At 38.1% G+C, this 72,089-nt stretch overlaps 1 protein-coding gene across 6 annotated transcripts; it reads right to left on the bottom strand.

Moving 5' to 3' along the window:
* Positions 1-22,385: 22,385 nt before the first annotated feature.
* Positions 22,386-66,478, bottom strand: ZFX (zinc finger protein X-linked). Of its 6 annotated transcripts, XM_074324329.2 has the most exons (9): positions 65,830-66,334; positions 61,168-61,270; positions 48,573-48,661; positions 45,082-45,642; positions 30,302-30,451; positions 29,957-30,100; positions 29,439-29,591; positions 28,761-28,901; positions 22,386-27,972 (listed from the first exon to the last, which is right to left on the bottom strand). In XM_074324329.2, exons 3-9 carry the CDS (start codon positions 48,631-48,633, stop codon positions 26,789-26,791), a joined length of 2,394 nt encoding a protein of 797 aa, XP_074180430.2. In that variant the 5' UTR covers positions 48,634-48,661; positions 61,168-61,270; positions 65,830-66,334; the 3' UTR covers positions 22,386-26,788. The 6 variants fall into 6 exon arrangements, with proteins under 6 accessions (XP_074180430.2, XP_019569364.3, XP_074180429.2 ...); XM_019713805.3 differs by lacking the exons at positions 61,168-61,270; positions 65,830-66,334 and adding an exon at positions 66,349-66,478; XM_074324328.2 differs by lacking the exon at positions 61,168-61,270.
* Between the last annotated feature and the right edge of the window lie 5,611 nt (positions 66,479-72,089).

The following is a 72,089-nucleotide window of genomic DNA, read 5'->3' as shown; positions in this document are numbered from 1 at the left end:
TCAATGAAACCGGTGGCTCTTCCTCATCCGAAAGGGGGAGACTGCACATGACCTCAGTTTCTCACAGGCTGTCCTGGTGTTCTCAGCCATAGGCAGCTGATGTTCTCAGAACTGGTACGCAACTCCGCTGGATAGCTGGCATCCACGCTCAGATCCACACTCCGCCCCCACCACACACACACAACTGCTCTCATAGGAGCCCTGTATAAAAGGAGAAAACCTGCCAATAAATATATGAAAAGATTTTCAACTTCACTAATAACCAGGGGAATACAAACTAAAACAACGAGAAATCATTTTTCACCCACCAGACTGGAAAATATGACATTTTGGCAAGACTTAGGGCAAATACGCACTTTCCTTACTGCAGGAAATCTAAAGAGGCACAGCCATTTCGTCAAGCAATTTGGCAGTGTCACTAAGACGAAAAAACGGGCATATTATATGACCCCCGCATCTCCCTTCTGAGGTGTCTGCCCTAGAAAACACATTCTAACATAGACAGGTAGGAGATGTTCACTGCAGCATGGTGTATAATAGTGAAAATCTGGAAACCACCTAAAGGTCATTGTACGAGATAGATAAGTAAAATGTGGGGTTTTCATTTCATAGCCAAGAACGAACTAGATCCACATGTATCAACAGGGATTTCAAAACTGGATGAGATGGCTGAGTGAAAAAAAAAGCAAGGAGGAGTAAAAAAAGTCAGTGATATTGCAAGAGAGTATTATTTTTGTAAAAACAAGCACATGCATGTTAATATAAATGTTTTAAGTTCTGGAAAGATTTACTCCAAACTCATAACAAAGAGTGGAGAGATGGGGAGGAGAGGGGCCTAGATCAGGTTACTATCGAAGAGGACTTTATAATGTGCTCATTTTCACCAGGAGGAGAGTGTGTTTATGTTTTTATTCTTACAAGTGTAAATTAATAATAAAAATAATGCATGTTATTCTGGAAAGTTATGCTTACCTGAAAATGCTCACTCGCCTGGTGTATGATGAAGACCTGCTTTTTGTGGCATCCTCTTCATAGGACTATAGACTGAGTGGCCCCAGAAGCTTCCAGGAGGACTCCCCTGGTGATGCAAGGTCTAACAGGCTAAGCAGGCAAGCAGAATAGAACGTCTTTATGAGGTTTATTAAGCCAGATTCGAACAGGAAACTTCTGAAGCTTTTGAAATCCATCAAAATAGTGAGCCAGCATTGGCTCTTGAATTAGTTACCTACCACTGCCTAGCAAATTATCCCAAAATGTAATGGCTCAAAACAACAACATTTATTTTCTCACAGTTTCTATGGGTCAGAAACTCTTGCAGTGCTGTCATCAAGGTGTCAACTGAGGCTGCAGTTTCATCTGAAGGCTCCACAGGGGAAGGACCCGCTTCCAAGCTTGCTCATGAGGTTGTTGACAGGACTGGGTCTCTCACAAGGTGTTGGACTGAGGGTCTCAGTTTCAACGCAGGTCTTGGTTTCTCGCTGGTCATTGGCCAGAGGCTGCCCTCAGTTCCTTGCCATGTGGACCTGTCCATGGTGTAGCTCACAGCAGGGCAGCTGGCTTCAACAGAACAAGCAAGCAAGAGGCATCAGAGAGAGACAGTTTGTGACCAAAACAGAGGTACCGTCTTTTGTAACCTAATCTCAGAAGAGACGTCCCATCACTTTTCTCATATTCTCTTCACTAGAAGCAAGTGACTACTGCGGCACACACTCAAGGAGAGACGAGCATCATGGGGGTCCAGTTTAGAAGCTGCTACCACAGCCCTGTGGGGATTCTGTGCTCTATTTATGCTGTGTTTAAATGGGGCCAGTTAAGTGGGGGGAGAGAGGGAGCGACCCAGGAATGGTAGAAATAGTGTCCAAGAGTCCCGAAAGAGAATTCTTGGTGTTGTTAGAGAGAACATTAGTAAATCCAGTGGATGGCACCCTTCCCTATGAGCCGGTACCCATTCCCTTGAGAACAGTACCTTCTGACACAGACTACCCTGAGAATAAAGAGATTTCAGCAGCCAAAGAAATATTCTTATTAATAGGGAACTTTCAGATGTGCCATTTCCAAAGAAAAAGAATATAATTCTGCTACAATTCTAAGTGATTTCTGTGATTTTCTTTTTAAAATTTTGTTGCAAATTTTGACATGTGTGGTGGCAAATTATGTCGTAGCAAAGTGTAAAGTTTTTACATATAAGCCAGGATCTGAGTATTTATTACTAAGAGAGCAGTCATTTTAAACTAAGAGCACCTCAAGTTAGCCATCACAACTGACAAATTCAACAGCTCGAGGCTATTTGTGCCTAACAAAATATTATTGCACTTCCAGAAAAATGGCTGTACCATCGACTTTTAAACCTTACTTTACATGGTTAAAATCTCTGGGTTATTATAAATATTAAGGGTCATCTCGCAGTGTTTTTTAACCTATAGCATGTGACTTATTAGTGGATCAGAAGGGACATTCCCATGGGGCTGAACAATCTTCTGGGTGGTTAATTTGAAGACTACATTTGGAATGTTCTCTCTCTCTCTCTCTCTCTCTCTCTCTCTCTCTCTCTCTCTCTCTCTCTCTCTCTCTCGCTCTCTCTCTCCTCCCCTCTCCTTCATTCCATCCCGAATGTTCTCCAGGGGCTTGTGCTAAGCAGTGGACAGCGGCAACATGTACTCTCTGCCTAAAACTGCCCCAGGAAACTCGCAATCCCCAACAGAGATAGAGGCAGCCAAACATCCCCCACTCCATTCCAAGCCCCATAATCCTCAAAACAAGCTCCATAATCAGAGCCAGCATCACAGCCGTACAAGCAGGAAGTCTCAATCACAAACATGAGCACGCAAAAATCAGACTCTCTGAGGAAATCCGTTGCCATGAAAGACAGGCACCAAGCTCAACCAATACAAGGAATACCAGGGTTGGTATTTATGGAGGGATAGGTGCGTGTGTGTGTGTGTGTGTGTGTGTGTGTGTGTGTGTGTGTGCATGCGCGCGCGCGCTTCCTTTCTACCCCATCTGAAGGAGTCTGAAACATCACAAGGCTGAGATAACAGGAAGAGACTTTAAAAAATATAATTAAAAACTGAAAAGGAGACATGAACTCTTTCAGCATAATTAGGCTCAAAATATCCTCGTACATCAACAGGAAGTTATCTTCCACAGGATCGGATCGTCTGATTGCTTTGTAACTATTTCTCCCCAGGGCCACAGCACCACGATGAACTCTTCCACTGTCCACCTCCACCTTCAGGACCTAACGTTTTCTCCTCCCCATCCAAGAGGGCAACTGGACAGAGGACAGTATAACTGGCAGCCCATGACAAAGGGGATAAAAAGATCAAGGAATATGGGGAAGGGGCGAGGAGGTTGGAAATAGTTCAAGGAGTTTTGCTCTCTACTTACTAGCAGAAGGACTGGACACAGAGGCACAAGATGAGTCGAATGGATGAGGACAACCTGCCAAGTTCTTCTTTAGACTCCATATGGCTTGGATTATGAAGTAAAGAACCAATTTTGTATGTTTGCTTGGCTGACGGTGTGGGTGTGCTACATCTTTGACCTCTCCAATCACTCACAAAACTTTGCTTTCTTCCCAGTAGAAGACAGAGAGGAAAAGTTCAGGCATGGGAGAGTTACTGACTGTTCTGTTCCTTCCCCAGCAAAGTGGGGCACATAGAGCCTGGCCTCCACTGTTGGGTGCTATAAGCCATCTTTGGGTTTTAAAGTATGATATTAAGTTGGACTTCAGATTTAAACTTTTGTGTTAAACCTGAATAAAAAAAGAACATTTTCACCATGAATGTCAGACTATTGGAGCAATGATGTTAAAGAAGAGGAGTTGCCCAGGCCCAAGCTGTGGTAGACCTGACATTAACCCCTGAGAGCCCCAAAGAGGGATCATGGGAAGTCTGAAGTCAGAAGGCAAATTTGGGAAAGGCTATGCTATCAGAACTGTAGATATTGGAGAGAAAACCAAACATATGCAGCATTATGTAAGTCTACCAAATTGAGAAAGTCTGAAGTTGTAAATCAGATGTCATTTAAAACATAACCTCCAGAGCTGTCCAGTTGCTTAAGAAATTAAAGCTGTTCCTGGATGGAGAGAGAGGTCTTGTGAGCAATATGCCTGCGTTCACTCAAGGCCCTCCTAGGTTTCACCTGTGCCATCAGGCCCCTGGGACTTAGCAGCCTCTGTTAGCTTGGCCATAATGTAGGCTTTGAAATCACTAATGAGGAATACTTGCTACCAGAAACAAGATCAATTAGTGAGAGGTACCTTTTAAGGTATCAGATCAAAAGACTTTGATCTGTGATTAGAGAGGCCAATAAAATGGGACAAGAGTAGAAACCACAAAAACAACATCAGTTAAGTGACCCTCATGTTAGGGTTGTTCATGGATCTAGGTCACCAAATTATTTGTTTGTTTGTTTTTGAGAGCTGCCTCATAGCTCCAGAGAGAATAGCAGAATAGATAGTGGCTGCAATTCATAGGCCCAACTTATTAGCACATGTTGGTGACAGGGGCAAAGGGCACTACCTACTTCTTCACACTGGAACAACTATGGCAGGAGACCTGTCCTGGGGAAGAAGACAACAAGGCTAGAAAGGCGAGAAACTCATTTTCATAGTACATAGGGCAGAAACTGGAGTGTGCCACTCCCTAGCTCTAAGCTTTGTGCGAAGGAATCCTGATGAACTCATGGCTCAGCCTGGCATCGCCTCTAAGATGCCCAAAACGTCATTAAACTCACACCAGCAGGAGAAGGATGGAGACTGAACTGGAGAAGTAGTCTCTGGGTGCCACTATTAAATACCAGGATTCTCTTTACAGGAATCTTCAAACACTTCTTTGGGAAAATTATAACAGGGACAAAATTTTTGTAGTATGAGTATTCACAATCTTCCCTCACTATGTTCACAGTTTCTAAGGGAGAAAGATTCTTCTTCATGTTGAAGGTCTTTGGTTTTCCTGTGCCACGGAAAAACCACAGGTAATACACAGGAGATTGTTTAAAAATGTAAAGAACATACAGATTCCAAGTTGGAAGAAGAAGAACAAAGAAGGAGGAAAAAGAAGAAGTTGTATGGACTAGCTAGCAGAGAGAATTTGAGAGGGTTGAAAAATGATAGTGGGAGAGATTTTCAGAGATCTATTACCAGCAGTGTAAAGAGTATTGGGGAAGCAGCAGTGGAGAGGAGTAATATTTAAGATGTTAGGTAGGTATTAAAAATGAATTTCCTCTTTGGTTTTTCTCAAGAGACAAAGTAGAGCTGTAAATTACTCATCATGAATGTTGGCTGCTGATCTAGATTTCTTTGGATGGATGCCTTGCAGTAACTGGATCACATAAGGCCCTGACTTAAATTAAAATTATTAAGAGTAGATGTAGCACACAGAAAATGACTTAAAATTAATTATTAATATGTGGAGAAAGATTAGAGAGGCTATCACATTTATAAAACAAGAATTGGCTGTTAAGAAACAAACTAATTAAAGATTGGAAAATAAAAATTTTAATATAAAAAAACCCTCTCACTGAAGAACAAGTTTTTCTGAGTGATTTTGTTAGAACACAGTGCAAAAGGGGAACAAAAGAGCTAAAAATATGAAAGAAAGTTAAGAGAACAAGGACAGATCCAGAAGTATCAGGATGGATCTAATGAAAGTTCCAGAGTAGCTAAGGAGAATAGAGGGGAGAGTAAAATAAAATAAATGAGAGGAAAATTCCCCAGTGGTGAAAAAAAGACACAGTTTTCATATTTAAAGAGTCAATCAAATGCCAAGTGGGATAAATATAAAATTTTTATCTGAACCTGTTATGGTGAAATATGAGAACACCAAGAATAAAAGAAAAATAATCCTTAAAATTCCCAAAGAAGAAAAACATATTGCCTTCAAAAGAACTAGACTAATATTATTCTCAGAATTCTCATTACTGCCTCTAAATGCAATAAGAAAGGAAATAATACAGCTTCAACTATCAAGAGTGAGAACAGAATAAAGACATATTCAGACATGCAACGACTCAAAGTTTACCTTCCCAAACCTTTTCAGGAATTTAGAGGATGTGTTCCAGCATGTGACTGTGTAAGCCTAGAAAGAGGAAGACATACTATTAAAGAAACAGTAAATATAACCAGGAAAATAATAAGTAGAAATTATTCAAGGAGAGCAGCTGCACAAATAGACCTGGAGAGAAACCAAGCCAGCTGAAACAGGGGAAGGAGGCTCCAGAGAAAAATTGTTAAGAATAAAATTCAACCAACGAAATGCTGAATCAAAATAAAGAGCTCAAAAATGGCACAGCAATGGTGAAATGACTGGTGATGAACATTGTATCCATATAAATTTAGAAATAGTAATAAACAACTGAAATTTATGATTATAAAACAGAATGCAAGTTTCAAACACTTTGATGAAGTAAAATAAAGCAACCAACAACAAAAAATGAAATGTAGATTTTCTATTTCTGTCAATAGTGGACTAATTTGTTGCATACTGACACTCACCAAGTATAACCAGAAAAACTAGGTAAGATATTTTTTCAAATCTGCTTGAAGGTAACAGAACCAATTCAATGAGGACTTTGAAAGCCAAGATTAAAAAAGATGAGAAACACACAAAGATGAGACCAACATTCTGCTGACTGCTTTTCCCTTCAAGGCGTTTACTGATTCTAAAAAAAAAAAGAAAAAGAAAGGAAAAAAAAAAACAGCTGAAAGGCTGAGAAGCTTAGCAGAAGCAATGACTCATATACTGAGGAGTTGAACAGTGCTTCTAATAGTCTCAAAGGGATAGGGGGAAAATTAAAAGTTTAGGGTCCATGAAGGAAAAGAGGCCCTAGTAAACACTCCATATTTTTCAACTGGAATCTCAGAAGGGCCATATATTAGGAATAAGGATGAATCAGAAACGAATAAGCTCTCAAAAAAACTTACTCCCAGCTTCAAATCAGTTTAATTCCTGATTATGTTAAGGAGAAGTGCCTCTCTTTCAGCTGCCAGCCTGAAGCTAAAGTAAAACTATTCTGTAAGAAAATAACACTTTACAGAGAATCAAATTATCTCTATAATTTTTCATACACAATGTCAAACATTCCATCAAAAATTATTAGGAGGATTCTGGCCAAGATGGAGTAAGAGGATCAAATTTACCCTCCCATTTGAAACAACCAAAAGATTTAAAAAATATATGAAACATTGGGTTATAAAACACTGGAGATTAGGCAACAAATGACAGTGATGGGGAAAGGTGGAGAACAAACAAGGTGAGCCATAGGATACCCCACATTACTGCCTTGGGTTTTGAGGTAACAGTACAGGGAACGGGGAAGTCGGGCATAAACTGGCAACCTCCCCAAATTGAGGAGACAGAGCTAAAAATCTGGGGAGATCAAAATCACTGGAATTTGCAGGAATGAGTTCCAGAGAGCAGAGAACTGCAAGGAGAGAGAGAACTCCAGCTATCTGCAGAAGATCCCTCTGGAGTATTCAGCAGAGCGCTAATCAGCACTAGCACGTTAGGAAACTGCCCAAGGCCAGGGAAAGAACCAAATGAAGAGATTAGAGGGAACAGTACTGAGTTTACACAGGGCCAAGAATACTGCCTGTTCCCACTAACCAGACTGGACAACCTCAAAATTCACAGGGAATTTGGCAGAGTACTCAGAAGAATCTTGGGTCACTTGTGGGGATAATTAACCCTAGACTAAACATTGTTCTGGTCCTGTCTAACAAATCTTAAAAGCAAAACCTGAAAGGATCAAATTGTTTTCCAAGTAGCTTAACTGTGTTACAGAATAGAGCTCAAGAATGTTTATCGGAATACAAAACTATCCAGCACACGACAAGGTAAAATTCACAATGTCTGATGTCCAATTAAAAATTACTGAGCATGCAAAGAAGCAGGAAAATACAACCCAAAATGTGGGAGGGAAATTAATCAATCAAACTAATCCCAAAATGACATAGATGTTAGAATGAGTAAGCAAGAACATTAAAACAGTAATATCAGTATTTCATATACTCAAAATGTTAAGAAATGGAAGATATTTTTTAAAAGACCCAAATCAAGCTTCAAGGGATGAACATTGCAATGTCTGAGATGAAATGACACTGATAGTATTAATAGCAGATTAATAATAGCCAAAATTTTCCAAATATGATGAAAACTATAAACTTACAGATCTTAGAAACTCAATGACTCCCAAGCACACACACACAAAAAGAAAAAAACTATACCAAGTCACATCATAATCATATTGCTCAAAACCAGTGATCAAGAGAAAGTCCTAAAAGTATCCAGAAAATAAAAAACACATTGAATAACAGAGGAACAGCATATTTCTCTTTTGAACAATGTAAGCAAGAAGACAGTTAAGAAACATCTTTAGAGTATTAAAAGAAAAAAAACTAAACCTAGAATTCTATACCAAGTGAAAATGTCTTTCAAAAATAAAGGGAAATAAAGACTTTTTCGATTTTACAAAAGCTGAAAGAAGTCATCACACAATGAGCAAAGGATAGTTTCTTCAATAAATGATGCTGGGAAAACTGAATATCCAGATGCAAAAGAATAAAATTAAAGTAATGAAAAAATAATAAAATTGGACCTTTATCTTAAATCATACACAAATATTAACTTGAAATGGACTAAAGATTTAAATGTAAGACTTGAAACCATAAAACTCCTAGAAGAAAACATAGGGAAAACTCTTTGACATTGGTCTTAGCAATGATTTTTTTTTTTTTTTTTTTTGGCTATGACACCAAAAGCACAGGCAAAAAAAGAGCAAAAATAAACAAGTGAGACTAAATAAAACTAAAAAGCTTCTGTATAGCAAAGGATACAATCAGCAAAATGTTGCTACCTATGGAATAGGTGAAAATATTTGCAAATCATATATCTGATAAGGTGTTAACATCCAATATACATAAGGAACTCATACAACTCAATAGCAAAACAGCCAATAGCTCAACTTAAAAATGGGCAAAAACCTGAATAAGGTGGTTTTTTTCCAAAGAAGACATACAAATAGCCAACAGATTCATGAAAAGGTGCCCAACATCACAAATCATCAGGGAACTGCACATCAAAACCACAATGAAATATCACCTCACACCTGTTAGAATGGCTATTATAAAAAAGATGAAAGATAACAAGTGTTGGCAAGAACGTAGAGAAAAGGGAATCCTTATACATTCTTGGTAGGAATGTAAATTTGTGCAGCCATTATGGAAAAAAGTATAACAGATTCTCAAAACATTCAAAATAGAAATACCATATGATCCAGCAATCCCACTTCTGGGTATATATCCAAATGAAACAAAATCAGTATCTCAAAGAGATATCTGCACTCCTGTGTTCATTGCAGCATTATTCACAAAAGCCAAGATATGGAAACAATCTAAGTGCCCATAATGGATGAATAGATAAAGAAAATGTTATACATATATATAAAAGAAGAGATTGTCAATTTAGATGAAAATAGCTGCCAACCTAGAATTCTATATCTAGCAAACACATCATTCAAGATCAAATTTTGTTCTGGCAGAACAAAAATGACAACAGAGGAAAGATCAGAGATGCAGAAAAGAAGAGCAAAGAAAACAGTACATACATGCGTAAAAATGGACACCAACTTATATACTAAAACTAATAATGTCTTAGAAGGTTTAAAACACACAGATAATTAAAATACATGACAACAGTAACATTTAAATTGGGGGAACTAATGTGCTTAAGGTGTTCTATAGTCCTTACATTTTTCTCAGAGAAATGTAAAAGTACCAATTAACATTTGACTTTGATAAATTGAGGGACTATGTTGTAATGCCCAGGGTAACCATTATTAAAATAATAAAAGAAATTTCTTTTAACCTGCAGACTAACAGAAGGAGGAAAATGGAGTAGAAAAAGACAATAAATCCAAAATAAAGCAAGTAGATGAAAGTAAACATGCATCTAAATTTACTCAATCATCTTAGCATCACTAAAAGTGGGAAAACCAGATCTTACATGCCTAATGATGTGATGCAATATGAAGCACACAGCACCACCTATTATGAAGTCGTCTTGCAAAAAGAATTGAATATGAATCTAATCAAGACTTGAGATCTTGCTACCCATTTACAAGAAATATGAGCGATAGAAGAATAAGTTAAATGATATCATGAGGAAGCAACCAGCCAAATACAGTCTGTGAGACATTCCACATAACAAATGGCCTGGTTTCTCTGAAAAATCAATTTTATTAAAAAAAAAAGGGAGGGAGTGGGTGAGTGAAGAACTCTTATAGAATAAAAGAGTCAATTACGGAAATTTGAATATGGATTGGATAATATATGGTAAGTAATTATTATAAAAGTTTCTACATCTGATGGTGGTGTGGTAGTTATATTTTATTTAAATGTCATCTGTTTGAGAAACACACTTTGGTATTTATCATTAAAACTACATGATATCTAGGATTTGCTTTAAAACACTCCAGCATAAAATGGGAGGGGAGAGACAGACGAAAGGGGTTTGGCAAAATGTTGATAATTACTGAATATGAATAATGGGTAAATGGGAGTCTGTTATCCTATTCTGACTGCTTTTGTTTATGCTTGAAAATTTTGATAATAAAAATGTAAAAAACATGCATATACAGCAGTTTAGATAAATAGCTAACATATCACTGATTAAAACAATTACAGTTAAAAGACTAAAATTGTCATACTGAATTTTTAAAAATTGCTCACATACTTTTTACAAGAGATTAATCTAAAGCATAATGATACCATAAGGTTAAAAGCAAAAAGATTTTTTTAAAAGGAAAATGTTAAGAATGATATATTTGTCAGCACATAAATCCTCAGAATATATAGTATATGGACATTGCAAAGGACCAAGAAAACCAAGATACCCTCGAAGAAGAACAAAATGGGTAGACTTGTCCTAAGAAATATAAGAATTATTTTTAAACTATAGTAAGTCATGGGACTGGTATGTAGAATACATAAGGAACTCTTTCAAATCAATAATAAAAAGACAGATGACCCAATTAAAAATGGTCAAAAGATTTAATAGACATTTCTCCAAAGAAGATATACAAATGGCCAGCAAGCACATAAAAAAATGCTCGACATCCTTAGTCATCAGGAAAACGCAAATCAAAACCACAAGATACAACTTCACACCCACTAGAATGGCTATAATAAAAAAGACAGACAATAGAAAGTGTTGACAAGAATGTAGAGAAATTGGCACCCTATGTACTAGTGATGAGAATATAAAATCATGCAGCTGCTTTGGAAGATAGTCTGGCAGTTGCTCAAAATGTTAAACATAGAGTTACCATATACGACCCAGAAATTCCACTCTTAAGTATATACCTGAGAAATGAAAACACACATACATGCAGAAACTTGTACACAAATGTTTATAGCAGCATTGTTCATAATAGCCAAAAAGTGGAACAACTCAAATGTCCATCAACTGATGAATGGATAAAGAAAATGTTGTCTTCCATACAATGGAATATTATTGTCATAAAAAGGAATGAAGTACTGACACATGTTACAATATGGATAACCACTGAAACATTATGCTAAGTGAAAGAAGCCAGCAAAAAGAGCCCATATGATATGATTCCGTTTATTTGAAATGACCTGAATTGCACATCTATAGAGACTGATAGTAGATTAATGGTTGTCAGAGGCTGGGAGAAAGGGGGGACTAGGGAGTGACTGCTAATAGGTATGGGATTTCTTTTGTGGTGATGAAATATTCTAAACTTAGATCATGGTGATGGTTGTACTACTCTTTGATTATACTAAAAGCATTGAATTGTACACCTTAAATAGGTAAGTGAGTTATATCTCCATAAGGATTTTTTTTAAACTACAGTAATTCAAATATGTGGTATACTTACAGAAAAAGACAAGTGACAAATGGAACAAAACAGAGAATCTAGAAGCAGGCCCACATATGTAGGACTATTTTATATATTACAGAGCTAGCTCTGAAAATCATGAGGAAAGTATTGTTTTTTTCTATAAAGAGTTGAATTTGTATCAAAATGAAATTGAAAAAACTTAAATTGGAGGCGTAAACTCATATATATCCTAAAACCAACCCTGTGGATTAAAGACAAGTGTGAAAAGTCAAACTATAGAGCTTTTAGAAGATAACATCAAAGAATATCTTTATTACTATAGGGACAGGGAGGCTTTCTTAAGACACATAAAGTACTAATCATAATGAAAATATTTCACTTTTACTACTTTAAAATAAAGAACTTCTCTTCATCAAAAGAAACAATAGAAAGAATAAAATGACAAGCCACAGAGAAAGAGAAGACATTTGCAGGTATTAGTTAAATTACATTTAACTGACAAAGGACTAATATAAAAAATATATAAAGGCTATGTATGGGTCAATAAGGAAAAGACAGAAAATCCAACAGAAAATGGGCCAAAAAAAAACTATACAGGCATGTCACAAAAGATGATACACAAATAATCAATAAACATGAAAAGATACTCAATAGCATTCATAATTAGGGATACGTTAACTAAAGCCTCAATGTAATTTTTGACATGCACAAAACTGGCAAAATATAGTTCGGTGAGAATGCATAACAATGGGAATTCTCATACATTGCTGCGCATCCTTACCAAAACTTAGTAGTATTTTTAGATTTTACTGTGGGGAGTGTAAATTGGTCCATTATTGAAACAAAGCTTGGCACTGCGTGTTAAATATGAATATTGTGAGAAAAAATATTCGGGGACAATGGCTGCTACAATAATGCTCTCATTCTTGTTAGCTTAACAGGATTCATAATATACCAGGAAAGGAAGACATGGGGAACTCTTACGCAGCACTGTGTGCTAAACATCAAGTTAATTAATACTTTTTCACATGCTTCCTTATTTAAATTAGAGGCAAAAGGAGTACCCAGAATGCTGTTATTCTATGACAGGAAACTTCTGACTGAAGTTCCTTTTACTAGAGACAAATAATTCAGGAGCACTATTACTCCATCAGGACAAGCTACACATTTACAAACATCACCATTCTTGCGTCTTTCTTCAAGAGACATTTAAACATTTAAATCATTTCAAACATTTAAATTCTTCAGCACAATAATGACCAAACACTGGGGTGTGGGATTAAAGGGATTCTTTTTTCTTGGTTCCATTTTATGATGACAAGACTAATCCAGATCTTGTATGGATATAATGTGAATGCCCAAAGAAGCAAAATGCCAGTAGAATAATTATACACACAATATAAGAAAATTTCCTTTAGCTGAAGAAAGACTTCACTGATCAGGAAGAAAGGGCTCAACAAATAAATCCCAGACATGATTAAAAGAAAACACACACACACACACACACACACACACACCCCTAGGTAGATCCTAGTGAACTTCCTGAATTCCAAAGATAAAGGAAAAAATCATACAAATTTCAGGAAACAAAGGAAAAGGCAACATACACAAAAGAGAACCAGACTAGCATCAGATTACTCATAACACTGAAGTTAGAAAACAGTGAAACACCACCTTTAAACTGTGAAAGAAAAGGGACTGTGACCAAAAGTTTAAACCTCCCAAACTAAGATACCATTTGTCAAGGCAAAAGCAGATATTTTGAGGTAGTAAAGGCCTCAGAAAGAATATACACCCACATAGCAGACAAGAAGACAGAAACAGGTGTACATCAATCAAATGACAATTTATTCAGCACAGAGATATCAAATGGGAAAAGATGGAATGAATAAGAAATAGTAGTAGCAATAAATCTTGCAATGTACACTTATGTCTAAATAGATTATAACATGGATGAGATTTGTAATGTAAGAGATAAGAAAGAATTGCTGAAAACACATATCAGACAAAGCTGAATTCAAGATCAAATGTTAAACAGAACAAAAGCAGATGTCCTGTAAAACGTACACTTATGAAGAAGATATAGCAAATATTTATAGAAGTCAAATACATAAAGCAAAACTTGAAATACAAGGAAACTGCATAAAACACCCTTATGATGGAAGATTTTAATATTTTTTCAAAAATTAAAAAATTAAGTACTGAAAATGAGCAAAGATATAGAGGATTTGAAATTATAATCAACAAGTTTATATAAAACTAGAGATCAACATTAAAGAGATTAATAAAACTTTTACTACTTGGAAGTCAAACACTATTGTAAAGAGGAAATCAAAACTGATACGTAGAAACAGAAATCTGGGAGACAACCAAGGTGGCGCAGTATGTAAATGCTGTGCTTACCTTCTCTCACAACCACATCAAAATTACAACTAATCTACAAAACAACCACTATTGAGAATTGCCTAAAATCAAGCTGAACTGAAGCTTTTGAACTGAGGACGTGCAAAAGCCATCTACAGACAGGTAGGAGGGGCGGAGACACTGAATGAGCTGGTCCCACACCCGCATGTGACCGTTTAAGATCTGAAGGGATATTTCAGCTCCCCCCACCCCCCAGAGGAGCGAGAGGTCACAGCCCCACTCCAGCCCAGGGTTCTAGTGCCAGGGAGAGAAGTCACCATAATTTCTGGTTGTGAAAACCAGCGGAGATTGTGACTGGTTGAGATGGAGGGCGGCTGCACTCCCAGGCGCTCCTCTTAAATGGACCACGCACAGACTTACCGACCAACGGAATCACTGGCTCTGAGTTCCAGAGCTGGGGCAGTGGCTGGAGAGGTGGCAGGAACAAATGGTGGGGAACTGAGTTGTCTGGCTTGGGACAGGGGACTAGAGAGGTGGCTTTCTCCTGGATTGGGGAGCTTGTGGAGGCCACTGTTTCTTTGTTGAGCCCTCCCCCGTCCCGGTGTGGGAACACAGGTGGCCGCCATTTCTGAGTCTCTGCCCTTCCTTCGCTACATCCTGGCGATTTGAGACCTGGCCCCTCCCAACTTTCAGGGACACCCAAGTTGCTTTCAGTGGCTTTTTTATGCAAACCGCCTGCCTTGGTTCAAGCTGCAGACTTTCCTAGGGTCTCTCAAAGGTTCACGGAACCCAGACAAGCAGCATCTGGCTTGAGTGTGTCCTGTACCTCTGGCTGAGCAGCCCTAAGCCGGCACTAGGGGCAGCTGGCCTTGGTTCACGGTTTGGCCTCTCAAGGTGCTTCCAAGCACGGTATGGGTGGTGGCCACCTGTGGAGTGCTTTGTGGCTCATGCCAAGTGGCCCCAGGTGGGACATGGGCTGTGGCTGAACTTAACCTACAGCGGATCCCCTTCAAGGTGGTCCTGGGGCTGGCACCCCCAGTGGCCAGCTTTAAAATGAGCTGGAGCATTACCAGCCACCTCCAAGTACAACATACACAAGGGGCAGACTGGGCAGGCACCAGAGTCCTGCTGAGGCAGATCCTGCTCTGTAGGATCATCCCCTGCACAACAACGCTTCCATTGTAGTCAAGCCCAGTCCTCACAACCAGTGAGCCCAAGGGTCAGGCCCTCCCATTGATGTCAAATGATCAGCCAAGGCTCTACAAGAAGAGGGCACACACAACCCACACAAGGGACACACCTGGAGTGTGTGGCTCAGGTGCTGAGAAAGACTGCGCCACTGAACCCCACAGCACACCTACTACATAAAGCCACTCTACTAAGACTGGAAGACATAGCAGCCCTACTAATACATAGAAACAAACACAGGGAGGCAGCCAAAATGGGGAGACAAAGAAACATGTCCCAAATAAAAGAACAGAACAAAGCTCCAGAAAAAGAACTAAGCAAAATGGAGATAAGCAATCTATCAGATGCAGAGTTCCAAACACTGGTTATAAGGATGCTCAATGATCTCAGGGAGAACTTCAACAGAGAGATAGGAAGCATAGAAATGGAGATGGAAACCATGAAAAAGAACCAGTCAGAAATAAAGGATACAATAATGGAAATGAACAATATATTACAGGGAATCAACAGTAGATTAGATGAAGCAGAGGATCCAGCCAGTGATGTAGAAGATAAGGTAGCAGAAAACACCCAACCAGAACAGCAAAAAGAAAAAATAATCCAAAAAATTGAGGAGAATTTAAGGGGCCTCTGGGACAATATCAAGCATGCCAACATTCACATTATAGGAGTACCAGAAGGAGAAGAGAGAAATCAAGGAATTGAAAACCTATTTGAAGAAATAATGACAGAAAACTTCCCTAACCTGGTGAAGGAAATGGACATAGAAGCCCAGGAAGCACAGAGAGTCCCAAACAAGATGAACCAAAAGAGGCCAACACCGAGACACACCATAATTAAAATGCCAAAGATTAAAGGCAAAGAGAGAATTTTAAAAGCAGCAAGAGGAAAGTAGTTACCTACCTACAAGGGAGCCCCCATAAGACTGTCAGCTGATTTCTCAACAGAAACTTTGCAGGCAAGAAGGGAGTGACAGGAGATATTCCAAGTGATGAAAAGACATACAACCAAGATTACTCTACCCAGCAAGGCTGTCATTTAGAATTGAAGGACAGATAAGGAGCTTCCCAGACAAGAAAAAGCTGAAGGAGTTCATCACCACCAAACCAGTATTACAAGGATTCTTAGAGGGTCTTCTTTAAGATTGGAGGGGGATTAAGGATGGGTGTAAGGGGAAGGGATTAAGAAGAACAAATTGGTTGTTATACAGTAGTCATGGGATGTAGGGTATAGCATAAAGAATGTAGTCAATAATATTATAATAACTAGGTATGTAACAGATAGGTACTAGATCTATCAGGTTGATAGATGGGAATGGGGTTGGGCTCAGGGTGAAAAAGGTGAAGGTACTAAGAAATACAAATTGGAAGTGAATATAGTAAGGGGAATATAATCAACAATGTTGTAAAGATCATGTAAGGTGCCAGATGGGCACTGGACTTGTCAGGGGATCACTTCATAGACTGTGTCCAATGCACTATACACCTGAAGCTGAAGTGGAATAATATTGAATGTCTAAATATATAGGTATATAACTAAATATATAGGTATATATAGTCATGGGATATGGAGTACAACATAGGGAAGATAGTCAATGATATTGTAACAGCCATATAAGATGTCAGAGGGGTAGTAGCTTGAGGGGTGGGTTATCACTTTATGAGGGGTTTAAATGTCTAGTTATTATGTTCCTTTGTACACCTGAAATTATTTTTTAAAAAACCTGATATGTAGATGGGGTGATCACTTTGTAAGGTATATAAATGTCTACTCACTATGCTGTACACCTGAAACTAATATAATATTGTATGTCAAGTGTAACTGAAAAAAAAAAAAAATTTAACTGATATGTAGAACTATCTAGAAAGTAATGAAAAAGAACAATATACAATGGGACACAGCTAAAGTTGTATACCAAAGGAAATTCACAGCTTTCAAGTTCATTTTAAAAGAAATTAAAATAAATAATGTGTAAAACAGAAGCCATTTTAACTAGATAACAAAACCAACCAGAAGAAACTAGGAAAAGAAAATTAACAATAGTGCATGAGGAATTAATTAAATAGAAAACAAACAAACAAAAAAAACAAATAAAAATATTAAGAGCTGTTTCTTTGATAATATCTGTGAAATAGCTATAACTCTGAAAGCCTTTTTAAAGAAAAATGAGAAATAAAATAAAAACATTCAGGATAAGAAAGGAGATATAACCAGACATACAAAAGAATAAAACAATTGTAAGAGAATATTGTGTGCATCTTTATGGCAATAAATTGAAAATCTAGAAGAGTGGTTCTCAACCTTGGCTACACATTGTAATCACCTGAGGAGCTTGGAAAATCACTGTTGCCTGAGCCCCACTCCCAGAAATTCAAATTTAACTGGTTTGGGGTGTGGTCTGGACACTGGGATGTTCAAAGCTGCCCCATGTGATTCTAATGTTCAACCACAATTGAGAACCACTGAATTCCTATAGGGTTTGGGCTGTGCAGTCCATGGACTAGACTAGTAGCATCAGCATCTCCAGAATGTTTGCTGGAAATGCCGAACCGCGGGTCCCATCCCAGACCCACTGAATCAGAATGAGCACTTTTCCAGTATCCCGTAGGTGATTTGTATGCACATTAATATATGAGGTGAACTGATCTAGAGAAAATGGATGATTTCCAAGGGAAATATAGATACCAAAATTTATTTAAGAAGAAAAGTTGATGGACCAATTAATATAGAAGAGATCAGAAAAGTAAAGACCTACCGTTTCTAAAGAGGCATCAGACCCAAATGCTATCACAACTGGGTTCTGTCTAATCCTTAAAAATCAGACATTGCCTCTCTCTGGTTTTTAAACCATTCTGAATTAGGGAAAACTCTCCAAGTTTATTTTATGGAGCCAGCAGTACATCAATATTCAAACCTGATCATAGCAGTACACAACAAGAAAACACCAGAATTATGAACATAGGTACAAAAATTCTCAATAAAATACTAATCAATTTAAGCCTCGGTATATTGAAAGAATAAAAATTGCCTAAGTAAGGTACTTCTATCCTGGAAATGTGAATGTGGTTTAACTTTAGAAAATCCATCACTGTAATTCAATATACTTTATTATTTATTTATCATATTTTTTTTAAAAATTTAAATTTTTAATTATACTTTATTATTTATCAACAAATAAAAAAGCAAATCAAGTATTTATATCAATAGGTGGTAAAGGACATTTGATAATATTAATTAGTCATTTCTAATAAAATCTCTAAGTCAAATAATAATGGAAGGAAACTAACATTGGTAAATGTTATTTTATAAAAGCAACATTATACTAAGTGGTTAATTAGTAAAGTATTGCCATTAAAAGCAGGCATAACATAGAAATGCCTGCTATAATATATATTAGTCAGCATTGTTTTAGAAGTTCTAGCTAACGTAAGACACAAAAAGGAAATCGTTGACATCTTTTTGCCATATGACTGCACACATAGAAGTTCAAAAGACTACTAAAGCACAATTAGAATTGGGAAGATAACGTGGAAAAGTAGCTAGGTTATGTGGTAAACAAAAATCCAATAGATTTCTCTACAACCTAGCAGTATCTAGGTGGCTAAAAATTATAACGGACTTATGGAAAGTATAAGATCTATATATAAAGTTATGACATTTTATTAAAAGATGTAAAACAAGATCAGAATATGAGTAAATGGAGAAACATGGATGGATATGAAGACAATATGATAAAAATGTCAGGCTCACCTTAATATTAAAAATTCATGCAATTTGAATAAAAAATCTCAATGGGTCTTCTAAGGGAAACTGGGTAAAATGATCTTAATGTCCCTATGGAAGAACAGATGTCAAGAAAACTATGGAAAAGGAAAGGACTTGCCTCCTAGATATTAGAGTTCACCACAGAGTACTGTGAGTAAAACAATATATCGGCACAAGAATAACAAATAGATCAGTAAAACAGAATAAACTTCAGAAATAAATCCAAAGTTATATATGAATTTAACAATAACAAAGAATCATTTCCGTTCATGGGGGTCCAGGATGACTTGTTCAATAAATAGTACTGTAATAATTGGTTCTCCAAAAGAAAAGAGAAACTAGACCTCCTACCAAACAACATATACCAAAATAATTTTAATTGTATAAAAATCCAGGGGTGGCCGGATGGCTCAGTTGGTTAGAGCGCGAGCTCTGAACAACAGGGTTGCCGGTTCAATTCCCACATGGGCCAGTGAGCTGCGCCCTCCACAACTAGATTGAAGGACAACGACTTGGAGCTGATGGGCCCCTGAGAAACACACTGTTCCCCAATATTCCCCAATAAAATTTTTAAAAAATTCAAACGAAATTAAAACAATACAAATATCAGAAGAAAATCGAGGCATATTTTTGTAGAAGCTTGGGGTAAAGAAGACCTTTTTAAGTAGGACAAGAAACCCCAGGAATCATAAAGGGAAAGAAGGAAACATATTTGATGATACAAATTTTTAAGATTTGTGTATATCGAAAGGCAACATAAACAAAAACAAGATAAATCATGGACTAGAAAAATGTGCAGCAATATATTAGAAAGCTAATTGGCCAAATGTACAAAAGACTGTAAATAGAAAATGGAGCATGGGATTTGAACAGGTGATTTACCAAAGAGAAAATTCAAAGGGCTATTAGACATATGAAAGTATTACTTAACTCCACTAGGAGACAGGTCAAAACAGATTGAAACCATGATGGCACGGAGAGAGAGAGGTTTTCTTACCTGTGGTACTGCTCTAACATCCACTGTTTGTAAGACCGAGGATAATGGTCCCTCCCATATATTTCTGTGGGAGTGTAAATTGCTACAAGCCTGAAAACTTCCACATGCAACAAATATTTCTTTAGCACCTGCTACATACCATGTTGTTCTAGGTGAACAGCAATGAACAGACAAAAATCTTTGCACTCTGGGAATTTACTTTCTAACAAAAAATAATTTGCTAATATCTAGTAATTTTTGAAATAGCGCATATCCTTTCACTTGGCAATCACATCTTGGAGGAATCTACCCTACAGAAATCGAAGCACAAGTGTGTAAGGATTATATGCACAAAGATAGTTATTCTAGCATTCTTGCAGTGGCAAAAAAACTGGAAACAATCTAAATGTCCATCAAAAGGGGAATAGTTGACTAAATAACGGTGGGCCATCTCTGGAAAGTTATTCAGCTATTAAAGAGAATGAGATAGAGCTTGGTCTACTGTCACAGAGGGATGGATACGAAATAAGTGACTTCCAAAGATGCGTAATCTCATTGTAGTAAAAAAATTGCAAATGCCCCCAAGAATCCTCTTGCTATTTCCATATCTTTCTTAGTAGTTTTGTATGAGCATGGAGGGAAGGCGTAGTCTGTTAACTATGATTACTTCAATGTAATTAGCTTGGAGGAAGTGTGGAGGCAAAATCATTGTCTTTATATTTATTTTGTGTTGTTCCAACATTTGTTACATGTATTTCGCAATTGAAAAATCGAACAAAGTTCAAGTTCAGTAAAGATTTTTAAAAGGATAATGTTCTGTCTGGCGGGATTGAGGCGGGAAGGCATTTTACTTTCTTCTTTGTACCATTCTGAATTGTGCATATTCTCTCCAAAAAAAAATGTGCAGAAAAATTTTAAGGCAACCAACAGATATGGAAATACTTGATGTTTGGAAAGAAAATTGCTGAACATAGAATCAATGTTGTGGTTACAAGACAGTTAAAAGATTTATGTGTATGGACTAAGATTGGAAAAGAACAAAGATGAACAACCCCTTTAATAAAGAAGTCAAATTGTGGGTGATCATTTTTCCAAACTTTGGTATGAAAACATGCAATAAAAATAATCCACAAGGTTTCCATCTTTGCAAAGTTAATTTGCCCTTTAAAAGTTTTTTTTTTGAACAAAAATTAAAGCATACTGGCCTGGGAGAAACAGGAAATTAACCTTCAAAATTCTGTCACAACCACAAGATGAGACAGTAAAAGTCAACAGGGGGAAATGAACATGTATACGCAAGACTAAAGGTGAAAACCTCACTTTACTAGTGGGCTAACGCCAGAGGGCCACTCAGAATTGGACTAACCTTTATTGTTTTATGAGGATGGCATAAGGGAAACTCCTTCACTTTCCCGAGTCCCAGCCTGGGAGGGCTGGGGAGGCTGCTGCAGCCATTCTCTCACTTGCTCCACCTTTCTGGTGGGACAGCAAGCTGTCTCTCTATAGCTCACACCAGGTAGGGTGGGCCCCACACCTTCCAGGGACTGCTGCATCAGTCAAGGCCTAGACTGGGGGAGAAACAGATTCGGCCTCTGGGTCTCCCAGTCCAGCTTTACTAGATGAAGTCACACTCAGTTTGTGGTTTCTTGTGTCTATTTTCAATGTGGTTAGAACCCAGAGAGGACAGGTATAATTAGAACCTCCAAAACCACAACAGATGGCTCTGCAATACTTCCCCTTATTTCAAAGCTCAGGCAAAAGAAAATGGGTTCTGCTTTTAAAGCTAAACACAAGCATGAAGGAAAAGCAGAAACTGGCTTCTCTTGGAAAGCAAAACAATATAGGTCTAGTTAACTATTATTCTATTTTCATCAATGAGTTTAGCTATTTCTGTGACAAATCACATCGTGAATAAACAAATGCCATCTATAATTCCTAAGTAGGCTTTCTGCAGACAAGTTCCCTAGTGGCTTTACATCAGCAGGTCACTACAATGCCAAATCCTGTGTTCACCGATACCAATAACACAAGAGACCAAGCGAATAGGAAAAACCAAGTAAAGGAAAATCGTTCTGGAACTTTACCTCAAACTTAATAGACTAAGAATTTCCATCTTATACAGTGTTGGGAATTTAACTGTCATTTGTTTCCTCATCTCCGTATGTGTGTGTGTGTGTGTGTGTGTGTGTGTGTGTGTGTGTGTGTCTATAGCCAACACTCCACTACGGTAACTTAAAATAGGAATTTATTTACAATAGCAAAGATGTCAAAAATAACAGGAACAACATATAACAAATCCAAGAATTATTTTATGAAAAAGGCAGGCAATATATACACAAAAGGTAAAACAAAATCCAAAAGGGCAAACTTAGTTTTGACCTTACCTAAACAGCCGTAGAATGTGGCAAAATGGTTTTTCACATATGAATTACTTAACATTTGGCCAATTAATCATACACACACTTTTCAGCTCTTCTGTTTTATGTGCTTAACCTTCCTCTGAGTTCTATCTACCTTTGAGAAATGTAACTTAGGGGAAGCCACACAAGATTTATGAAGTACAGGCTATTTACATGTGTACTAAAGGATTTACTCATTGACTGGCAGGCTCACACTTTAAAAGGGTTAAACCCAAGGTATAATGTGTCTGAGCCCCATTTCACCTTCAACTGCTTATTTCTGGTGCGAGTGTGTTCGTGTGTGTGCATTTGTGTTTCTCGTCCACCACACAAAATGTTGCACCAGTAATCTCTGAAGTTCAAGTGCTCTAAAACAGTGTTTCCCAAACTTGAGCACACATCAGAATCACTTGGAGGACATGCTAACTGAGACACCACCAGATCACTGACTGGGTCCCAAGCCGTTTCGCAATCCAGTGCGTCTGGGGTGGGGCTGAGAATTGGTGTGATTAACAAAGTCCCCTGCTGCTGCCAGACACTGAAAACCACTGCTCTGAAATAGCACCCCTTTAAGATTTGGACTGGTCATGCTTTTTACATGAATCCTAGAACTTGTGGGAAATAAAGGAAATTGTTAATACTAAGTACTAAGTAAGATTCCCAGAGAACAGAGCAATACATGACCTGACTGCCTGGGATCAGACTGGTAAGGTGTTGTCTGTCAGGCATTCTGTCACAACTTAGTTTCTCAACAGGCTGATTTTGTCTGCTCTGCGGGTCCGGACAGATGCTCACCATGTCCTCTTGATCAAGTTTTGATTATTCACTGTTTGAAGGATTAGGCGAACACTTATTCCTACATAGCTGAAGCTCTGCAGGATCTTCTCTTTAAAAATCAAAGATGCCTCAAATCTATCTTGTTCTTTTTTAAGGACTGCTGGTAACTTTGATCTAACTTCTGACTTTTATTATGACAATGACCATTCTCTAGTATGTTAATGTCAACTAGAGCCCTCCAAACTGGGCACAAAGGGCTAACTCTAGGGCAGGGCTTCTCCTGTGGAGGGGGGGGACAACCCCCACTGATTAAATGTGCTGTGGACTGATACTGAAATGAACTTTAAGTGCTCTCAAAAACCACTTTATGCAAGGGAAATTTATCTCAGGGGAATTAGAGATGCTAATAAATCCTTTATGAAGATAAAAGAAAAAAAATGAATTCCAAGGACATGCTCATCAAAGGACTCACCAATCACCTCTTAACTTCTCTGAAATATTACTTGTAACTTAGCAGGGCTGAAATATTATCAGTATTTGCATCCGGGTCAACAAAATTCAAAGCAATCAAGCATTTTGCATTCCACTGCTGCATAAAAGGAATTAAGAAATGGGGAAATGAAAATAATCCACTGCTTTTGATGTTTATTAGGTTTACAAAAACTGTACATATTTTTTTAAGAAAAAGCATTAACTTAGTACTGGTATCAAATAGACTAAACATTCATTAACAGGAAAATATTCTGATTTTTATTTTTGCACGTTATTCTCAAGTACACAATTACAATAATGTCACACATCCCTATATGATTTTCTTTTTATGTATTTTACTTTTTTTACAAAGTGTACAGAGGGAGGGACATACAATATTTAATAGGATATTTCTACAGAACAATAACTTATATTATGTCCTTGTAAAAATCTGTACCTCTTTAAAACATTTAACTGAAACATCCATTTTTTTTAGCTTTGCTAATCAAAATTGTTTTAAGAATTAAAACTAGGTTGTAACTAATGTCAGTATATAATAGTGACTACAATTTAATTTTCTCTTTATACAGACAAATACATTTTATCATATTCACTTGACCAAACCCTTAAATACCTTTTAAAGGTTTCAATATTGTGCTTTAAAAAGAAAAGAACTGTGTATGATTCCAGAATATGTAAGAGAAATATAAAGTGTGTAAAATGTTGTGTTCTTTATCTTTCAGTTCATTTAAAAAAATATAGTTAAATGACCAATTATTTATACTTTCAAATTTTACAGAATGTTTTAAAATTAATAGATTTTTACTTTCATTTATGTGTTCTTAATTATCTCTGGGAAAAATAAAAAATAAGGGAGATTTTAAAGGTTCTCACAAAAAAACAGACAGAGCTTTCAAGAATAGTACTGCGGGGCAATGAATCACACAATTTTAAGTTACCTTTTTTAAAAAAGCACGTAATGGAGGCCAAGAGGGCACAGGAGTTCCCACAGGGATAGGCCCACGCCTTGGTTTTGACTGGCATTCAGGTTGGAGTTCATACCAGCCCAAAGTACTTGATTTAGACGGGGGCTAAATCAATCTAGCACTTCAGAGGCTTGCCAAACACCAAATAGTTAGATTTCTAACCCTATAAACTCTTGAATACAAATATCAACGGCAAGAGAAAGATGAAAGGTAAAAACCTAAAAGCACGAAGGGGACGGAGCACCATAATGAAGTGGCAAGGCAGCTATCAAGTGGGATAAAAGTCCTAAATCTCCCACAATGTGCCAGATACTCATGTGCTGATAGCCAACTTAAGGACCCCCAAAAATGTTTTGTTCTCCAACATTTATCTTAACCTAACCAAATTCGAATTAACTGAGTTCATTTTATTGAATGTATTACTCTGATTCAGAACTATTTGTTTAAAAATGGCAACTCTCAAAGAAACACAAAACTGTGAAAGACTCGGTGATGTTCCAAATAAGGCCTCAGATTTTCCTCATGCACTGAAAACATACCTTTATCTTCTAATCAATGCCAACTTGAGTGTTAAGTTTTTTAGTTTGCTAACTGTAACTAACAAATAACAGAGCAGACTGAACTTGCCAAGTATAAATCATAATTAGCACCCAATCTCTGGTACGTGGAGCGGTAGCTTCCATAGTCCCCCTCGTTTGGTGACACAGAGTTCCCTCATGGGCTTCTCAGAGAGAACTGAGGGAGGTACATTTGGATACTCAATAGCTTTTCAGAAAAATATAAAGGCATGGAGCTGAAGTTGTATGAAAACATTCTATCTAGAAACATCTTAACTTCTATTTTTTCAATTACCAAAGATATTTAAAAGAAAATATCTTTACTCTTTAAAAATACTAGTGTCCTTATTTTCCTTCTAATTCTTCACCTGAGTAGTCTCTCTGAAGAGCATGATTTACAAAATGCTCTCTCATACATCCCTGCATCTTTCATGTTATTGTAAATTTAATACTTTTCATTATAGATTTTAAACTACTACTTGGGGTTGTGTGTATAAATATGTAAAATAAGCAATACACACAGATACATGTTTTATATATATATATATGTGCATATATATAATTCAGGGTACATTTACATATATAAAGTTGCAAAAGATTCTATGAGCCACAAATTACCTCTAGGAGATTCCAAAATGCAGTCCTCAATAAGTCTCATTGGTAGCACACAACCATTCCAAGACAAAGCAGCACAGACAGAATGATCAAAATACAACAGGATCAAGCAAAATTTTTCAATAAAGTTTACTAAAAGTTTGCTACACTGACAAAAGATGTAAATACTCCAAAGAAAGCCCCCCCAAAGTATATTTCATCTGCTAAACAAAATGAAAAGTAAACACAAACCCAGCCACTGTTCTTTACTCAGCAATGCCAGGGATGCAAAAGCGCAAGTGGAAACTTTCATTGTCACGTAGTCTGAAAAGATTAAGCAAGACAAGTAAATGACAGCCATGTTAGTATAATTAGACCTGGCGGTAATATCTCCCATTTTATGTTAGTAGATGTCTCTGACAATTTTATTGTGAGAAAAATATAGGGGGGAAAAATGAGTCAATATGATTACTTTCGGAGTAACCAATCTAAAGTTACCTTAACTTTAAGTTAAATGATCTTAGAAGAGTACCATCAAGGTAAGCAAGGTAAATATTTAAATAAATATAAAACTTCTAAGATAGAAAACTTCAGTATAGAATCAGGGGTTAATTTATTAAAAGCAACTTTGCTTGCTGCTGCTTTTCCCCACTGATTAAACAAACTGAATAGAAATCAGAACACACTGTTGAACAAAATGTAAAAAAAAAAAAGTCAACTAGAGGCAATAATTCTATTTGTACACGGCATAAATCAATATACAGTATTTTATGTGAAAGAGACTGGCTTTAAAATTAATTTTCTGCTTCAAGGCCAACATCTCTGCAAGTGTCTGGAGAAGTATTGTTAGGGCAGGCCAACTTCTTTATGATGTCGCATGATGTGCTGGTTCTTTTCGGAAGGTCTTCGGAACCCTTTCTTGCAGTACTCACAACGGTGAGGATAGTCTTTTGTATGAATGGAAATCACATGCCGTTTAAAGCCTGAGGCATCTGTAGTGCTATACTCACAGTACTCACACTGATACACTTTCCTGCCACTGTGTGTCTTCATATGCTTTTTAAGCTCATTCTGTTGCCTAAATCCCTTTCTACATCTCTTACACCTAAACGGAAGATCTTTTGTATGAACTGAGAGAATATGGCGACTTAGAACAAATGGATCTGCAATCTTAAAGTCACAATGTCTACACTGGTGCATTTTTTTACCCTTGTGGGCAGCCACATGCTTCTTGAGTTCTGAAGGCCTGTGAAAGCCTTTATCACACATGTCACACTTATGGGGGTAGTCCTTTGTGTGAACTGAAATTATGTGTCGTTTCAAATCACTTGAGTTCGAACTCTTGTGGTCGCAATGCAAACACTGATGTGTTTTGCTTTCTTGGTGGATAAGAGCATGTTGCTGCACCTCTTTGGTATCTGAGAAAGTCAGAAGACAAATGTCACACTTGAATGGCATCTCTTTACTGTGCTTAGTTTTTACATGCGTTTTCAAGTTAGAAGAGTCTGCAGACCTATATTCGCAGTACTGGCATTCGTACGGCTTCTCCCCGGTGTGGATTCGCATGTGCTTTTTGAGCTCTGATGGATGACGAAAACCTTTACCACACTCCACGCAAATATGAGGAAAGTTCTTGCTGTGGACCGCCAAAAGGTGGCGATTCAATAACCCTTGTTCAGCTGTCTCGTATTCACAAAACTTACACTTGTGCATTTTGTTGGCTCCTTTTTCCTTATGCACCATTTTGTGAGTAAACAAAGCCCCAGCATGAGAGAAATGCTTCCCACACTCATCACATTCAATGGCCTTCTCTGCCTTGCTGGTCAGCTTGTGGCTCTCCAGGTGGTTGTGTAAACTTATCTTCTTGTTGGTAGTGTAATCACAGTCAGTACAGCGGTACTTCTTCTTGGTAAGGTGTTCAGGATGGTTTTTCATGTGCCTTTTCAAAAAACCTCTTGACTTAAACTTTTTCCCACAAATCATGCAAGGATAGACAGTCAAGGGATGTCCATCAGGGCCAATAATTATTGCTAAGAAAGGAAAAGAAAGGTGCATGAGTGATCAAACCAAGTTCTGTTCTGGTATCTTCAAGAATTTAAAGTGTGTGTTCTGAACACTATTGGACAAGCACTGCTAAGTTAGGCTATTTGCTACTTAACATTCCTATTACCATTTTTCAACATAAGAGATATAGCAACCTCATCATAAAGAGGAATCTGGTCTGGAAACTTCATTCAGTAGGACTGTATCAATCTCACTCCCGCCAGTTTAAAAAAATACATGAATAAATATGTAACTTCCATCAACTAGTGATTGAAGCTGTATCAATTTGGAAATTGGTGGGAAATTATGCATGAGAATAAAGTTTCATAGTCACAATTTCTGCTTTGGTTATTCCAAAAAACAATTTATGTCCATTTACAGTAAAGCCTGAATATACCTATAAAATTTTTAATATGTAACTCGGCATATGAGAATAGATAGGAATATGTCACATGAACTGAAGGCCCTATCCTGCTGCTCTGTAAATTATGCCTGCTTTATGCTGACATAATCAGATTCTTCAAATCTATTTACTTAAAAAAAAAATAATCATCAGTTTTCAATTTTTTCATCCATGTTTGATCCATTCCATTTTATCCAAGGAAATCATTCATGAATATCACTGAATTCTTAAAATTATATTTTCCAATTCAATACACAAAAGCTACATGTGGTCTAGCAGCTGAAATGCCATCACAACACCTCTGTGGATACATACTAGAGCTTCATCTGAGAGCTCGCAAAGCACGCTGCGTTGTGGGACTCGTGCCCTCACCTGTTTGGTACTGCCTGGAATCAGGTCTTCTCCTTTTCTTTGGTTTTTGTTTAGCCAGTCTGCCGAGCCCAGCAGACTCATCTATGTGCAAGAGGGCACTTGCAGTGCCATTCCGGTTTTCAATTCCATCAGAATTATTACCTAACAATGCGCATTAAAAAACAAAATTATACTGTATTATAAATTATAAAGAATTAGGGATTCTTTATTAACTACAACAACAAAATGTAAACCATGATACTCATGAATGACACAAATTCCCCATTCTAAGTAATGGGTTTCATGACCACATTTATTCTAGTGAGCCCGTAGGAAATGGCCTAGCTTCCAAATCTAAAAAACACATGTCAGCATTTTGCCCCATGGACTCCCTTGTTGTCTCCCAAAATTGTAAAGCTTGGGCCAGATATAATCAAGATGAAAAGTTTCAGCTTGAAAGCCTGTGTACTTCTTGCAGTATATCCTTCTACGTAATATACACATGAAGGAAAATCCTGTTAAAAATAAAGACAAAAAGTAGACTTTATAAAATCTTCCTCTACTCTTGTCCAAATCAAATAACCCTTACAAGGTACTGGTATTTCAGATTTCTGAAACCTAAGACCACAGAAACCATCTTTCAATCATGAATTCATGTTCAAGAACCAAGTCAATCCTAAGAGCTGCTATGCGACTTACCGTAAGCTGCTGCCCATGCTATTGGCATAAAGGTTTTGATTTCATTGTCATCGATTTGCTGTTCATGTGCGGCGGCGGCTGCCGCTGCGGCAGCAGCATCCTCTTCTCCTACAATCACTTCCATATAAACTTCATCAGCAATTTCAGCAACATCTAAGTAGAAAATCATATAAACTTTTGTGGCCAGGTTTACAGAGATCCCGGGAAAGATTTCATTTGAATGCAGTAAATAGATAAGTACAAAGAAGGTTCAGATGTTCTATACCTACAACAGCACTTTCACATAGTAAGCACCCAAGTATTTTAGTGAATCATTCAATTCTTGGTTTTCGCCATAATCTGTTTGTAAAGCAACATTCTAAGCATACATAATGAGTCACTGATGTTTACTCTGGAATATGGCAGCGTAATAATCTCTACAATAATGCTACTTGTTTCCTTCAATTACTGGCTATATTTTTTTAAAAAACAGCTACAGGAACATAAAATTTTCTCCCACAGAAAGGCCACCTACTTACTTAAGTCTTCATCTTCTTGCTGAGAGTCATTGACAGTCATATAAACCATCTTTTCCCTTGGCACACGAATACTGCTAGTCTGATCAAGTAGTTCAACTCCATGATCATTCTCAGGCTCGCTCTCCACAATGTCTACGGTGCCACCTATCAGGGAAGATGACAGCTCCAAGAATTCACGTGAAAACTTCATTTCTACCTGTTTTACTTATTACACTTGACATACTTTGCTATTGCTACATTGGAATCCTTGCTTACAAGTCCTCTTCACAAAAGATTTCAAGTGTTCTCAATCGAAACCACCCAAAAGTTATCAGGATGTATACTATGCTGAAGGTTTCCTCTTACCTAAGTCATCCTCTCCAGGGTCAGCTTTAAAAATGTACACCTTGATGACTTCTGGGCAAGTGCCATCCACTTTACAAGGATCGATTTCTGACTCCGCGTCCAAGGTCATTCCAGAGGAACCGTCGTGTTCTATTTTGCCAGCATCATCCACTAAAAAGGCAGGAAACACGTTACAAATAATAGTGGATACTTAAAAGGTTACTGTTTTCAAGTCTTTTTCATAAATATAATCTTTAGCCTGATTCACATAAAATTGAATGATTTTTAACTCAACACGCAGGGCATGCTGGGAAATGTGGCCAATGGTTAAGACAAAGCCTGGTCACGGAAGGCCTTGTGCAACCAGGCAGAGAAGCTCAGACTTGATCCTGGTAAGCTGGAGGTTTCTTAATCTGGTCAGGTGTCAACATCTCTTAGGGAACTTAAAAACACTGGCCAGTGCCAGCAGTTCTACAGGATCAAAATCTATAGGGATGGGGCCTGATATATAGACAGACTTAAAGGTTCCCTGCACCAGGGATTCTGATCAGAGGTTTGAGAACCTCTGCTATAGGTGACGGGACACTTTTAAGCCAATCAGTGACAGGGTAAGATTGCCATTTTTTCTACACTATACTGGCCTTAAGAAAGGTAGAGCCAAAGGGATCAAGACGTAAAACAAGGATACCACTTGTGAGTCTACAGAAATAATGCAGGCGACACATGGCAAGGCCTCGAATCAGGACAGACGTAGTACAGACAGGGAAGACGGCTGGACTTGAGGCCTATCCTAGGACTGAAATGGTAGGACTTGGTGCCCAACTGAAAACTGAACGTGACAGAGGAGCCAAGGATAACTATGGGATTTCTGATTTAGGTAACTGAGTGACTGTGGGAAGAGATGTTAAGAGAAATGAGGAAAAGGATCTTTCTTCCTGCATGTTTAATTACTTTAAGGTCCCTAAAAGCTCTCAGAACTGGTGCCTGCCCCTCTCCCTCTGTGCTCCCAGCACCCTTTGATCGTTTCTCTCCGAGTATACAATTCACTGCATTGGCATCTGGGTTTCCCCCACTATCTTTCCACACTCATAGAGCAGAACCTGTATTTTCATTATTCAATCTTTTAAGACAGTCTGGTGGTAGATGCTCAGAATACTGATGAATCAATGATTCAATAAATGACTGAGATGCGAAGTCAGCTGCTGGATATTCCAGTCTGAAAGCTAAAGGCCGACAGATTTGGGAGTCATCAGCTCCGTGGTAACTAAGCCTTGCAATCACACAGTGAGAACCTTTAGTGTGAGGCAAGTGTAGACTGAAGAAGTCCTGGGAGTTGTCACAGTTTAAGGAAGGGACAAAAGGAGTTCACAAAGGAACCCGAGAAAGGACAGCTGGAGAGGTTGGTGGAAAGTCATGAAGGAAGCTAGGGCCTTAAAAATTCCAAGAATCCCTAGTAAGGTGCATGGCTAATGCAGCATGCACGCGAGTCAAGGAGAGATATCTGCACTGACTGGAGTAACCCAGAAGCCACTGGTGTTCCTGGTGAAAAGCAGTGCAGTGAAGGCTCTACGGGGTCAGATTAAAGTGAGGGGAGCAATCGGTGGAAGGTGTGAATTTCTTTAAGAAGTCTAACTTAGAATGGAGAACAAAGGGGCAGTAACTAGAATGGGTTGCAGGGTCAAGGCATTTTCTGTTTAACTGATAAAAATAGTCATGCATGCACGATCTGTGGGAGAAAATATACTAGAAAGTGAAAGGCTGAAGCCAGACACAGTGAAATTTCTGGATCAAGATGTCAGAAGAAAAGGGAGATGAAGCTAGGTACAAAGATAAAGGAATTTTCCTTGACTAGGAGGAGAAATATGCTATCCTTCTGAGACCCGCGGAGGTAAACGGAGATGAGAACATAGCTACTTTGTGTTTAGAGAAAGCGGAAATGCAGAACGTCGGACAAGTTCATGGCTGGTGGCTTCAACAGCGGATATGAAATAGGACGCAAGGACTTTGGTAGTTACCAGTGAGTTAAGAGGTTGGGAAGCTAGAGAAAACGAGCTGATCCAGGACAAGCTTAATGATAGGACGAGTCAAAGAGATCAGTTGGTTAAACCCTTTGCGGTTTAAAAAAAAAGAGAGAGGTTCTCTGAACTCTGCACATAACTACCTAAATTCAAGTTTCTTGATTATGCTTTATAAAAATGGTTTGTAGGGAGAAAGAACCAGCATATGTCCTTATTTCTGGCCCGATGTATACTTACCCTTTCTCAAAGCTAAATATTTTTATGGCATACTCAGCTGACGGAAGCAATGTTATTTTCTTACAAGTGGCTTTGGAATGTTAAACCGAGATAGCATTAGAAGGATGAAGATCTCACCAAACTAGCAGGAGAATCCTCAGTAAATCTGTTGTATCTTCAGAGAACTCCTCTCTGACAGTTGATATTGTTGATGAAGCTTGGCCTCTTTTGGCAAGATTTGTCAAAACTGATTCTAACAAGTATTAGAAGATCAAATGTCCTTGTATTTACAAAGAACAAGGTCAGACTAGCTGTTTTTGTGTACATTAGTTTGTCAGTACTAATAAGATAAAACCTTTGATGACTGGAAAATCTAATCACTTTGGAGCTTGCAAAATGTCATGTATTTAACTGTAACTTGGAGTAAAAGAACTTTCTGTTTGCTTTCATAAATGTGTGGGAAACACATTTCAAATATACAGGCTTATCTGAGCTGAGCACAGCTATTCTGTCACTTGGCAAGAGGAGAATTCACCTTTAGAATTTGCCCCACCAACTCAACCTATGAAATTATTCCAACTATGAAATATACATTAGTGATTTGTTTAAAAAATATTTTGATGGTCCTGTTAAGTATACAAAATTTCACTGTGATTTTAAAGCTACCATTAAAAATGAATTTCTAAAAACAAAGAAGGCTTCGATAAAACTGAGTCATCGTACGTATGATTTCTGTGTGTCTTCTTCTAATGTAGTAATGGAGAACTAGAGCTTTAGAATAAGGCGTCTCCAAAATAGAAGACCATAATTTCCTGAAATTAAGATTACTTCTAATAACAACTACCATTTACATGGCATTTCACAATTTCCTTAGCATTTCTATGTACTTTTATTTCACTTGATTCTCACTTTTTCCTGATAAAGGCTCTGAGATGGTATATGACCTGTCCAAAGTCAGTGAACTAGTGAGGGGTGGGAGACAGAGTAAGGAGGTGCCTGTCTTTAGAATCCAGACCTTTATTTTTATCTTCTGACGTTTTAAGAAATGTATGTTCACTATGTAAAATTTAGTATTTTAAAAAATTACAAATAGTCCCACCAACCAGATTCCATCATTATGTTAATAAATTTCCTTCCCAGTTTTTTTCTATTTAAAAAAAAAAACAAAACATGGCATCACACTTTCCTCAAGCCTTATAATTATCTTTACATCTCATCTAGCATTTTAAATTTCAAAACTGAAGAAAACTTTGACTTAGCAACAATCTCATTAGCAATAGCAAACCCATAGCAAAATATAGGCATATTTTATGCTTCAAAGGAGCTTCAGTAAAATCCCCTGAAGACCGAAAATTAGGGGATGGTTATTTGCAATGCTAATAGATACTACAGTATCTAAAAATATAGTCCATTAAGATTTCAGAAAACCCAGTAGTTCCTGGAAAAGAAACATTACTTGGGGGGGGGGGGGGAAATACACCACTTCAAGTAAATTGCTTGTTAAAGGAACATTGATCTAAAATTTAAAAATCAGCAAAAACTAAGCTTATATGGAGAACATTTCATGGGGAATCTATACAATAAGGAACAACGGTGATTGTGACAGATAATAACACCAAACATTCACCCACCACAACCACATGCCAAGCATGATGCTAAGCCCTTAAAACATACCATTTACTCCTCATAACGTTATGAAATAGGTGATATTGTTTTGTTATTCTCACCTCTCTAAGCTTCTAGAAAAATTTCATTATAATTTTTGCCAAGATAGAAAAATACGCTACTGGATTGCAGTGTACATTAACATCACAAAGAGATCCCACTACACACCCTTAGATGCTGCCCTCGGTCAGCTTTCCCAAAACAGAGGTCCAGGCACCTTACTCTCTAGCACAGAACGGTGCCCCCATTTCCTAGCAAGTAAAATACAAATTCCCATCTAGCAACTGACCTCTTACCAAACTGCCTTCAGTTCTGTCTCCCCCAGCAGCCCCGACTACCCCATGTACTCTCAACTTAAACAATGTTTTTACTATGCATATTTATAAATAAAAGGATGGAAGTATGAACAGTTTTAATGAAAAGTGGATACTGTAACATGCTAGTCTTAAACAAAAATTATTACATTAGCATTTACTCGAACCCGTGGTCAATCCCATTCCCATTCCCTGGCGCTCTAATCCCTTGCCCCACCCACCCCTCTTCATTTCATCACACTGGCTTGGCCTAACCACAAACTTGGCTAAATGCAATTTTCCTCTTTGTCTCTGCACAAGCACCTGTGCAGCTCAATCTGGTTGGAAGCATTCTTTCCCTCTTTCTCTCTCTCACCCCCCTCCCCAAACGGTTTTACTTTGAATTCATGACCCTGAAGCTGCAGTTGACCTTTTCTGCTTTCCCCCGTTTTCCACATTCTCCTTTCTCCTCAAATCTCTATTACCACCTCCCCATCCTCGCTCTCAGGTGATCTTACTTCACTGGAAACAGAAACAATCAGAAGACCTATTGCCTACAGCATCTACCCACCTACCAGCAGCTAAAGCCATGGACTCTAACTGTAGCCAAACCAGCTGTGTTCCTAACTAAAGCCCCTTCCTTACTGCTCCAGCACCTCTCCCCTCTCTACCCCTCCACCCTCCACTGGATCACTTTCATTGGCATACAGCCAAAGCTATCCCCCACCACCCCCACTTAAACAAAAACTCTCATCCCATTTCTTTGCCACCTCCTTTTCTCCAACTCTTATTCCACATCCTCTAAACTCACTTGAGTCAGGCCCGTGACGTCCCCAAAACTGTTCATCAAGGTCACCCGTGCTCACCCTCATTTCACCTGTCCCAGCAGCACTCTCCTCTGTGCTTCCCTTTCCCCACTCGGCTTCCAGGACCCAAGCTCTGGGTTTCATCCTCCTCCGTCCTTTGCAGGAGCCTCTTACTGTTGCAAACCCCAGGGCCTTAGTCCACGGTCTTGGTTTATCTCCAATCCCTTTGGTGATCTCATTCTGTCTCAGAGTTTAAATTTCATCTATATGCCAACAACGCCCAATTTTGCATTTCCACTGTAGTCGTTTCCCAAATTCAGATTTGTACATGTCTTTGATGTCTATGAGACATCTACCTCACAATTAAGTCTCTGCTCAAATGTCATCTCAGCAAACCCTGACTACTTCTGTAGCCCCAAATCTGTCTTATTCTCTTTTTTTCTCCCCAAGCAGTTATCATTTATGCCCGTGTACCTCTGCTAGAATATAATTCTCAACAAGGAAAAGGACTGTCATCTATTTTGTTCACTGATGTATTCCAAGTGCCTACAATACTGCCTGACATATAGAAAGCACACAATGTTCACTTGTTAAATATATGAATACTGATCTTGAAGTAAATGTTTAGTCATAATTAGTTCTTAACCCTGTAAAGAAAACTATAAAAACAAAAAGTCACATTTTGCTTGTCCTACATGACTTAATTTTAAAGCCAAGTATCTACTGTCACCCTGAAAGATGTGGAAATTAACACATTTATACCCCTCCACTTCCCAATATTTTAGTTTTATATTAAGTGAATTCAATACTCACTACAAATCCTTTTATCACAATTTCTCCATTCTAGAGTTCTTTTTATTGATTGATCCTTTGGTTCACTAGGTTCATTATCAAATAAGGCTGTCAAGAAGGGCTAATGGATACTACAGTCTCTGAGTTCCTAAATATTTAAAAATGTCAATCTATGACATTTTGGCTGAGTATAAAATTACTGGGTTACATTTTCTCAGAACTTTGTAGACGATGTTCCACTGTATTCTAACACAGTCTTTGTGTGGATGTCCCTATGATGTTTTAAAGTTCACTAAACATTACTATGATTATGGCTTGGTGGTTTCATCATTCTGTCAATTTCTTGAAACAAAAAAGATTTGATCTCTATTTCAGGAAAATTTCTTCCATTACAAATATTTTTCTAGTTCATTGGTTGTGACCCTTTCTTTTGGATTTTTCTTATATGTCTTTGTCTCCTTTATCTGTCTCCTATACATATTCATCTTCTCCATAATCATTTTTGTATCTATTATTTTTTAACCACTTCATTTTCGTGATTTCATGAAGTCCAATCCTTCTGCCCCTGGTTATACTGAGTTTCTCCGAAAATAAGACCTAACCAGACCATCAACTCTAATGCGTCTTTTGGAGCAAACCTTAATATAAGACCCGGTCTTACTTTCAAGGAAACACGGTAGTAGCCCCTAGAATCATTAGATTCTAAGCCATTAGACTGTATTGATCTCCAGAATTTATGCAGTAAACACAAGGGATTGGACTTATTCATTCAGTCATTCCCGGAACCACTTTTTATTGGATGTCTACTATGACCAGGGTTGTGCTTAATTAGAAGCTAACATCAGACCAACCGGTCAAAACACCTAAACTGACACCTAAACTGAAAGCTGAGGCTTCCACACTCCACACCCACAGGGGTGCCATTCACACTGCAGCTGGCCAGTTGACAGCTGCACACAGCAACCCTGTAGACAGAGCTCCAGCATGTCCAAATGTGCTCCGCCTCTAGTTAATGGGCTTGCCATCTGCCCAGCTGCACAAGCCAGAAACCAGACAGGGAGCTTCACACCCTCCCTCTTCCTCAACCCTAAATTTAATCCAAATTCTACTTCCAAAATGTGTCATGAAGCAGTTTCTGCCAAACTCTATTGATAGAAGCTACTTTCAAATTATCATCATCTGTTGCTTACCTAAACGACTCTGTGTACTTTTTGTTTCTGATTTTACTCCAATGTCCACTCTCAATACTGCCACTAAGATGACCTTTCTAAACCATAAATCTTAGTATTAATCTGCTTTCAACACTTGAACAGCTCCCTACATCAGAAAGGTAGAGCAGGCTTCTTAGTGTATTCAAGGGCCTTTATGATTTGTGCCCTATTTTGCCACTCTTACTTCTTATTGTTTCCTCCATTCTCCTCACCAAAGACATGTGCACCCCAAATAAAAAGTCTCTGAACAAAGACCTTTCATACCTCGTGCCTTTAAATATGCCCTCCTTTGTGCCCTTCCTCCCTCCTCAGCCACCCACTGAACATTGTATTCCTCCTTCAAATTGAGTTCACCCCAAATTATTTTAAAGATGTAATAATGGTATTATTGGTTTGTTTCAAATCCCTGTCTTTGAGAAATATATATTGAAATGCTTATGAATGAAACAGTATGTCGAATTTGCTTCAAAATACGGGAGGGAGGAAAAATAAAGAGGAGGAGAGATGAAATAAATTCATTTATGTCTTCAACCAAGGTTCCACGGAACTTTGGTTTATAACACTTTCATAGCATTTGGCTCACTCAAGTGTACCAAAAATTTCCCACCATTTCTGCCCTTAGTGCTTCCAAAATACTTTGTATATCCAGTTATTGATCTTTTCACACTCAACTGTAATTACCTGTTTCTGTTTGCCTTTTCTCCAAGACTGTGTACTCTTAACAAGCCAGAGATTTTCACTGTTTATCTCTAATAGCTAGCAAGGTTCCTAGCTTATCGTGGCTGATTAATAAATGTTTTTGAATGAATGAAGACGTAAGAAAAGTAAACATGGACAATAGTAAAAATAGTTTCTATATGATTTCCTCTTTTTCATATAAACATAAATTGGGGAAAAAACATTTTTGAGATAGAAAAACAATGGAATAGGGTATATAGAGGCTGTATGGGTGGCTTCTGCTATAAAGAGTTAACTAAGAAAATGTTTAACTCTCCTCCAAATTATTTCCTTTGTTGAAACTGGGTATTCAGTAATATTGTGGATTTTAGTAATCACTGGACTTCTATTGGGCTCCTCCATCCGCCAATAATCACTATGTATCCCAAACTCTACTGCTTTGTAATATTCACTTTAAACGCACATACATATAAACACACACACACAAAGAAAGGCAGTATGTGAGTGGAGAGTAGACACTTTGGAATAAGACACATTTGAATTCGAATCTTTATCCTAAGGCTAGCTGACTGTGTAACCTTGGACAAGTTACCTAAACTGAGCCTGAGTTACCCAATCTGTAAAATAGTGATAACACGAACACTATAGGGTTGTTGTAAGGAAAACAATATATATTAAGTTCTGGTAGAGATACTATTTATTAAAGGTTTACTATTACCTATTTTTATTATTACCAACTTGTTACAAATATCCAACTAAATAATCTTTCTTGGGATAAGAAAGACTTAAGTCTTTAAAAATTTTTTTAAATTATCCATATTGACTTGATAGCAATCAAACCACAAATACAATCCTAAACATTTTTCTCCTGAAAAAGAGAGCTTCATTAACAACAAATTTCACCAAACTAAATTACGTCTTCTGATAGAAATGCCAATTGCCTCATGGGTCATTAGAAGATGGATCTGATGAGTCTAAAAGCATTCTGCACACATTAGCACCTGAGCTCTTCCTTTGAAATATTAATTCAAATGGATTTAAATTATATATATGCCACCACCCTAAAAGAGTTTAATAATAAGAATTAGTTAAGAACTAAGCAATCTAATGATTTATTAACATTCAGTTTTTATAAAAGTAGTTGCATATTGTAGAAAATAGTGTTTTAAATATAACTTTATCTTAATGAAAAAGTCATTGGCCTTAGAATATAAAAACAGCTAAATGGGGAGAACACAGTTATATTATTACTCCACACTCACTGTCATCAAAAAGTTTTATTCCAGTTATGGTCTGTACAAAGCAAAATTTCTAATTTTATAATCAACATGTTAAAAGTGGTAACATACCTTCACTTAACCGAACTAGTTTAAAGGGTTCTAAGCTTAAATTATTTGCTATGATTTTTGTTAATTTGTCTCTTTTAAAACTGCTTAAAATAACTGGAAGCAATATTTTATTAAAATGTATATTAGAAATGAAGCATCATATAGGTTTACATTAGAATAGAGGCTCCTGGCCAAGTGTTTGGTTTTTGGCAGATGGGACCCCATGCTCCAGAGGCCTCTGAGATGTTTTCTCTGACGTTACCCTTGTCTTCCATAAGAATGCATTATGTTGCTACCACATTCATTTTGCTAATTTTTTAAAAACTGAATTATGCATTTAGCCTGGACTTTAAATTTTAGACTTTAATATTTAGGGTAGTAAATTTTGTAATCCATTCCTCACTCCTGACAGCATGAAATTAGTATAGGCATATAAATGGCATGGAATTAAGAGTCCAGAAATTAACCCCTCATGTTTACAATCAATTATTTTCCACAAGGGTGCCAAGAACATTCAATGGGGAAAGAACAGTCTTTTCAACAAATGGTGCTAGGGTAACTGAATATCCACATGCCAGAAAGTGAAGTTAATTACGCACTGCACACCATATAAAAAAAATAAAACTCAAAATGGATCAAAGCCTAAATATAAGAGCTAAAACTATAAAAATCCTAGAAGGAAACAGGTATAAATCCACATGACCTTGGATTAAGTAACAATTTCTTAAATATGACACCAAAAGCACAAGCAACAAAAAAAATAAGAGATAAATTGGACTTCATCAAAATTTAAAACTTTTGCGCATCAAAGGACACTATCAAAAAAGTAGAGAGTTGGTCAGTTAGCTCAGTTGGTTAGAGCTCGATGCTAATAACACCAAGGTTGCCGGTTCGATCCCCGCTTGGGTCACTGTGAGCTGTGCCCTCCTTAAAAAAAAAAAAGGAGAGACAACTGACAATAGGAGAAAATATTTGCAAATCACGTATCTTATAAAGGACCTGTATCTACAATATATAAAGAATTCTTTACATATAATACAGAATTCTTTATATAAAGAATTATATATACATAATTCTTTTATATATAACAAAGACAAATAACTCAATTTAAAAATGGGCAAAGGATCTGGACAGACACTTCTCCAAAGAATATATACAAATGGCCAATGAGTAAATGAAAAGATGCTCAATATCATTAGCCATTAGGGAAATGCAAATCAAAACCACAACAGGACACCACTTCACATCCACTAGGACGGCCATGATCTAAAAGACAATATTAACAAGTGCTGTGGAGGATGTGGAGAAATTGGAACTTCATACATTGCTGGTGGGACTGCAAACTAGGTAGCGCTTTAGAAAAGCCTGGCAGTTCCTCACAAGGTTAAACATAGTATTACCATATGACCTGGCAATTCCACTCTTATATGTATTATATATAAGAGAAATGAAAACATATGCCCACAAAAAGTGTACACAAATGTTGATATTATAGTCATAACAGCAGAAAAGTGGAAACAACCCAAATGTCTATCAACCGATGAATGGACTAAAATACATACCCATGCAACAGATTATTCAGTAATAAAAAAGAATGAATAATAAATTTTTTTAAAAGGAAGAAAAGATGTGGACCCAAGAAATACTGCAAAGACGAAACTAATAGGTCATGGTTACTGATTGAATAAGGGGAATGATAAATGGGGACGATTCAAATAAAACTTGGATTCTTCAAGAAAGGAAATGTGGTGCCAGTAACAGAGGGAAAAAAAGGGAATGAAGCGCTGACACATGCTACAACATGAATGACTGTTGAAAACATTATGCTAAGCGAAAGGAGCCAGTCACAAAAGACCACGTATTATAGGACTCCATTTACATGAAATGTCCAGAATAGGCAAATTCATAGAGACAGAAAGCAGACTGGGGGTTGCTTGGAATTGGAGGGGATGGAGAGGGTTGATGGGAGTAATAGCTAAAGGGTATGGGGTTTCTCTTTGGGGTAATGAAAATTTTCTAAAATCGGTTGTGATGATGGTTGCACAAGTTTGTGAATATATAAAACCATTCAGCTGCACACTTTAAATGGGTGAACTGTATGCTGTGTGTGTATAAAGCTATTACCAAAAAAGTTACTGCAACACTTGGGCTGAATCTAGGATTAGAAAGGAACACCTAACTCCTGCTCACCTTCTACCGGTTCTAATTAAAAGACGTGGGAGATGTCAGTAAGATCTAGAGTGACATCTCATTGATCATGTTAATATCAGAAGCACTCAAAGACAATTTTGTTTCCTGCAGCTATTGGAAGGCAGTGCCTGACTCATCATCACCAGATCTTTTCCAACTTTCCCTACTGTACAAACTGATGTTTCACAAAATAGTATCTTGACGATGCAGCTGCAAAGAGAAACTCCAGAAGGTTGAAGACCACTGCAAAAAAATTAGGGATGTCTGGTAGCTGTCTCAGATGAAGAAGAACTAAGAAACAACTTGAATAAATAAACAAGGACACGACCCAAACACTTCACCTCTCAGAGAACCAGAAAAATCCTAAGCACTGTAAAGCAATACTACCATATCTAGCTCGACCAGAACCAAATAAGAGCCAACAGCTACAGGGAAGGACGAATGTACCGTTAATACCTTGGGTGAGGCATGTTGCCCACAGACTTTCACCTATGGCATTTATATACGCATTTATTCAATACATATTTCACAACTAATATGCATAGGGTTTGATCACAGGTGATACATGAGTGGCTAAGATGCAGTGGACAGTTCCTGTCCTCAAGAAACATACAATTTAGAAGCAATCATAACATCTAAACTGCAGACTAGATAAAGAGGTCACCCTGACCTCAAAGGCAGCTATCCTTTAACAGCGACCATTTGTGTCAATATACACTACTGCCATATAAAGAATGAAGACTGCTACTTCACCATCATTTTAAATGAGACCTTCAGAGGGAAGAAATCTGACAACATGGACACTAAAAACTTTATAAAAGCTGTTTATTAGGCTCTTAGATTCAATGACTTACTGACATTTTTAAAGAGAGAAGTATTTGGACATCTGTTCATGTTCTTCTTTGTCGATGAAATGATAAATAAATATCATAGGAATTCAGAGCTACTGCCATCTCCCATCACATTATGGAAAGCATTCCGTTGCCTGTTACCAACGGTATCTCAGCATTCTCTATAGCAGATGAAATCAGGACACAGCTCCGCTACGTGCTTACCACAAACCTGTCAATCCCAAACTTCTGAAATCACTGTAGGTTTTAGGTCAAAATGCAGCATAAAAGAAGTACCTTTACCAAGAGGTAGAAACAAGAGAAATGCTAATTAATCCCAAGATCCCAAAGCATTCAATTGGTTTGATTCCAAAGCCAATAGTAAATTAAAAATTTTAACATGATCATTACTTTGAAGGGAAAAGGGATGATGGTGCAGAGGAAGAAAAACGAGGGAAGAAGTACCTGCATAATAGAGAAGACCAAAGATACTACCAAAAGTCACCATTCCTAAACCCAATTTAAAACCAATCCAACCACCATTTCATTACAGTAAAGCAGGGGAATAACATAACCTGTGTGTATTCTCCGTATTCTGTGGGCTTAGATGTAACAGTCTACTTTAAAAGAAAGGGAATAAATTATAACTGTATTAAAAAAGGTATATTATATACACATAAAATATACTAAAATACACTACAACAGTAGTTTGTGTCCTCTTTATTTTTTAGGAACGTTAAAATCTATATAAATTAGCAGAAATCCAGGGCCTAAAAGAAAGATGACTATAAATAAGATTTTTAATGAAAAATTTACAAATCTGGGTTCTGCGCGATACAACAATCTGGTACACTATGGCAACTGTTACTAAAGCAACTTTTTGGTTTTTTGATGACTTTCTTGGAGGGTTGAACTTCTAAGAGTAAGAAAGGCAAGAGATAGTGTGCAGCTAAAAGTCAAACCAAAACAATGCATTTTACTCTTTAGCAACCAAGTTTAAGAAGACAGAAAGGGCAGAAAATGGAGAGAAGGAGAACCAAGAGCACTTTCTCTTAAGTACGTCACCAGATCCTCTTCCCTTTGTAAAGCACAACAAACCCGACTCCCTACTTTCTCCAGACTTGCCCCTGGGTTGCCTGGTCTTGCAATAGACAATCTGGCGGTGGTGTTTAAAAATAGCATTTTCATAGCAAACAGAGCGTCTTTCATACAAACGTAAAAGACTCCCATCCCAGCTGGCCCCTCGGTGTAATTCTCACTAGCTCTTAGCTTCCTGCCCTGGCCCATCCCCATTAAGACAGAGGCTTTTCAACCCTTTGCCACCACCCTTCAGCTTTCCACCCAGCCACTGCAGGTCTTTCTATATCAGCAGGTGAATTTGCTGCACAGAGAAAACAGCTCCCAACATTCAAACACTTCTTTTACTTTTTTTTTTTTTTTACCCTGGCTCTCCTATTTCCTCCTCTCGGGTAATGGCATGACCAGGTACCCATCTCCCAATAACCTATCTTCAATAACCTAATATGAGTCTATCATACTTGAAATCATGTTTCAGAATCATTTGTGTTTCAAAGCTATGCCAGAACTCTTTCCCGTACTGTATGTTATATAAATAATGTTTTATATATATATGCACATAAGTATTACATAAGTAGTACTGTGCATCAATATACAAGAATATAGGGGGCCGGTCCGGTGGCTCAGGCAGTTGGAGCTCCATGCTCCTAACTCCAAAGGCTGCCGGTTCGATTCCCACATGGGCCAGTGGGCTCTCAACCACAAGGTTGCCAGTCCAATTCCTTGAGTCCCGCAAGGGATGGTGGGCTGTGCTCCCTGCAACTAGCAATGGCAACTGGACCTGGAGCTGAGCTGTGCCCTCCACAACTAAGATTGAAAGGCCAACAACTTGACTTGGAAAAAAGTCCTGGAAGTACATACTGTTCCCCAATAAAGTCCTGTTCCCCTTCCCCAATAAAATCTTTAAAAAAAAAAAAAAGAATATAAGTAGTTTGGTTATACATTTTTCCCCAAGTTGAAATCCTTTTAACTTTCAAGAGGGTTCCCAATTTAAATAAAGGCTGGTAACAGCCTAATCACATCCTTCATGATTTCACAAAGTTCAGTTCTATTCCTTTCCATCTTTGTCGTTCTAGACTGAGCAAATCTCATCTTTCTATTGCATCCTTAAAGAGAAATCACTCTTTACCTTGTACCATTTCACTTTTCTTAATTTTGAGTTATCTTACAGGCTCCAAACTGAAACAATGCAGGAAAGTCTATGACATTTACTTTCATTTTATGGAAGTCAAGGAAGTTTCACCCCTGGTGTAAGTTAGGAAAGACAGCCTTCAAAAATTCATTGACAGGGCGGCCAGATGGCTCAGTTGGTTAGAGCGCGAGCTCTGAACAACAGCGTTGCTGGTTCGATTCCCACATGGGCCAGTGAGCTGCGCCCTCCACAACTAGATTGAAGACAACGAGCTGCCGCTGAGCTTCTGGAGGGGCGGCCGGATGGCTCAGTTGGTTAGAGCGCGAGCTCTCAATAAGGTTGCCAGTTCAATTCCCACATGGGATGGTGGGCTGCGCCCCCTGCAACTAAAGATTGAAAACGGCAACTGGACTTGGAGCTGAGCTGCGCCCTCCATGACTAGACTGAAGGACAACAACTTGGAGCTGTTGGGCCCTGGAGAAACACACTGTCCCCCAATATTCCCCAATAAAATTTCTAAAAGAATAAACTACTATATCGACAATCCCTGCACCCCAGGACTTACAGGAAATCATAAGGTAATCCTCACAGTTGCTTTTGTCATCGTCTTGCTGGGCCACAGGGATCCCGTTGGCATCTATGACTGCTTCAGAGGCACAATCTGCTACCAATACTTCTTCTGAAACTACGTCAGTTGTCAGAGGATCAGTGACGATTTCTGCCTCTACTACACTATCGTGAACCACGTGTTCAACGTGTCCAACGTCAGACACATGGATGGATTCGCTTGTCAGGACATGTTCTGGGATAGACATTGACGCTGAAGTAATGTCGGAAGCTAAAACATCATCTGGGACTGTGCAATGTGCTAAAGAAACTTCTTCGGTTACATCTGAGTCCAGCACTTGCTCAGGAATGATGACCGTTTCAGACACGTCTGCTTCTTCCATGATATCTGGGCACTGCACATCTTCTATAACAACGTCCTCAATAACATCTTGGATTACCACTGAGTCTGGGTCATCAGGGACAAAGTTATGCACAGTTATGTCTGAATCCACGTCTGAAACGAAAACAGTTTCTTGTACTTCCACAACAATCTGATCACCATCCATGTGTGTAGCACCTTAAAAAAGAAAAAATTAAAATCACAAATTTCTGGTCGGCATTCATGATTACCTCAATGAACACAAATGTTATTTAATTTCTACCAGGAAAACAGACTAGCTCCTCCGTTTTCGCAAACAGTAACATAAAGAAATAAAGAGGGAATCTATTTTTGAATCATACCAGATATGAACATTTTTAACACAAGAACTTTTCTACTCTTCCCAAATCAATTAATCAATAAGGAAATAAGAGAAAAACAAAGCAATTGAGGCAGTCACAAAAGAAAAATATTCATGAAAGTAAAATTCCAGGCTCACTAAAATTAAACCCATATGCATAGGTATTTAAGGGATGATTACAAAAAATTATTAAGTAAAGCAACTTCAGGTGGCAAATATACCATTTTCCTTCATTATATGTGTTTTCATTTCTTTTCCTTCTTGCTCCATTTCTCGCTCAACTCATACTTTTTTTTATTTCCATCTCTCCTATGTATTTCTTTTATTTTCCTTCTTTTTTTCTCCTTTCTCCCCTTGTTCCGGTACAATTGTCCACCAATATCCTCCATTTATGACTATGGCAATTTAGAAATAATCCTCTGAATCTAGGTTAGAAAAGGATTGGGGCCAATATGAAAAGAGGGCTAGAAGGCCACAGTTAAAGAAGAAAGGCAACTGGTTAAGGAGCCTCTGTGGATAGATAAAATGAAGGCAAGTGCAGCTGCTCTGGAGCGGTGAAGGGTGAGCATAGTTGAAGCGGGGCCTGCCCCAACTTCCCCAGGGTACTGCTTCCCTCCCCATACTTCAATCTCCCAGGCAGTTCCTCAGAATATAAGAAACGCTACTCTAGTCCACTCTGCAGTCAAGAATGAAGGTACAGGGTTGAATCCATGAAAGCCCAGTGAGATTAAATGACTTCACCAAGATCACACAGTTTGCACAGATTATGGTGCTCAGTAAATATTACTCTGAATGAATGCCACAAATGGCACTCACAGTCAGGTGTCCTTGCCAAAAACGTAACGTAAGATAAAATAAAATAAATCTGGTATCTTGGCTCCTGGTCCAGAGAAAAAGCATACGAAGTTTTATAAAAGTCTTACCTAAAAAGCTATTGATTCGATTAGTGTTTCTGGATGAGACTCAGACCAGGCTGAGTCCAAGCAGCTGCCTAACTCAATGACTGTGTGTCACTGGCCAGGCCCTCAGAAGAGACACATGGCTTTGTTTAACAAACACAAATGATCAACAACAGCCAAAGAACCTTAAAAAACGTAGGAAATCTTAAAGCCAGTTAATATCCATTTTAATTGCATCTATAAATAATGCAGTGTGTGTGTGTGTGTGTATGCTTTAATTTCTAGAGAACTTCTACAAAATGCTTTATATTCATTTGTTTTCAATATTGTCAACATTAATATCAAGCAATAGATCACTGTGATCTCCATTTTGCAGACATAAAGATGAAAGCATTTAGTGGCAAGAGCAATGGTTAAAAAATCTAAAGCAGAGAGCAGGGTTTGGACACTTAATAGTTTTGTGACCTTGGGCAAGTCATTTAACCTCTGAGTTTTAGTTTCCTCCTCAGTAAAATGAGGACAGTAGTATCTGCCATGCATACCTCACAGGACTGTTGTGATGATCAAATGGGAATATATGGGAAGTGTTCTGAAAAACTGTAATGAGAGGTTTCATTATTATTAGGACATATGAAAATGGAGGCCCTGGCAGATTAAGTGACTTGCTCAAAGATAAACAAACACCGTAAGTGTTAATAATCAGGGCTAAAATGCAATAGCCTTTCAATCTACCACTTAGCCCACGATCCAGGCTTGCTTGTGGCGAGATTAAACTAGCAAAGACTGTGTGTTTTTCCTCAAAGAGCTTAGTCTCTCTTTCAAGCACATTAGTTATTCTTCATATTCTAATGAAGAATTATAACTTTGCATTTATCATTATCAAACTGAAATTACCAAACCTGAGTCAAAAGACTATCCTAAATTGTTAAGAAAAACACACATACAGCCCCCCGCCCCCCCTCCCGGTGGATTTAGAGATTAAAGAAAAGTTAAAATTAAAAATCACTAATATTTAATTTCCTGATACAGTTAATTGCAATTTCTTTAATATACCATAATATGATCATTTCAACTCCAATGGAAAACTCATTAATATTTTATTTATAAGGGTAGCTAGCTAATGTGACATAAAACCATCTTACCTCATAAAATCAAGCACAGTCACTTTGCAATGTTATATAATTGGAACCATGGATAACCTAAAATCGGGAATAATTTTTTTCTATTTTTAGAACTTCATGAATTTAATTTTCCTTGTCCAGTTTGGGGAGAGAGGTAAGACTCCCTCTTCCTGAAGCAAAAGGCTTCTTCTGTCAACCTATGAGAGGGGGTTGTAAAAGTAGGATGGAATGAGAATGTGGAGGGCCTCGGGTTTCTACCTGATGTTCTGGGGAAAGGAAAACAGAAATGACATGGGCCACGTGTTATTTCATGATGAGTACTCTGACTGGTGGACTATATAAAAGAGACTAAGGGTAAGGAAAATAAGTTAAAAGTTATTGCAGACTAAGAATGAGGTGATAGAGCCTGTCTATGTGGTAGGAAGTAGAATGAAGAGATGTAAGCAAGGAACATTACAAAGGGAGAACAGGACTTAGTGCTATAACTGGGCAAAATGAGAATAACTAAAGATAACACTAAGATTTTGATACTGCTACTATACCTGACAAGAATATGAGAGTTGGTTGTGAGGGAGCCAAATTTGTAAGGAGGGGAATAATGTGCTCACTTTAACATTTACAGGCTTGACAAGATAACAAGATACCTAAGTGTGAATATCAATGTGAGAGTCTAGCAATTCCTCTACTCGATAACCAATTCCAAATTTGGTAGTTGGAAAGAAAGTGGAACAGCCCAAGTAGTTATACCTGTTGCATCAAAAAATGAGTTTGGCTCTTGTGGTTGTAATTCAAGTCCATCTTCATCCATGGCCTTTAATTCTCATCAGTCACAGCTCCTAAATTAGGGAAAGAAGTAAACCAAGTATTACTTTTTTTATATCATGTATCTAAAATGTCACCATGATATTTACATTTCTGAAACACTCAGAATTATATGACAGACGACTATCTATCAAAAACATTATCTAAATAAAATAAAAGAGAACTTAATTGATTTCCAATGATACATGGGCATCTATATGACAAGGCAAGGTAGATAAATCAGACAAGTCAACTCCGCCTAGATTTTTTTCATTGAGATACTGGTTACATACATCAAGTGCACACATTTTGATGAATTTTGACACACGCATAAACCTGTGTAATCACTGCAACACCCACGTCAAGATACAGACCATTTCCAGCACCCCAGCATTTGTCTCCTCTCGGCCCATATACCCCACAATCCCCAGGGATAACTAGTTTTATTAAGGCTTAACTTAAACACACTCTGTACCTTACTGAGAGGAAATTTCTGCATGATATTTGTATTACTTCTCTAAATTTAATGTAGTCTGCTATCTTTTAACCAATACACTAAACATCGGTAAAAACTCAAAGTACATAATTATAGTAAACACCCTTTGGGATTTCTGCCTAATTTACAGTGAACTGTCTTAACCAACCCTCCGATCTGGAGAAGTAAATTCCCACAGTGTATTTATACTCTCCTGGCCAAACAGTTGATTGGCACTAGCTATAAAATGGAAAAAATAAGTTCATCTTTGAGCACAACAAAATCAAAGTCCTATGACCAAGGGTCAGTCTGTCTCAGTCTCTCCCTTTCCCCTAGTGGCTGGAATATAGGAAGGAGCTGAGGAAGGCCATTTTCCAACTTCCGCTTACACTAGTGAAATCAAGTTTACAAATGAAAAATAAACAGAATCCAGTGATTGCCCTGAGAAACAGAGAAGAGGGAGTGGGGAAGAGAGGCTTACCAATAGCTTTCCAGTTCCTGGTTCTAGACCTTTCTCAGGTCCAGCTACAGAACCTTATCTGCCTTGAGTTTTTGCAAGACATCCCCATGACCTTAATGCTCCCTTTTCTACTCAAGCCAAAAACTTACGACAAAAAGAACTTAACCCATAAAAAATACACTAAATACTAACGACTGTTTCAAAAGAGCAGACATCAGGGATTGTGGTTTACTCATGTTGTAAGTAATTGCATAAACCTCCTCCCTCATTGGTTTCCTTATGTCTACTTTTTCACTTTCTAATCTAACCTTAATGGTACTATTAGACACATCTTCCTTTTACCTTTATCATTCTTTGCTGATGACACAAGCGCTGCATGCTTATTAACATTTCAAATAATAGAAGAGTCATTTTTCTAAAGCATCGGCTAGGTGATGTCATTCCTCTATTAAAAAATGTTTAATGGCTCCCTGCTGTTTCCAAATACAGTTCATACTCCTGCCATCTTCTAAGTCCTGGCCCCAAACTACCTTTCCATCATTTCCTCTAATGTTCCTTCAAGCGCCTGCCCTCACCTCACCACCACGGGCACACATTTCAGCCAAACAAAAATGCCCAATGTCCCCATAAGACCTCGACTCTGTATCTGGCTCAGGGTTTCTTCTACCTGGAACACCTTTCCTCTATCATCTCTGCTTGGACCTTTACCCAAAATTCCCTTGCCCACAAAAAAAAGTTGAAAATATCTCTTTCTCCTCTGAATTTCCACAGCAATTTATCCTTTTTCCTTTTTCTCTGATTGTACTTGTTTGCTATAAATTATGGTTATTTATGTGTCTTATTTTCAGATGCTAAACATATAGATGTGTGTATGTGTGTGTGTGTATTCCTTAAAGATATACTCACGAGAAACATTAATAAATGGAATTTTCAACAAGTCAACTCTGAGACATACTCATTTTCAAGAAAAAGCATGCTTCGTGTTATTTATTCAAACAGCTTCAAGCCAACAAACCAAAAAATTTTCAACTATGAAAAATGGAAGGAGTACATGTCCTGAGTAAGTTGTCACGGCTTTCTTCCCACCAAAATCATCTCTGGCCGTAATACTTTTTCCCCTTTTAAAAATCTAATTACAAAGTGATAAAGGTGAATTAAGCTTCTAAGCATAATGACATACTACGCTGTGAAATTAAGCCAACTAAGAAGGCATGAAATGTGATTAAGGTATCTGAAGACCCGTCTCCCCAATTTCCCCACATAAAGCCAATCCCCATTGGCTCTAAGAATTCTCCACCTGCACGCTAACTCCTTTTCTTGGCGTTCTTCCTCCTCGGCTTTTTCTATTGGGGTTTGACAGATAATCGATACCCTCAATTTTGAAATTCTCTCCTTCCTCAGTTTCTTTAAACTGAGTTCTAGTTCTCTTCCCACCTTCCCGACTGCTGTTTACTCTGCCTCTACCTCCCTTGACCCATCATTGCAGCCTGGCCCCGGGTGGGTCACTCAGCCCTCTTCTCTTCTGCTTGCTTTCTCTTTATTCCATGGTTTCAACTACCACTTACACTAAGCTGATTCCCCAAACCCATGTATCAGGCTAGCACCTAACACTCCCACCAGACTGTCTGCCGAACACTTTCATCGAGAGAAAACCCTGCTTCTCCTGAATGACTACTATGGCCTTTTGCTTTTTCCCTGCATATTCAGTCAGGTTGGCAGACCTTGTCCATTCCTTGTCCACAAGTTCTCAGGAACCTGTCCCTTTCTTTTTATTCTCACTGTCACCATTCACTCTCAGCTTCGTATTTCCTAATCCCTAGAGGACAAAAATAGCCTCTCAACTGGCCTTTGCTCCTTTCTGCCACCCTCATACAAATGACTAGGAACCGTATTACAAGTAAGGGCTGGTGCCAAGTATGGAGGCAGAGTAACCCTCTAAAGCACTGCTGTGATCATGGCACTCGCCTGCTCAGAAAGCGTCAGGAGTTCCCCAATATTCAGTGTGCTTTAAAAAATGTACCCAAGCTACCATAACAGACGTATTTGCTATTACTCCCATCATTTTACATCAGATCTATTTCCTAACAAACATAGCCCAAACGGAAAATGTCCCCTCACCTTATTTTGACTCAGGTGATCAGTAATTGTTCAACAAACAGGTTCTGACTGGTCATTTTTCCTTCTATTTTGTCATTATACAAACTCAAATCAGAAAATAACCAAGCAGAGATGACTATACTTCAACTTTGTAACCCTGGGGTTACAAGTAACTCCTCCGACACTCAGAATGAAACCAATGTTCTTAGAATGGAACCTGCTCAGCAGAGTTCTCAGGATTGTGACGAAGTAAGGGTGCCCCTGCCTTTGCTGCAGGAACCAAGCTCAGAGACCAGCTGAATCTGAAGACAAACAAGCAGAAATAATCTAACAATTGGAGTGAACACATACTAAATACTTCGTCTGCCTTCAAAATACTTCTAGGACCCCTCTTTCACCCCAAGCTCAATAAAATATTCCCTTCCCACTTACAGGAATCATGATCCGGAAAATGCTGTGGAAGAATTCAGTTTTTTAAAATGTAGTTTTAAGGGAAATGGAAGGAGAGAATCTCAGGAAATTCACAAAAACTTTCTTCCATTCATTAAAAGAAGCAATAAAAATAGCACACCAAGTTAATAGGTATAGAAATGGCATTTTAGCTATCTTTTAAAGTAGGGATAATGAATATAATTTATTTGTTTTATATCTCTTGATGCCTAGATACGTTCATGATCTCCCTCTTGGGCAAGTTAACAGGGTGCTTACATGTTCACTTTGCTTTTTGCAGCTAATATACATACCATGTTTCCCTGAAAATAAGACCTACCCCGAAAATAAGCCCCAGTTAAGATCAGCAGCCAGACGGATGCATTTAGTACATTATGACGATGTTCCAGAAGAAGATGACATGACTGTATTTGAATAAATGTAGATTGTTGTACAGGAAAAATAAGACATCCTCTGAAAAGACTCCCCGATGCGTCTTTTGGAGCAAAAATTAATATAAGATCCGGTCTTATTTTGGGGGAAACACAGTATGAGAATCACTTTTCTGCTTTTAGTTTCCCAAAAATTCAATGTCTTTCAATTTTATGACTCAACTCTAGTCCCTCTCCTTAAGTCACGCTCAGAGAACCAAATTATATTATACACGGTAGATGGAATTGCTCAAGCTGCAGGAAAGGCAAACAAAAGCTACATTTCTTTCCCCATTTTTTTCCCACACTGCTCAATGTAAATCATCATTTCTTCAGATTACCTAATTTTTAAATCTACAATTGTATTTTGCTTCCCTTACCAATTCAGCCCTTAAATTTACCTCAAAGCCAGCCACTCTTCAATCTGTCACGTCCTCTTTATTGTCACGACTACCACGCTAACAAGCTCTGGTCCTCTTATACCCAGAACCCAGTGGGCCCTTCCAATCAAAAGACTCAAGCCCTTCTTGAACTCCAGGAACTTTCTTCCATTTTCTCTGTTCGTTCTTCCTAAAATTTCTATTCGAGGATTGTGAGGACTCCTAAATCTACCCTCATAGTACTTTAACTTTTCTGCCATATTTTCTATCTTTGTCTTTCTACTACATTCTCAGAATCCCTAAACTTTCATCTAAGCTAGCTAATTTGGTCTTCACTCCATTACTGAACTTTTATTTAAAAGATTATATTTCAATTCCAAAGTAAACTTAGTTTCTTTTTTACAGCAATCTTTTCTTTGTGGATACAGCTTCCCAAATGTCTGAGGATTTCAAGTTTATTCTGTACCCTATATTAAACTATCTCCCCGGCTGTTTCATTATTCCGTTGACTGAATTTGGTGCCTCTCTTTCCGAGTGCTGGTTTTCCTCCAAAGCATGGTTCTTTTAGGTTGTGCCTTCATATTTGTAGATGAGGGTCTAAACTGGAGTTACATTCTGACAGCTGGGATGTATTTCCTCAGCCCACATGAGAATCCCTGTTTGCCTAGCATGCACCTAAGTTCTGGCCACAAGAGCCCTGTCTAGCATGAGTCTATGGGAGAGAAAGGAACCATGTAACCAGCCAGGCTTCCCTTTAATTGTGGATGAGTATCCCATCCTCCAGGTACCAGAGGTCCAATATCCTTCAGGATAGCTAGCGACAAGCTACCCCAAGTACTGCCACTACCTTTCTCCCCACTACACGTTTTACTTCCTTGTATTTTTTCTTTTTTTGTCTTTCTTTCTTTTTTATCCTTTTTCCCCACTACACTTTTCAGATGCCTTTGTATTTAAGACTGTTGCTTGATATTAGGAAATGCATCCACTTCCTAACTAGTTTCCAATAAGTAAAGCAGTACAACCTTAGTGAGACACTGCTATTTAATGCCCTCAAGAATTTATCAATCCATGTTCATTAAATTAACACTCTAGCATATATCACAATGTATAACAACTCACCTCCTTGGATCATTCTTTGTTGATTTTGTAGTGAAATTTTAAAAAATAGTAGCTTTTGTTGCGATTTCGAACAGAAATCCTATTCACATACCTATTTCCTCAAATGAGGTCTTCTGCCTTTAGCTGAAGGTGTACTGGAGCGCAGTGTTTGAAATGATGTGATCCAAGGATGAAGACAGTGTTTTGACATAATATGAAGTGGAGATTAATTTAGACTATATTGTACACAGAATAAACTAAATGAAACTGTCAGGGGAAAACTTTTTAAAAGGGTAATTTCTGGCAAATGTAGTACATGAAGAAGAAAGGTCAGTATTATCTTACTGAACTCCTTAATGAAAAATATGTCTCCTTGTATTAGAAAATCTTTCTTATAATGCATTACAATTATGGGGAGAGGTGAGGGTTAAAACATTCTCCCTTTCATGTTATTTTGCCAAGCTAGTAAGTGCTTTCCTTAGTTTTTAGTAACTGCTTATAAAAGTCATATACTGCAGCATTTACAGTTTTTAAACTATTTTAAATATTCTTAAACTATGAAACTTCTTTAAATTGCTGTCTTGCTTTATCACCAACACAGTAACTTGACTAATACTGCCCCTACTCTTAACTACATGAACACATGCTTCCTATTACTGCTTTTCCTAAATACGTTACTTTGGGTGTGTAAGGATCTGTGTGTGCCGACTAACAATGTTCTCTGCACATCTTAAATCCTGACAACAATATAATATCAAGCTTTTCAACAACTGTAACAAAATTTTTAAATTCACAATTGCAGAGTTACGGAGTGTTTTTACACTGATCTACCTATAACTTAATAAATACTTTAATCATGAAAAAAAAGAAAGAATAGGTTTGACAAGACAGGGGCTGGTTTGCAATACACCAGCTTCTTACATGACCAAACAAGGGGTATGTTCCAGTGAACATCAGCTCCACTGGTTATCAGCGACATTAATTCCATGATCATTCTTTAGAGAGGGAGCCAGCTCATTTGTACCCAAAACAAAAAATTCCAAACGTGATTTTTTTTCAGGTGTTAGGGATGATAGTAAAATACTACTAGACAATAATCTAAAGGGGGTGGGGAGACACAAACATACATAATTTGAAATGAGAAAGAAAAAAACATAGATACAAAAAATAAAAACTTGTAAGAATACACATAGTCCATAATTCTATTCTAGCACATTGAGGGGAAATGTAAGTTACCAGTGTTAACTCAATAAGAGATAGAAAACCCAATCACCATAAAATTGAAAGAGAAAGTTATCTGTTACCCATTCAAAAAACTCCAGGTTTTTCCCAAAGCTATCTGAACTATGCCAGAGCACAGAGGAGGAAAGCGTTCTCAACTCCGTTTACAAGGCTAATTTACCATTTTTTAAAAACCTAACAAAAATAATGTAACCAAACTGCAAATTTGGTTAATTATGAATCCCAAGTCAAGTTTTTGCAACTGTGATCCATCATGTAAAAAATACATACATATATACACACGTATACACACATAGACCTTGACAAAGTAGGTTATTCTAGAATTCAAGGATGGAGCCAAATAATAGCCAAATTAACAGGTCAAAAAAGTAAAATCCTGATTTTTCTCAATAGCTGCCGAAAACTTGAAATTCAACATCTATTTTTTATTTAAACTAATAGGTCAAATTGGAATAGAAAGATATTTCTTAATAGTTAGAAACATACAATAAGAAACACTAATACATGCTACAAAATGGATGACCCTTGAAAACAAAGTGAAAGAAGCCAGACCAAAAAGACCACAAATTATAGGATTCCATTTACATGAAATGTCAAGAACAGGCAAGTCCATACAGGCAGAAAGTAGATGAGTGGGGGCGGGGGGGGCCGGTGAGCAAGGGCGGGAATATGATGACAAGGATGATTGCTACTGGGTACAGAATTTCTTTTGGGGGTGATGAAACGTTCTAAAATTAGTGGTGATGGTTGCACAATGCTGAATCTACTAAAAACCACTGAATTGTACATTTTTAAAGGGTGAATTTTGTAACAATAAAGCTGTTAAAAAATACACAAGTATATGCAAATCTTAAACTACTTTATGTTACATGTGTTCTTTGATAGGAGAATGATATGAGTATCTACAAAAAGACATGTATTAAAACTGAGGTAAAACACTAAAAGTATGCCTCCTAAAGTCAAAATTAAGGCAAGCATGCCCATTAACACTATTACCATTTAAGACTGTATGGAAACTGACAGTCAACGCAATTAGGTAAGATAATGAAATGCAAGGTACGATTATTATTTGAAAAAGTTACTACTTAGTTATATATGATCTAAGAAATCCAAGAGAATCAACTGAAAAATTACTATCAGTATGAATTCATAATGTGTGCTGGTGCAAAATTAATATACTTGCAGACAAATGATTTCTTATAAAACAAAGAATGGAAAACGCCATTGATAAGAATAACTGAAAACTCTAAGTGAGATAAAAAAAAAGACACATACATAGAGAAATCAATCTTGCTTTTGAATATGTTAGATCTGTAGTATCAATTCTTTCTTAATTAACCTCCACATTCAATCAAAATCCCAATACACTTTTGTTGTAAATCAATTGACCTTATATATGTAGGTCTGCTTTCAGACTCTATTCTGTTCCATTGATCAATCTGGCTTTGCATTCATTGTTTTAATCACTATAACTTTATAACAAGCTTTGATATATGGTAGTATAAGTCTTACAACTTTTTCCCCAAGATTGTGTTTGCTATTCCTGGCCTCTGCATTTCCACATAAATTTGAGAACTGGTCTATCCAAAAAAGAAAAGGAAAGGAAAGGAAAGAAAAAAAGTCCTGTTGGGGCTTTGATTGAGATTGCATTGAATCTCAATATAACAAAACTGACATCTTTGTTTAATATTGATACTTCCAATCCATGAACATCATATCTCTCCCCATTAATCTAGTTCTTCTTTCATTTCTCTTAGTAATGTTTTTAACTAAAGGTCTTAGTATGCTTTGTTGAATTTATTCCAAGGTACTAAGTGTTCTTTGACCTTCTCACAAATTATAGTGGCTTTTAAATTTGATTTTTAAATTGTTTTGTGTTAGTATAAAGAAACAAGATTGATTTTTGCATATCAATGTTCCCCGACTATAATGCAATAAATTAGAAATATACGTCACAGCGATAACAGAAAAGAATCCCATACACTTGAAAACAAAAGTTCCAAATAATTCAATGGGCAATAGGAAAATTATGAAAATCACAATATATTTATAACTAAATGAAAAGCAATTCATGTTAAAAATCACAGCATCTAATTATAGCTCAAAGGAATATTTATAGTTTTAAAGGCACATATGATAAGAGCAGAGATTAAATACTAATGAGCTAAATCTCTAACCCTAAATTTTTTAAATGTTAGAATGCAAATAAAGTAGAAGGAAAGAAAATATTACCAGAAAGGGTCAATAAGAACTATTTGAAAAGTCTTAATTAATATAAGCAAGTTACTGGCAGTACTGATCAGAAAACAAAAGGAACAAATTAATGAAATTAGATATTTTTAAGTCATTAAAGAAACATATACCTTATACCAGTATATTCGAAAATTTATATTTTTCTAGATTATTCATTTTGTATAAGTAACAAGAAAAAAATTCAAGAAAAGCCAAAAAGACTTACCACCATGAAGAACCTTACTAAATCAAAAACCAACTCACAAAGAGACAACAGGCAGCTTCACAGATGAATTCTATCTAACTTTTAAGAAACAGATTATCTCTACTAAATACAACTTGTTTCAAAAAGAAGGAATACTCCCCAATCCATCTTATAAAGCCTTGTTTGTTATCAAAACAATACAAAGCCTACATGAGAAAGGAAAATTACATGGCAATAACAAAGGGATACAAATATCCAAGGAATCCAAAGACAGTTTAAAACAAAATCTATGAATGCCATTCATTACACCAATAGATGCAGCAAAAGTATTAGAAAAATCAACTGCTGTTCATAATGAAAACTCTAAAATGATAAGCAGAAGAGAACGTAAACTAATAAATAACATTTACCGCCCCACAAAAAAACCCACTCCAATGTTATACTTAACAGTAAAATTTAAGCACTCCATTAAAGTTCGTAGACAAGGATGTTATCAATGCTTTTATTCAACACTGGACTAGAGACACTAGTCAATGCAGTAAAAAAAAAAAAAAAAAAAAAAAAAAAAAAAAAAAAAAAAAAAAAAAAAACCAGGAAAAGAAAACAGGAGGCAAAAAAAAGGAATGGAAAAGAATAAAACTTCATTATTCACACAACTACTTAGAAAATACTGAATTATAAACTATTATTTCTCCCACATTTCATTGCATCTAAAGATACCACCAACTGTAAGATGCGTCCTTATTTTATATACAACCAAGAGAAAAACACTACCAATTAAACTGATGCCATACTTTATTATCTAGAATTTTCATCGTAGACTTATCAACTATTTTAGACTTATTCAGACATTTTTTTACATCACATCTTGTCCACATATAAAAAGAAATTGGTAGGGTTCTCCTAAAACTTCATCATATTCAGGGTCCCACTATGGACTGCTTTTCTACTCAAAGCTATTCAATCTTTCCTAACAATAATGTTCTCTGCCAACAAGAGTGTTGGTGATGCAGCCTTTTTTTTTTGTTTTTTAAATGCTCCATTATTATCTATGGGATTTTCTTTCCAGTCAGACACCCACTTTCCCATTTCTTCTGCCTTCAGCTGTACTGTTTGGCATGAAATAACAACACAACAATGCACATACTCATTTAAGTGATGACAAAATGAAGTCTTGAGCAAGTTTGTGCATATGCTGGCAATGGTAGCTACATCATGCCTGCTGGCTGCCTGGACAACGCTGATTACAGGACACCATCAAGTCAAGATCTATTCTGATTTCAGAGATGTTAAGATGTAAGGGGGGGAATGCATCTCAGGATCTATGGAATATGGTAAGAGTTCAGGAAGGTGACATGTTATTAGGTTGGTGCAAAAGTAATCGCGGTTTTTGCAATTATTTTTAATCCTTAAAACCGCGATTACTTTTGCACCAACCTAATAAAATACGTGTAAGTCCACAGTGTTCCCTATACATCAGTGATAACGAAAGAGAAATAACTACTAAAGGAAAATCCTATTCACAACAATTAGTTACCTAGCAAAAAAATCTAACAAAAGTTGTGCAAGAGCTTTATGAAAAACAGTAGAGCATGCCCAGGTTCAAATCCCAGTTCCACTACTTAGCATATATCTATATGTATCTATTTATCCTATAAATTTGATGCAAATACAATAAAAATCCAAGTTGTTCATAGAACTTGACAAACTGACCCAAAAATAAACAAAGGGAGGAAAACAGTTTTAAAAATCCTGAAGAAAAATAACATTAAGATTTAATTACAGGGCCGGCCCGAAGGCTCAGGCGGTTAGAGCTCCATGCTCCTAACTCCGAAGGCTGCCGGTTCGATTCCCACATGGGCCAGTGGGCTCTCAACCACAAGGTTGCCAGTTCAGTTCCTCGAGTCCCGCAAGGGATGGTGGGCTGTGCCCCCTGCAACTAGCAACAGCAACTGGACCTGGAGCTGAGCTGCACCCTCCATGGCTAAGATTGAAAGGACAACAACTTGACTTGGAAAGAAGTCCTGGAAGTGCACACTGTTCCCCAATGAAGTCCTGTTCCCCTTCCCCAATAAAATCTTTAATTAAAAAAAAATTATTAAAAAAAAAAAGATTTAATTACAAAGCTATCACTATTAAATCACAGTGGTCTAGGTACAGTCAGACCAATGAAACCAGAAGAGAGAAACTAGAAACAGATATGTGTCTGTAAGAATATGACAAACCTCAGGAGTTGCATTATAAATCAGTGGGGAGAAAGGCTGAACTACTCAGCAAATTCATATTAAAAAGATAAAATTAGATCCCTACATCACACAATAGAGAAAAGTAGTTCCAGATGAATTAATGACCTAAATATGAAAAAGCACAGTATTGTTATGACCTTGGGGTAAGTGAAGAATTTCTTGCAGACACAAGAAAACGTAAGCCATAAATGAAAAAGAAAACAACAAAAAACTGAGAAAACTGACTACCTTCATATTAAGTCCCACACACACACAAAAATCCATAACCAAAGTTGAAAGATAAGCCACAGACTAAGAAATGGTATTTTCAGTGTGTATAATTACAAATCATTAGTATTCAAAATATAAAAATATCCATAAGCCAATGGAAAAAAGGCAACAACCCGATAGAAAAATGGGCCAAGGACAAGCACAAGGAAGTCACAGAAAACTCAAATAGTTAATAAGTATGTGGGAAAAAAAGCTCATCCTCACTAGTAATCTAAGAAATGCAAAATGAAATCAGCAATTAGATACCATTTATACGCAACAGACTGGAAAAAATTGCAAAGTCTAATCTTTTGGCAGTGGTCTGGAGAAACAGGCTCATACACAGCGAGTGGGAGTGTCAAATGGAACATAAAACTGCAAACAACATAATGGCCCCTTCATAATAAATACACAATATATTTATTTATACACTGAAATACAACTAAAATGAATGAACTAGATCAATAGTTTCCAAACTTCTTGGTCTCAGGACTCCTTTACAGTCTTAAAACTTGAGGAGCCCAAAGAGTTTTTGTTTCTGTGGGTTCAATCTATAGATATTTACATTAGAAATTAAATATTTAAAAATATTTATAAACTCATAAAAATCACTGTATGTAAAAATAACTTATTTTAACTATTTTTCAAAAAGAAAAACAGTGAAAAAGAGTCGCACTGTTTTACATTTTTGCAAACCTCTTTAAAGACAAGCTTACTAGAGGCCAGCTGGATTCCCACAACTGCTTCTGTGTTCAATCTGTTATGACATCATGTGTCATATAGCCTCTGTACCGAACCCGTGCAGTGGCCAGAAGAATGCAGCTGGAAGAATTGGAGAGATCCCTGGGAATTTCTAGAGCAACACTTTGAGAGCCGCTGAACTAGATCTACATATAACATAGATAAAGCTCAAAAACATACTTAGTGAGAAAATATATACAATGACAAACACAGGATACCATTTATGTAAAGTTAATACACACAAAGCAATACATACTTGTTTTCCGTACATACATATTGGGGCAGTGGTTACTTCTGGTAAAGAAAGGACAGGAATGGGATGAGGGGCACTCTTTAACTGGATCTGTGAGATTTTCTTTCTTTAAATAAACGAAAAATATCATGAAGCAAATATAGAATACAATACTAAGATCTGTTAAATCTGAGTGATACCTACTTTTCTGACATATTTGTAATTTGATACTTGTAATTCTTAAATATTTCATAATTTAAAATTGTAAACTTTTTTTTTTAATCCTAATAGCTGTACTTCAAGGCCACATCGTTTCCGTAAAGTGGACCTCCCTTTGAGTAAAATATAGTTCAAGATACCTGGATTTTTTAAAATGTTGTTTGGAGAAATAATTTGACAGGAATAAAAATACACTGGCCTATTAACCCCAAAGTTAAGCAATGGGGCTGGTGTGCCTTAATATGTATACTCCTTGGTCAAAGGACACACGGACTAGATGCTTGAAAACTATTTAACTACATAAAATTCTCTGCACTCAGTAATTGAGATCATTGTTTTGAGATAATGACCATGTGCCAGGTACTGCTTAGGGACAAGGATAAATGAGAAAACGGACTCTACATTCAAAGTTTAGAAAAGATGACAAAAATATAAACACACAGTTAAAATATAATAGGTTAAATGCTAAATTAAAGATGTCCACATTGCTAGTATATGAGACATAAAAGAATGAGCCTGGGAAAATGAAGGTGCCATTAACAGAAAGCCAGAAGCAGTTGTTTTAGGGGCTCTGGATTAAAACAAGTTTTTTTTCAATAAATAGTATCTACTGTGTACCAGATAAATTTGGTTTCAACCATGTTGAGACACCTGAGTAGAGATGGTCAGTGGGCAAGCGGGCAACTGAAAAGGCTAGATGAAAAACTAAAAGAGAGGGTGGGCATGGTATGAAACACTGAAACCAGAGAGATTTGAGAAAAAAGGACAGAGGATTGACCTTGAGGGAAATCCTATGATAGAAGACAGAGAAGGCAGAGTTTCTGAAACACAGTGTGTTTTATGACACACCGGGTGACATGATGTGGAACAGTTACCCTCTTTAGGAGTAAATGGGATGAAAAGAAATAAAAGTACTGGCGAAAGGAAAGAGAAGACAGGTGAGGTTTTCATAAGATGAGCAAACCTAAGAATGTTTGTAAGAGGAGGGAAAGGCACCCGCAGTTAGCGAGCAATGATGCAAGCGACAGAATCACTGACAGAGCTCCTTGGGACGGGTGGAGTGCACAAGCACAGCAGCTGGGCCTGAAGGGGGCCGATTCTTCCTGCAGCAAAAAAAAAAAAAAGAAAAAAAAAACCAGGAGGGAGGGAAAGCCTAGGTAGAGGCAGAGGAAGAGCGCGAAGGAGAAGGCAGAAAACTCAAAAGCTGAGATCAGATGAGCATGTATCCTTCTGACTTAAGTCAAAGATTAGGTAATCTCTGCTGAGGCGGAGGGGTTTCAAGGGCAGGCTGAGGAATTTAAGAGTAAAAAAGCCTGGAATCACCAGTGTGCACAAACAAAGATAATACAAATAAGGTCATCAGTGACAGTACAAGTCCAGATGGGGTTAGAGAGGAAGCATGTACGAAAAACAATGTGGAAAAAAATTCTTTAATGCATTGTAAACATGTTTTTTAAAAAGGAAACTAGAATCTCTTTGAAACAGCCACATAACTTAAAAACTAGCACCTCATTTACCCAACATGGTAGGGTAATAAGGTGTTCCACTAGTTTTCCAGATCATCAAGGCCTACCCTTCCAGGCAAAAGCATTTTATAGGAAACTGTTTGGGATAGAAATCCTTCCAAACTATGCACTTACCCGTCTTAGTTATACAATTTGAGTCTAACTGTTTTTACCTTGAATATCCACTCTCGCCATACTAGAACATCTACTGTTGCTGTACTGTGCGTGCAGCAATACAATTCTCTCTCTTAGAGCCCTTCTATGTCTCTCCCAGCTGTCAAGATAAAAAGCAACTGGTTCTTCTAAGTGTATGTTTACAATTACCACCTCCACAACCCAGCCTGCCTTAGCAACTTGCTTCCAGTGGGCCTCCTACAATGCACTGTTTCTCAAACTTCTTTAAACCACAGCCCTTTACGCTAACCATGAGAATCTCCAGTTTCTTCCCATCCTCTCAGTGTCACTGCTCTGACTGTGGCAGTCTGGGAACGGCAAAACTGAAACAAGTTTCTAGTGAATACTTATGCTACCTATAGTTTTATGTCATAAAATTCTAGGACACACATTCCCCACACGTGGATAGTCAAACATGAATCAAAACACCAGAAGGCTTGGCTCAGCAAACAGCATGAGTTACCCTCTCAAACAAAAAGTTCGTTACTCTCACCAGGAGGAAGAACAGGGATTGCAAAAGGCCATCTGAAGACCGCTGCCATTTTAGTAATGAGCTCTCTAACCTACTTTTGAAAACTGACTTCTTAAAAAATTACCATGGGAACACTTACAGGTTCATTCCTCATTTCAGTCAAGTAATCCACAGCACTAGTCCTGTTTTTCACCATAGTAAGTGAAAAGTTAGAAATCCCTCCCTATTTGTTTACTAGAAAAATTACAGTAACTCTGAGCGAAAGGTTATTTGGAGAAGTTAGGATAGAAAAAAAGGAGCAGGCTGTATAGTAGATGGATTATTCAGAAAGCAGCAAAATTGGCTTAACTTCTGAACATTTCTGGTAATCATTCCGGTAGTGAAAACATTGATCAACTTGCTACTCTCATTATTTCTGCTTTGGAACTTCTCCTAGTCTAATGGAACTGCTACATGAATATAAAGCCCACTCAGGTGTATCATCACCCTGCTACTTGACGGCTACCCTGGCCTCCTCTTCGGGTATAAAGCCTTTCCACTGGACAAGCAAGCTCTTCCACCATCTACCTTTACTGGCCAGAATTCCCACCATTCCCCTACCTACACCATCTACCCCAGCCAAAGTGTAAATACTTGTTTTCTGAAGAAACTTCATCTTTGAAATGCCCTTTCCCCATCCCAGCTCTGCCTAAAGAAGTCCTACCCATCCTTCAGTCACCTCAAAATGTCACCTGCTTCACGAACACCTTTCCTGGTGCTCCAAAAGGAAACCCTGCCTTCCTATGAAACCTCAGTAATTGACTGTGCCCTTCCCGCAGCACTTTCACCTCGTCTCATCTACCTCGGAACAACGAACTTCTTGCAGCCGCACTCTGCATCACAAGAACCGTTTTAACCTTTCTTCGCAAATAGCACAATACATTGCTAACACTGAGCTCCGAATTTACAGGCGAGTTGTGTAGTATGCAATCAAAAGTACTTTAAGGGATGGAATTCCACCTTCGACTTTTTCAAATCAAATAGAGAATTGTAAATACCATGATAGGTACAGGAACAAAACAACCACTGCATCACATTATGTTGTTCTTAAGAAAATTAACTTTCTGGCCTTTTCTTACTCCTTAAAAACAGTTAAGTACTACCAACAAATCACTAATAGCTTAAATGCACCTTTTCAAGAAAGTTGTTTCCAAATAAACGAGTTCAAAAGACTCCAGAAAATGTTATTCCTCCGTTTTCATGCAGTGCAATTTGCAGTTTTTCTTCTATTGGATAAAAATGGTGAGAACTTATTTCCTATCAAGTTTTATTTTTGTTTTATTCAGATACTCGAGAAGGCAATGATTATTGGAAAACAATTGCATCGAGGGCATCCTAATGGCCACGTATGCCTTTGCTTGAGTAATAATAAATTGTCTTGGGGTTCCCATTTGCCGTGGTGACCCCAGATGCCTGGGCTGCCATCCGCCCCAAGAGCTCTTAGGTGGTTAACAAGCGCAAGGGAAAGGCGCGGGGCCAGAAGCGCTAAGGGACTAGATGGCCCCAGCGGCGGGGCGGCGGTGATGGCCGCCTGCCGCAGCTCAGTTAAAATGCAGCGGAAGCAGCAGCCAGTCACGGGGCTGGGGGAGGCAGGGCAGGAAGGTGGCGCTGCCGCCGAGCGCCTGGAGCCCATCATGGCGGTGAGGGCAATGGCCGCCATGGGGAGCGAGCACGCCCCCTCCGCGCGCACACGCTGCCGTGCCGGGCCTCCGGGACCCGTCACCGGAGCCGCCGCCGCCGCCCGCTCTCCCACCCCCCCTCACGGGCTGTAGCGGAATTTTCTCTTCCGACACCGCCTTCAAGATGGCGTCTGCCCCTCCCGACAACCCCCTCAATCGTCCCCTGCAGCAGGCGCCGAGCCGCCGCCATCTTGTCCCCCATCCCTCCCCCCTCGCCGATATTTACATAGCGAAAATCAGCCCGGCCGGCCTGCGGCCTTCACCTCACGCCTGCAGCCTTCGCCTCCTTGCCAGGCCTCGCCCCCACGCGGTGCCCAAGCGGGCCGCGGCGCCGACCCCCGGCCCCTCAGCCGCCTCCCGGGCCACCGGGCGACCCTCCCCCAACCCCCGCCCGTTTACGGAGCGCGCCTCCGCCGCCGCTCGGGGCAGCCGGGCTCCTCCCCGGGCCTAACTGCGGCCTCCTCGGGGCCTGCTCGGCGCCGCGCGCCACGCCGCCCGGCCTAGCGCGGAAGGGCGCCTTGCGGGCCGCCGACCAGGCCGGGACCAGGCCGCTGCGGGCGCGCTAGGCCCCACGGGCACGGCGGCGCCCGGAACTCACCGGACGGGCGTGCGGGCGGGCGGCGACGGTGGCGGGTGCTGCAGGCCGGCCTTTCTCTGGAGCACTGGGCCGGGCTCCGGCTGGTGGGGCGGGCGGAGGGAGGGAGGAGGGGCCGAGCTCGGAGCTGACAAAAAGCGGCCCAGCTCCCCGGCACGGGCCCGCCGTCAGCACGTCACGTCACCGCCCGGGAGAGAGACCCAGGAAAATGCGGAAGGGTAGATAGGCCCCCTCCTCCGCCCGGTGGGTCCCCCTGGAGTCCCGGGTCGACGCCGCTTACGCCTCGCGACCGGGGAGCCCAGTGGCCTCTCTGCGGCGGGGTCTCCGGCGGCCGGAGTCTCCGTGACAGCGCCCCCCTTCTTTCCACCTCCTCCGCGCTCCCGCCCGCCGTCGCCGCCGCTACACACGCGCCGCTGCCGCCGCCTCGGCCATAAAGCCCGCGCGGGGCCCGGCCCGGCCCGGCCGCCCCCCACCATGTCTTGTGGGCCGCGGCCGCCCCCAGGGCCCTCCCCGGAGACCTACCGACTCTCCGCGCCCGTCCTGGCCGAGGCGCCTGCTCGAGTTGTTTGCAGGCCCTCAGACCCCCGCCCGCAGTAAATGTGTTTTCTTCATCCCCGTGGCTGGAGAAGAAGATAAATTTAGCAACCCCCGCCGTCCCCTGCTTTCGCTTAAAAAAAAAAAAAAAAAAAAAAAAATCTTTGAAATAAAATGAAAATAGGCTTGCCAGTCTAAATGGGTATGTGGGCAAGAGGAGGGGGAGAAGGGTGATCCTAAAGCAACTACAGAAACGTTTATTTTTTTTTTTTTAATAAGCATTCAGCTAGAGAGCCTAACTGATTTTATGTTGCTGAGGGGGGCGGAGGGGAGTGAGGAAAAGGGTTATATTTTGAAACTGGTTTCGCACATTGCAATGAACAGAAATTTTTAATGTGTATTTTCTATATAAAAGAGTTTGGGAACCTATGAAAAGGAAGCTTTGTGGAATTGTTTCATAGATAATCAATTTTTCACATTCTCGAATAAATATGGAGAGAGGTAGCAGAATTGGGTAGTTTTACAAACTATTTAAACAAGCCTCTTAAAGTTTAAGACTTAGGAGAGAAGGGACAATATGTATTTGATTAAACAAAGCATTTATCAACTCCAAAAATGTGTATTTTGCGTTTTTATTAGTTTAAATTTTTATGTTCTTTCCATACTGAACTTGGGACCCAAAGTGTTTAAAAGTTACTAGTTAAATGTTAAAAATAGTGTGGTCTTTAATCAGGAAATCTGATATGCTTTGTTTTTTTAGTTCACTAAATGTTAAAGACATTTTTAACAGTACAGAACACAAAAGTTATAAAGCAAATAGCATACTGGTGTGAAAGCTCTTTAAATACAGAAGCCATATATTTTACTTTCCTGTCATAACTTTTAAAAACTCCCAGAATGCAAGTTGTTCTTTCTTCAGACATCTTACAAACCAAAGACACAGTAAGAAGAAATCTTACAGAATGTACTGGATAGTAATTTTCCTCTCAAGGCTTCAGCTTTGATTTTTTTCAAGCAATTAAATTTCCTTTCAAAAAATGATAAATAACAACATGTCTTCATCATTTATAGAAAACCCCATCAGGCTATGATAGAGACTATATTCACAGAAAGGTAAATAAAACATTGTTTTCAAGAAGGAAAAAAATGACAAATATAATAGCTTGTATACTCACACTAACAATTTCAAAAAATTGATAAGCAGCGTTTTAAGTAGTTTTACTTTCCAAGGGCCTCCGTTTAATTCTATGGTATGTAAAGAATGGGGTTTCATCATCCATGCAACTATAATCAGCATGAACAAAAACCTAATGTCCACATTCTTGTTAGCTCTTCCATAATTATGATAAAATACTTCAAAGTCCACCAGTATAAAGCAAGAAGATTGCCAAAGAGTATAAATGAAAAAGAGGTTTCCTCAATTTAAAAGACCTGAAGTATAATAGTTTAGGTATTGATACTTTTAAAGAGTTCTTTGCCTGTGCTTCCTTCAATAGCTCACTTGGTAGAGTGGAGGACTGAAAAGAGTCCCTTGCCTTTACTTTTCATACATAGAGACTGTTAACTTTGATGGGAAACAAGGAAAGGATGCCCTAGTTCCACTAATTATGTTAGACAAACCTTTATTGAAGTCCAACAAAGATTATAGATGATTGTACAGATGAGGTTAACTACACTGTTTTTTTTTTGCATTTTCAAATAAGGGAAAGTAACTTCAAATCAATTTATGGAAGGCTATAAAGAACGGTGTATGATGAAAATCATGTAACTAGAAGTACCCGTAATATAAAATACTCATGATAAAGTGAAGGCACAAAAGAAGTGAACAGCAGAGATCAGAAATCATTCAATGTTACAAAAGAATGCAAAATACAGTTTATGAAAATATTCACAGTAGGACCTTAAGGACCTAAGATCACTGAAAGCATTTGGTAATCAAGCAGTGGGTGATTAACCTGACGTCTTGCACTTAAAGGACCGACTACAGCCTATCTTGCACTGATACTTTTGTTTATTGTTTTAGTATTAGGGACCTATAGAATTCTGGGCACAGGGAATACAAAGATGTGGCGCTTGCCCTTGGGGAACTCCAAATAAGGAGATTGCCTACGGCAGAATAAAAACATTCTTAAGTGCGGTTCATTTTCTCACTTAAATAAACACAATAAAGGGAAATTTAATTTAGGGAGACTGAGAACATTTCCAAGGCATATGCTGTGAATACAAAATAGGTGGTTTTCAAAGCAGTCAAAGGGATTTTGGTTATGTGCTAAAATTTATTTGTTCCTTCAGAGCTGTTAATATATATCAGATAGTTAAAAGCATCTACTCAAGGTTTTGACAGTGTTTTAATAACTTAACTAAAGATCCCTGACATGTTTATAGGTCCTTGAGCCAGAAATAATACAAGGCCTTTCAATCATTTTTCCAGAGCAAGATTAGTCAGAAAAGAAGCTATTTTAAAAAAAGAGAAAACGCTGTTGATTTCCACTCCACATCACTGATGGAAATCCAAATAAGAGAAAATAAATTATTGACTTATCAGAAAATATAGACCTTCTTGAATAAAGTTGTGATAATTGATATTTTATATCCCAAAGGTTAAAAAATATTTACTTTCCCCTAGAAAGGCCCTGATTTTATTGAACTAGGCACACCCTATAAAAAATAACCGTTTATCTGATACTTAAGTTATATGTACTTAACTTGAGCAAGTTGCATCATGTTGGAATTCAGCTGGCTATAATTAATGCCAAGAATTTTTAATCTAAGGGTTTAAGCCACATACCCCGCCCCCAAGGGAAATATTTTTAAATAAACAATGACTGACAATTAGGTGATTTTCAAATAGTATTTTTCACTCAGTCATTAGTTGAATAAGACATTGTTTAATTCCTGAAAATCACCAACAGCCAAATTCTACCTCACGGATTATAAATCACAGGACATAGCAAACAAACTAGCTCCACTAAAGAGGTGAAAATCATTATGTGAGACCTAGAAACAATGAACAGTAATAATGAGCACCCTGGGTGCCCAGATTGGGACCTCTGAGTACAGTTTTCCACTAGAGGAAACAGAGTTCTGGGAGAAATAACATTACTGGGCTAGAACAGAAAACTACAAGATGAACCAGGAATATCTCCTCATAACAGAAAGCATCAAAGCTTTCTAGGGGTGTGTCAAAAGGTCTTAGGGGCCCGTTAAAAGAGGTTCCAGTTGGCTAAAGTTGAACATCAAAAGAATAATTGCTATGGGGCGGCCGGATGGCTCAGTTGGTTAGAGCGCGAGCTCTCAATAAGGTTGCCGGTTCAATTCCTACATGGGATGGTGGGCTGCGCCCCCTGCAACTAAAGATTGAAAATGGTTACTGGACTTGGAGCTGAGCTGCACCCCCCACAACTAGGTTGGCTGCTCCCTCCACAACTAGATTGAAGGACAACGACTTGGAGCTGATGGGCCCTGGAGAAACACACTGTTCCCCAATATTCCCCAATAAAAAAAAATTTTTTTTTAAAGAGTAATTGCTATGGATTGAATGCATCAAGTGTGTTGGTGAGTTTATAATGGGATTTTTAAAAATGATGAACTAGTGGTGATGGTTGCACAACTTTGTGAGTATACTAGAAACTAGTGAATTATACACTGGATTTTATGGCATGTGAATTATATCTTGATTTTTTAAAAAGGATAACCTTTGGAGAATGCTAGAGAACCAACTCATTATTTTGAAAAGTAGTTAAGGGAAAGATCAGGCACGTATCCTGTATAAACTCTTTCTCAGGCTAAACAAATAGTTTATGGAGGGAGTTTTCTTTTAATAGTTTTTCAAGCAATACATGAAGAAGTCTTGAAAGAATTAGAATATCACCATTTTGCAACCCCTAATTAGTTAATGGATCTAGGCAATGATCATCAATGGCTGCTAAGCAGAGTGACAACCGGACAGACATATGCCTCAAGACAGAAGTACACAATGCCACTAGCAGAAAAAATTATACCTGAACATGATCAACCCTCTTGCTCTCTCAATTTACAGGAAATACAGGGGACAATGAAGCATATCAATGAAACCACAGGAATGCAATCAACAAAATCCAGATGGTGGGAAATTCTATGGGACCTGCTTTCTCCAACAAATAAATTATAAGAAAAAAAATTGAAGGGGAAACCAATAGATGAGAAAAGACTTAAGACATATCAATTAATTGCAGTATATGAATTTATTTCAATCTTTATTCAAACAAGTGTAAAAAAAATAATGAGACAATCAAAAAAATGTGAACACTGGATTGTTGTCAACACTGACGAGATGTACGCTGATATAAACAAATTGTTAATTTGGTTTAGGTGTAATGATGGTGTGATTATACCTTTAAAAGAGTCCTTATCTTTTATATTTTAGACATACATTATCAAATTATTTATAGATAAAATGATATACCATCAGAGATGACCTTCAAAATAATATGGGAGGGGGGTGGCCAGTTAGCTCAGTTGGTTAGTGTGGTACTAATAACACCAAGGTTGCTGGTTTGATCCCCACATGGGCCACTGTGAGCTGCACCCGCCTTAAAAAAAAAAAAAGTATGGGAGGGTGAGGGCAGAATAGGGGTTGAGGGTGTGTTGGGGGGAGGATACAAATGAAACAAGATTGGCCACGAGCAGACAATTATTAAAGCTGGATGATGGGCACACGGAGGTTCATGTATTATTCTCTTTGTTTGTATGTTTGAAATTTTCCATAGCAAGTTTAAAAAACAAACAATAAGAAACATACATAGACAAAAATACCTTCAAATTTCAAAGAATCTTTGGAGTGGGGCAAGGATTACAGATATGAGTTACTTCCTTTCTCACTTAGCTGTGGACTGTATAACACCACTTATTTTCAAAACAATTAGCATAATTAAGCAATGAAATCAATAAAACTAGACCACTTATGGTTAAAAAATGGCAATGGTTTTCAAATTTGCAAGGGAACAACACCTTGCTAAAGATGCAGATTCCTGCGCCTCAATTCCTAGAAATTCTGATTTTTTTACTAGGTCTGGGGTAGTGCCAAGGAATCTGCAATTTAACCAGAAGCTCAGGTGATACGTAGACAAGTGGGCAAACACCACTGATACTGTAAGAAACATTGGTACATCCTGGTAAATGCCTCTTTGCCCATATTTATAAGAGTTTCTCTTGGAGTATAAAGAAGTAAAATTGCTGGATATGGCACATTTTCAATATTACTCTCCAAAATGACTATACTAATATACATTCCCTCCAGCAGAAGAGAATTCCCAACTCCCCATTCCTTGGCCAGTTCCTGATGTGCTCATACTTTTTAATTTCTGCCAAGAACATAACTACCTTACAGAATGACCTTTCAGTTAGCAACATTTGTTAAGGCAGCTCTTGAAAAATCTACCACATTTTGAGCAAAGACTCCTTTTTAATGACTTTTCATTATTGTGATTATTTTCATTATTATAATTATAATGACTTTTCACCCCAAAATAGTTAAATAAATATACTCAACGAAGTGATAATTCAACATTACAGTTTGAAGCCAAATGTTCTCACCAATTACAGGACATAAGAATTCCTTGTCAGAGAATCTCATATGGAACAAATTTGAATTTTGCTGTGTTTACATGAACCACAAATGTTTTTTACTTGTTTTTGCATACAGACATCAAGCAAATAGAAACAACCCGAGATGAGAACAAAACAGGAAG

This window comes from Rhinolophus sinicus, chromosome 18, assembly GCF_057876585.1.
Source record: "Rhinolophus sinicus isolate RSI-liver-muscle chromosome 18, RSI-T2T, whole genome shotgun sequence".
In the NCBI taxonomy this organism is placed as follows: domain Eukaryota; kingdom Metazoa; phylum Chordata; class Mammalia; order Chiroptera; family Rhinolophidae; genus Rhinolophus; species Rhinolophus sinicus.
This window is presented reverse-complemented; position numbering and strand designations above follow the sequence as displayed.

Excerpts from the sequence above, each read along its gene's own strand:
- ZFX (XM_019713805.3), bottom strand. The coding sequence starts at position 48,633 with ATGGATGAAGATGGACTTGAATTACAACCACAAGAGCCAAACTCATTT. Across the intron at positions 28,902-29,438 it reads AGCATGGGCAGCAGCTTACG|GTAATAATTCTGATGGAATT; the intron begins GTAAGTCGCATA and ends GCGCATTGTTAG. Across the intron at positions 27,973-28,760 it reads TTCCAGGCAGTACCAAACAG|CAATAATTATTGGCCCTGAT; the intron begins GTGAGGGCACGA and ends TTCCTTTCTTAG.